This window comes from Staurois parvus, unplaced genomic scaffold, assembly GCF_062004578.1.
Source record: "Staurois parvus isolate SC_StPar_1 unplaced genomic scaffold, SC_StPar_1.0 ptg000113l, whole genome shotgun sequence".
Taxonomy (NCBI): Eukaryota; Metazoa; Chordata; class Amphibia; order Anura; family Ranidae; genus Staurois; species Staurois parvus.
This window is the reverse complement of record NW_028317909.1, coordinates 603,620-675,708: the sequence shown is the minus strand read 5'-3', so window position 1 is coordinate 675,708 and position 72,089 is coordinate 603,620. Positions and strand designations below refer to the sequence as shown.

The 72,089-nt window shown below is 40.4% G+C and overlaps 1 protein-coding gene across 2 annotated transcripts; it reads left to right on the top strand.

Moving 5' to 3' along the window:
* Nucleotides 1-34,210: 34,210 nt before the first annotated feature.
* Nucleotides 34,211-57,658, top strand: ACKR3 (atypical chemokine receptor 3). 2 transcript variants are annotated; one of them, XM_089671665.1, is made up of 3 exons: nucleotides 34,211-34,319; nucleotides 46,002-46,113; nucleotides 55,681-57,658. In XM_089671665.1, the coding sequence occupies exon 3, from the start codon at nucleotides 55,708-55,710 to the stop codon at nucleotides 56,830-56,832; it is 1,125 nt and encodes a 374-aa protein (XP_089527791.1). In that variant the 5' UTR covers nucleotides 34,211-34,319; nucleotides 46,002-46,113; nucleotides 55,681-55,707; the 3' UTR covers nucleotides 56,833-57,658. The 2 variants fall into 2 exon arrangements, with proteins under 2 accessions (XP_089527791.1, XP_089527790.1); XM_089671664.1 differs by lacking the exon at nucleotides 46,002-46,113 and having other exon boundaries at nucleotides 34,244-34,319.
* Nucleotides 57,659-72,089: the final 14,431 nt, after the last annotated feature.

Below are 72,089 nucleotides of genomic sequence, written 5' to 3'. Positions count from 1 at the left end.
GTTTGGAGCTATCTGGGCCTCGGGAGACTATTGAAAGAATAACTAATATATGTAGCCAACCAGCTCAGTTTAGAATGTGATCCCTTGTCCCCCTTTAAAGTTTAAGCATGAGTACATACAGTATACTGGGTTTACAAGTTTATTGTCTCTTTTTTTCTTTTTTCTTCTTTCTTTTTTTCTCTCTTTCTTTTCTGATTTTTCGTTCTCTATTTTTTCACTTTTCTTTGTTTTTATATAGGATTGGTATTTTCTCTGCTCATTTGCTACATATCTTTACAATTGCTAATGAACTGGACTTCCCCAAATGAGTGACTGAGGTTCTCCATTGTTGCGACTGTGACTATGTTGCAAATTTTGAAAAAACAGGTATTGTCTTTTGGTATATATAGATGTATCATCCTAAAATGTAATATTGTATCTTGTTCTTGCCTCTTCTGTTTGCTTATTATGGCTCTGTTTATGATTCTAGATATATATATCAGATCTCCCTGAGGAAGTGGGCTTTTCACTAGCAAAGCGCATCACAGCTATTTACATCAAGGAGTTATATACATTACATTCTCCTTATGTACTTTATATGTAATCTTGGAGCTATTTATATCAATCATGATGCTTGTGTTATTACAACATGCAATGGCATATATGTTTTTAGAGAACCTGTTGATGGTTAACTTTTGTACTACAATCATGTTTTTTAATATTGTACAATAAAGTTATGACTTTTATAACACTTTTGTTATAAAAGTTTTGTTCTTGGTATGGTACCTATAAAGTCCCCGTAGCTTTTCTAGTTAGGGTTTCCCTCTTTCCTTCTTTCCTTCCTTCCTTTTTTCTTTCCCTTCTTCTATTCATCTCTCTTTCTTTCTCTCTCTTTCTCCTTTTTCCCTCTTTTTTCCCTATCTTTTTCCTCTTTCTTACCCTCTTTCCCTACTTTCTTTCTTTCTTTTTTTCTTTCTTTCTTTCCTTCTTTCTTTCCCTCCTTCCTTTCTTTCTCTTTTACCCTCTTTCCCTCCTCCCTTTCTTTCCTTCTTTTCCTCCTTCCTTTCTTTTTTTCCTCTTTCCCTCCTTCCTTTCTTTTTTTCCCTCCTTCCTTTCTTTCCTTCTTTCCCTCCTTCCCCTCCTTCCTTTCTTTCTTTCTTTCCCTCTTTCCTTTCTTTCTTTCCTTCTTTCCTTCCTTTCTTTCCCTCCTTTCTTTCCCTCTTTCCCTCCTTTCTTTCTTTCCCTCTTTCCTTCGTTTCTTTCTCTCCCCCCTTTCTTCCTACAAAAAAATGTACAAAAATAATAATATATAAAATTTAAAAAAATAAATAAAAATATAAACCCACTGACACAAGTGGTGGAACTACCAGAGTCGCAAAGGTCTCTCTTGCCCTAGAGTTCCACCACCACGCTCCGAGGAAAGGGTCCCCAGGCTTTGGGCTGCTCAGTTCAAAATGCCCGGGCCTATTTTTTGTCCTAATCCAGGCCTGCTGACATGGATTCATTATCATAATCTGACATAATGGCATCACTGCATTCTGATATGGGGGTTATCACTTTACTCTGAATGTCTCAACTATAATCTGACATAAGACCATCTTTGCATTCTGCAATGGACTCATCATATTTCCACATAAAGTCATTACCATATTAAAACATGAACCATATCATGATGACAAGAATATTTGGATATCAGGGATATCACTGTATTCCGACATGGAAAAATCAACTTCAGACATGAACCATGTAACAATATGGCATTAGATTATTCTGATATCAGGGCCATCACTGTAATCTAACACAAGTCTATCACCTCATGAAGATATGGGCCATAATACCATATGACACAAGACTATCCTGATATCAGAGCCATCACTGTATTCTAACATAGGATCATCACCTTATCCAGACATGCACCATATCACCATATGACATTAGACTATTCTGATATTAGGGCCATCACTTTATTTTAACACAGGGCTGTCACCTTATTCAGACATGGACCATATCACCATATGACATTAGACTATTCTGATATCAGGGCCATCACTGTATTCTAACACAGGGCAATCACCCTATTTAGATATGGACAATATCATCATATGACATTAAACTATTCTGACATCAGGTTCACCATTGTGAACCCTTACTCTATTTTGACACAAAATTATCATGCTATGATATAGGGCCATCAATCTGTTCTTACATGGGGTAATCACCATTTTCTTATATAGGTCCATCACTGTATTTTAAAATGGGATCATCGCCATATTATGACATTTGCCCTGCACTGTATTTTGGCATTGGGTAATCCCCATGTTCTAACAAATAGCCATCACTTTATTCTGACAATGTAAAAAAGAAACTTTACAACCATGAATACTCTAGGATAAGCCAAGCATAGTTTTACTGATAGCCTGCCTTCACTCTCCATTTACAATGAAATCTTGTTGGGTGCACGTCTTCTTTTATAGCAGAAAACAAACAACTATTCTTGCCAGAAAAAAAAAATTTCAACCTAGTTAGATAAAACTATTTTTCTAAAAAAAATTATGCAATTAAATTAAAAACCAAGCGTACAAGAGCTATCACTGTAAACCTTGCCTATTTAGAGAGCAGGAAAATGAAAGGGGGAAACCATCCAGTCAATTACATTAACTTTATGATGGTTAATCCATGAGCAATAACTGTGCTTATCCCCAAAAATTGCAGCTTATAGCCTTTTGGCCTTGTATGATTGAGGCATACTGGTAGCATACAGTTCTATAGCTCATCATTTTTTACAAGGCCACATAAATGTGCATGAAACTGCGATCACATAGACATAATAATGATGTGCAAAAAGCTATTTTTACTGGCACATAACACACTAACCATGCATATAAAACATGGCATGAGCCCTGACAAATATTTAGGCTTAAAGCACAAGCCCTGGATGGCTCTTAGAGGCCAAATGCCAGGAGCTAAGATAGATTTCTCCAGGCTGGTTTGGAGGCAGCTGAAGGTTGATATCATGCCTACTTTACAGGCATGGATTAAAAAATAAGAAAATAGAAAAGTTAATAAATATTTTATTTTTCAACAATGTTATCGTTAAAAAAAAATGGTGCTAATAAATGTGTCACTAGTTTTCACCATGTTTAACTCCTGTTTTTTTTTTGGGGGGGTGGGGATGGTTAACAAACTCACATTGCTCAACTCACTGCTATCAATCTTCCTAAGGGAAATCATTCTCACAATATAAAATTTGGGGGCATGACTTCAAAGCAACTTGTATACTTTACAGTACTGGGGGTGGAACAGGAGGTCATTATGTGAATGGCAAAACAGTTGAGGTCTAATGGTGTGGTAAATATGAAGTAGAACAGTGCAAGAAGAAATACTAACAAGCTTCATCTGGTATATAAACTGCACCATGGAATAAACTCTGTGCGTGTTTTTCTCATTGTCCAAGATGTGAACCAGAGAAGATATTTGAGGATATTTGAGTCGTGCCATTACAGTCAAATGCACCATGCAATCAGGCTGTGTGTATCCCTAATTAGCATTGAACACAGCAGGAGGACATTTAGATAATTGTAGGTTTTCTAACATTTTTTCCACTGGTATCATCTTCCTCATCTTCCATCACCTTCTCAATCTTAACCCCCTAGACATCATACTCCCGCTGAACACTGGATACTGCTGGAGGGGTTGGTAGACAGCTAGGTCATGGTACAGAATGAGTTACAGCCCTTAGCCACAGGACACTAGGATGAGACAGAGCTTAGGATTTTCACTGTTTTGTTTTCCTAAGACTCCTGTCGCCAATATTTACAAACAGCCTGTCCTCGGTTATGGGACATGTAAACCTTCCCACAAAACCGCCAGACTGTAGTGCATTATACCGACATTCGACATTGGCTTCAGACCACAGCTGTCACTAGAAGACTCATTCACATGAAAAGAGAGAACTCTGTAGAAAGGACTAGTTGTAGTGTCATGTTTAATAACTGATTTATACTACACAAGTGGCATAAACACAGGTAAATATCATGTAATATAAGTATCTGGCTAGCACAGAGGCATCTTTTATATTTGGAGACTGGAAATTGTCAGTTGTTTAACATTAAAAAGTGTCATTAAAACATTAAAAAAATGTATTAGCAACTGAAATCATCCCAAGGCTGGCTGTGCTATATGCTCTTCTGCTATGAATTACAAATGGCTGCACTGTATTCATTCTTTTCCAAGACAATGATAAAGAGGTCCAAAGATTCAAACAATCCATACTGTGAGCAAAGCTAATTTTTCAATAGGCAGTATAATAAAACATCTGTAACCAAAGGGGCATAAAGTGACTTGAATTCACATTTTGGTGAAAAGTGGGTAAGATTTTAGTAGCTGATACATTATTCAGAAATACATCTCCTACATTCTACTGAATGATTCCACACATCTGTTTTGCTCCATCTTGAGCTATTGAAATCTGTAAACATTTATAAGGAACTGGAAAGCATACAAACACATAAAAAAAGTTTAAAAATCAACCTGCTGGATGGATATAAGAAAATAAAATATTAATATGCAATATTCCATATTTAACTGACTAAAATATAAAAACACATTCTTACAATAGTATATTTTGGTCTTGATCATAATAAATAAAATATGTACAAATTAACGTTCATGTCCTTTAATGTTGCTTCGCCTATTTTATGAGTAATTATTAACTTCATATGACAAGTTTAAATTCCCACCTTCTTGGGTACTGTATGCCTCAACATCATTTATTTTTGTTTCTTTCACTGGGGTTCCTGTACTCAGAATTACCTGTTACCAGGGTAGCTCCTCAAATGCTTAAAGCTGAACTCCAGGAATTACTTGTTTTGCATACATACATTGGTTTAGCCTGGCAAAATGTAAGTATGCATGTAAGATCATAGATATCACTATAGTAGCACTGACTATGACAGTGGTTTCCAGTTTCCCAAGTACTTTGTCAGGTATAAGATATGCATACTTACATCGTGCCAAGCTGGACCAAAGTAAACATAATCCAAATAATCTGGAGTTCAGTTTAAATGTAGTTTTGAAGAATAACTTGCATAGGCTAGATTGTAAGCTCCAAGGAGCAGGGCCCTCCTATCCCTCTTGTATTGAACTGTATTGTTGCTGTATTGTCTCCCTTTATATTGTAAAGTGCTGAGCAAACTGTTGACGCTATATAAATCCTCTATAACAATAATAATAGGTTGTCCGTACTGTAATTGCATATCATGTATACTTTTGAACTGAGAAAAGTATGTCCTATGTGAGGGCATGCCACAGAAAAAACTATGGTAAAGTGTGTTTTATGGGAATAAACATCTTAACATAACAGCATTTTAGTGTATTAGGATAATTTAATCTAATGTAAAAAATGCATCATTTAATGTTGTATAGAATAAACACAACAATGTATTTATTGTGTTAATGCATATATGAATTTAAGAAATTCTAAAGTAGTTACAAGACAGTTTTTGTTGTGAGTACGATCCTATAAGACTGGCTGCTGTTTAGTTGAGCCTGGTGGAAAATTTTAAATGACTTTTAATTCATCTCTGCAAAAATGCACCAGATCATCATATTCTTCTCTATTAGGATACAGTGAAACATCTTCTATCACAGGATGTAACCTATGAGGTGAAGAGGGGATCCTTTGTGGTTCTAACTACTCTTCATGGAACTTAAACCTTTTGTAAATTTTGGATGACCTTTTCTTCATCTCTGTAGATAAAGAGTGCCACAAATTTATCTTTGTCAGGAGACAGTAAAATATTCACTGTCAAATGGATGTGAAATTAAAAATTGACCTTCATGAGTCTAACTTCCCCTAATAGAGCCATCTGAAGACCTTATGTAAGATTGGGTTGGCTGAAATAATGTGAGAGAGGATTCTGGTGGACAAATCATTAACAAATTAGGCAATGCAAATGTGGCTAAATTTGTGCAGTTGGTGGATTCCTTCTGTCAAACATTTATATGAGACATGAGACAAAGGAGAAGTTACATATTGACTTTATATATGAGCAGAACAAGTCATTATGCTCATATTGCAAAAACATTTTTTACACAAATAATTACTGAGAACAGGGTAATTCTCTCCCCTTCACTGGTCACTGGCTAATTGTTTGCCAGTGTGTCTTAATATACTTAGCATCCCATGTATGGGCACCCTATAGCATTTAGCTTCATAGAGACTTTGATGGGTGATAACTCTAAGTATGCATGTCATCTGACCATCCTTAGGGCAAGCTATTTGCAGAGTGTGCCACAAACTTCATCTTTGCTGACCTAACAAATTTAAATCAGTAAAGGAAAGAGGGGTAGGGTATCATGAGCATAACCCCCTTGGGATTATCAGACAACCAATAGCAATTTGAATGGGCTTTATAATTTGCCCCATTGACTACTGCCCCTGACAGAGGGTTGTTGGAGTAGTTGGGGTTTTGATGTCCTCCTTTTTGGTCATCATCTAATGTCTATGATTTCTCTCTGATGCATACTTAATAAAGTTGCTCTCCCTGTCCCTTTATTTGCCGAGATTAAGGTTTGCTTTGTTTCTAATTAATAGCTACCATTAAATAATCCACTCTTTCACAGTTATCTGTTATTGGAAATGGTAGTACTAATATCATATATGCACAAACCAAAAACTTTAGATGTGAGTGAAGACAGACAGCTTGTGTAACATATAAAGTAACTTGTTACCATTGAGATCTATAGGGGATCTTTACTTGTAATGAATATTGAGCATTCACTGCCATCTCCCACTGAGGTCCTGCCAATAAAAGTCCTTTGATTTCATGGGATGGCGTCTACTGGCATTACACAATACCTTTCCAGTAACTCAAGAGCCAACAGACTGTCAGCTAATGTGTATGTATCGTTTCAGACAGACAGACTACGCACCATATTACATTTATGTGGTTCTTGCACTCACAGTAAAGGACGTAGAATGCTTTTGACTTTTTATGTGGCTTCTCAAAGACAAATGCTCAAGCTTTATAGTGTGCTACATTATCTATGGGCTTACACAGGTTTATATTGTAACTAATGTCAGAATGCATTAACAATTGCTTTTGTTTATAAAGATGTGATAGAGTGTGAAGAGAACCTGTAGCTGCAACAAACCTCCTACAGGTGCACTGTATCCAGATCATGGACAATAAATTTCCTCCCCTCTCTTGGAATGCGGAGAAAGGTTTAGACCTCTAGACCTATGAGCTCAACTTTGCCATCTGCTGGACAATGCTCAGTAATGTGGTGTGCTCATGGTGCCGTTACACACCTGATTTCATTGGCAGTGTTTAAATTGAGGGGTTAAAGCAACAAAAGGAGTTGCAGATCAAATTCATAAAGGAATTCAAAACAAATTTAAACATTTACAAAACAGTCAATGCATTTCAGGGGCAAAAAATGCTCACCCTTCATCGGGGATACAAGACATTTACAAAAATATAATTAAATGTCTTTGTGTTTATCTTGTGACCCTGATGAAGGGTGAGCGTGTTTGCCCCCGAAATGCATTGGCGTTTTTGTGAATCATTTGTTTTGCACTCCTTTATAAATTTGGTCTGGTGCTCCTTCTGTTGGTTTAAGCTCTAGGATACATTCCTGAATAGTCACTAAAGACTAGCCCTGGTTGCATGTGTTCTGCCTAACCAGAGCCAGGGAATTCTTCAAATTAATGTATTTTTTGCTTTGTTATTGCATTAAAGTTCCAGCACCTTGAGAATGTATCCCTTATAGCCTAAGACCTGTCTGACTATCATGCATTTTGGACTGCTTTACTTGTAATATATTGCGACCAGGGGCTCATGGGGCCCCCGGGCAATAGGGGATCATGGGGCCCCTGTGTCCTTGCCCAAACTCAAGAAAGCCTATGAAAAAGGTACCAGGGGCAGCCCATGGGGCCCCCTACTGACCCCTACATCCAAATGGTCAGTCCATCCCTGATTGGGACTCTGATGTTCTTGATTCTAACACCTCCCTCAACCTTTTGTCTGGTTGAACTCACATTTCTGTACCATGACCAGTTTGCATGCCAGTCAGCTTTTACCGCCCATGTTTTCCTACGTATTACACTTCAGCATAATAACAGCAAAACATCTGCAGCTCTGTTGAAGATCTGACACACTGGAAGTGTGCTTTACTGTGGGTTTCTCACCCCTACTGGTGATAGACAAAGTTAACCACATCTCGTGACAGTAGTATTCATTCATCGACCTGGAAACTGATTGTCTTCTGAGCGTGAAATGGCCAACCGGGATTGGTGTACGACCAGAATGATATCAGAGTAATTTTTGACACCAAGTTACCATGGCAAAAGCTTGCTAGCTGCTAAAACCAATAGGAATTATTCCATACTCATATTATTTGACCTTTTTGCTGCCCTTGATATAGTGAACCACCCACTCCTCCTCAAAAAACACCACTCCCTTGGCCTCCAAAACTCTGCTCTTTTCTGGTTCTCCTTCTACCTATTTAATCATTCCATCAGTGTCGCCTACAACTCTATTTCCTAATCTTCACTCTCTTATTATTTCAATAGGGATTCCCCAAGGCTCTGTCCTGAGACCCCTTCTAGTCCCTATCTATGTCTTCTCCCTTGGTTATTCAATAGCTTCCCACAGCTTCCATTACTACACCTGTGCTGGTGACACTCAAATCTATCTTTCTACTCCTCACCTAAGCCCTTCAGTCTCCTCCCACATTACTAATCTACTAACTGACATATCAATGAAGGGATGGATGTCTTACCACTTCCTAAACTCCTCCTCATGCCCTAACCCCCCAAATTTTCCATCAAGATTTAAAATACAACTGTCAGTACTTCCCCTCATGCCATGGTGCTAGATGCTATGTGTAATCCTGGACCTGTCCTTTTTGCTTTATATCCAATCACTAACCAAATCTTGTGGACTTCACCGCTGTGACGTTACCAAAATATACCCCTTAAAATTAACCAACCATACTACCAAGCTACTCAAAAAAATACCCCTTTTCAACCAATGATTCTATCAAAATGATACTATCAAGTTCACTCCCTTGTTATCCCTCACCCCTACCATTCCAACTCTCTCCTCATTGACCCTCCTCTACACAGGCTCTCCCACCTTCAGTCTATCATGAGTGTTACTGTCAGACTTATCTACCTTAATACCCGCTCAGTGTCTGCCACCCAACTCTACCAATCGCTGCACTGGCTTCTGATTGCAACAAATAACATTTAAATTATTAAATACAAAGGTAATGGCAACTCTGGCCCGAGCTACATCACCAGTCTTGCCTCAAAATATCAGCAAACCACCCTCGCTGCTTCTCCCAAGACCTCCTGCTCTCTAGCTCCCTTGTCTCCTCCCTTGCTTGCATCCAGTACTTCTCCAGAGCCTCTCCCATCCTTCAGGACTGTCTACCTTAATCTGTCCATCTATTTCCTACTCGGTCCAAATTTATGAGATTCCTGATAACTCATCTGTTCAATTAAGTCTGCTTAACCCCCCTGGCGGTATTTGTAGCTAGGGGTTAACTTTTAGTACCAAAAGCGTTAACCCCGAGCTACACTCGGGATTACCCTGCAGCATTGCTCAGTGATTCCCTCGATCACTTACCTCGTCCTTTGTTCCCGCGATGTCCCCCCTGCAGCGTCTCCGGCCATCTCCTCCGGCCGATGCCAGCATCCATCTTCCAGGTTCCGTTCCCTGCGAGTGTCGGGACGTACGGAATGTACGGGGGACAGAACCAGCGGGAAATTCAAACATTTTAAAAGTGACATTCACTCAATACACTAAAATCTCATAGTAAAACATTACTGTATCAAACCATTTCACATACATTTTGTCCCGAGTGCTTTTCCTGTGCCCTGCCTGCATTTTGACTGTTCTTTCTGCCTGGAAACTGAGAAAAGTCCATGGCGTCCAAAAAGCATCCCTTTAGGTCAAAAGCGGTTTTAGACCAGCTGGAGAACAGTGATAGTAAATTAAAACCACTTGCAGAATTGAGTGATAATGATTCGTGGGGAAATTCGTCATCAGACACTGAAAACGATTTTGCGACTGCACTCAGTGATGTGCGAACTTGGTGCTCTATTTCAAATTTCAGTGTTTTTGGTTTGATTACATTATTGAATTAAATTTAATATTATTATATTATTATTTTTTATGATTATTTATTAAATTATAATTTATTATTTCATGTTTCAAATTTTATTATACCCGGGATGTTTACTAGACTCTTGTTCGGACAGATTTCAGTGAGTTATTCTTAAGAATTACAGGCCTACAATAAAAAAAGAACATACGTATTTCCATTTTCCATGCAAAAAAATGTACCGCTTTGAGCACAGAAATACTGACATAATCAGACCACTAGGCAGGTTAAAATTTGACCAGTCCATGCTAAATCTGCCAAATTTTTGATCCATCTATAACCAGCTTAACAAATGAATGTTTCTTTCTTCAACAACTTATCCTTACACAGTTATGACCATTTGCCCCTCCCTATTAGATTGTAAGCTCTTGTGAGCAGGGCCCTCCTAACCCTCTGTTTATTTTTATTGTAACTGTGCTGTCTCCTTTTATATTGTAAAGTGCCACGCAAATTGTTGGCACCATATAAAACCATGCTGCGCAAACTGTTGGCACCATAATAATAATAATAATAACAACAACAACATTGTTAGCAGTGATTCCATGGAGGTGGATTTGAGAATTTATAGAGTAGGTGTTCATACACATGGCTTCTTATATGGGTAAGAAAACATATCATCCAGAAACTTTATTAAACTTATTCTACAACTGCTGTCTATAAGCTTTCCACCCAGCAAGGAAACATTGGATTTCATGTCAAAATGCACACATCAATTGACAGCTGTGTCTATTTTCAACATCTGAAACATAACTCAGATCTTTCAGGTGGAATATAGTTTCCTTAATTCTGTCTGTATTTCCCACTAGATAAGCTTAGTCTCCATGTCCTGCAGTGGAAGAATTCCATGAGGCTATGTCACTGTGTCATCCTGGTGAACAGAGGTCAAGAACTCTCCTTCCACCGTGTCACTGCGCTGAAAGGGTAACACTCTATATGCCCCCTATCAATTTCTAGTGTGCGGCAACATGACTAGATAAAAGACATAGGAGTCCATAGAATTTTGTGTCTGCAACCAATGGTTAAATTACTTCTTCTCTCTCTATAACAATCCTGGATCAAGTAAACAAAAACAATACCATTCATTTTCCATTGGACTTTTGTTTTTTTGCATTTTGTCTGTGGAAACTGAACAATTTAGATTTAAAGCAGAGTTCCAGACAGTTTTGTGTTTATTAAAAGTCAGCAACTACAAAAACTGTATCTGCTGACTTTTAATAAACACACACTTACCTGTCCCAGGGTTCAGTGATGTGCTCACCCGCGCCATCCCTTCTCTGCCTCTTCTCTCCCTGGCACCGGCATCACAACTGTGGGCATCAGGCTGTGACAGCTTGCGGCTTCACAGCCAGGTGCCCACTGCGCATGCGCCAGGTGCCCACTGCGCATGCGCAAGTTGCGCTGGGCATTCTGATTGGACTGGCAGTCTTAAGGGACCCATGAAAGTTCCCAGAAGACTGCAGGAGGAAAGAGGGGGCCGAACTTCCGTCTCACTTCGCCGTGGCGAACTGAACCAGAAGTGGGAGCAGGTACCTGTCAAAATCAGATATCCGCTCCCCCCCAAAAAGTGCCAAATATGGCAGTGGAGGGGGGGAGGAGGCAAACATGCAGAACTTTCACTTTTGAATGGAACTCATTTAAATTGCACACCTTTATTCAAAGAGTGTTTTTATACACGGGGGGATTTACTAAAACTAGAACACTGAGAATCAGGTGCAGCTGTGCATGGTAGCCAATCAGCTTCTGACTTTAGCTTGTTCAATTAAGATTTGACAATAAAACCTGGAAGCTGATTGGTTTTTCTGCTTAGCTGCACCAGATTTTGCATGCTCCAGTTTTAGTAATCTCCCCTACAGAGTTCACAAGCTCCTAGATTTACATATACCGTAACTATATGTTTTGCAAAATAGGCCATATATACATATCACTGATATCATTAAACATTTCAGGCCTATCAGCTGGTTTACATCACTTTATGAACAGGAAAACTTTCATCTTTTGGACATGTGGAACTTTTGTTGGCTATTTTTTTTAAAGTGGCATTGTCAGTTCAGGGTCAAAAAAGCAAATAGTAACACCTTTAGAAAGAAGAAGGAATAATGCTGATGCTACCTGGCCATGGCAACTATTTGACCAGCATAATGGTTTGAATACCTATTTCCCCTGTTGCACTCGTTGTACCTCCCCTTTGGCTTGTACACCCTAAAGTGACATTTGAGTTTAAAGGAGGACCACTGCGTGTGGTGGTGGTAGCAAATATTAACACACAAAGAAGTGTTGAATACTTGCATCATCTAGGGAGCAACATCACGGCGGCTCTTAAAATGCCAAAAAGGGAAGCATATTCTCTTCTTTTCCAAGTATTGTTTTTTGCTGTTTTGACCATGTTGTCACTTTAAATGAAATGTGTACGAAATATGGGGCTCATTGCTGACCTCCCTCTGAAAATGTTAGTTGTCAAAGTGATCTACGAACAAAAGAGAATTGACAGGAGTGAGTGGTGCTAAGCGAAGAAACAAGATTTGTCAAGGTGACCACATGACCAAGCACTCCATGAAAAATGGCTGGTACTAAGGTAAACAACTGTCTACTGACAGCATGGGGTTGATTTACTAAAGGAACAGAGGCTACACTTTATGAAATGTGAATGGCTAGTTAGCTAAGCGAAAAAAATAATGCTGTGTTTATTTTAATCATCCAGTCATGTGCAGCAAAAATCCCATTTTGTTCATTTTCCTTGCACATGACTGGGTATTAATAGCAAACACAGTTTTCACCTTATTTGCCAAGGGAATATACATTTTTCTAAATCAACAGTTTCTACTCATTTAGTATATCAACCTCCATGAATACAAGCTTCAGGTACATGAAAAACAGCAATGATCCATTTGAAGTGTGAGTGTCTAGAACTAGATATTATATTGTAAATAATATTTCCTCAGGCCATACAGTGGATAGGTTTAGCCCCACATTATTAATTGATCTTTCTTCATCTTGTTTTTTTCTTTTTAATTCAAAAAGATCTGTAGGGCTCTTGCACACAGGCAGCTGAGTCATACAGAGGATTGACTTTGCCCCACAATAATAATTAATCTTTCTTTATCTTGTCTTTTGCACAAAGGCGCTTGAGCCCATTCAGTGTAATTGCTGGAATGTTTCCTCTGCCCAGGTGCAGCGTACAGCCTGCCATTGGCATGAATGGCTGTGTGCTGCTGTACCCATGTACTGTATATTGGGGTGCACAATAACAATGTAAGGGTGTATGGAAAAAAAAAAGATGAGAACTCTCCCCTCTCATCGTACCCATACAGGTATTTTTTCTATCATAATGGGGTTGATTTATTGAAGGGGCTGTGCACTATTCAAATTAATTTACATTTAGCTTAGTGAATTTGTTACTTGAATTCCATCATTTATTCATTTGCAAACAAAAATATTGTTTGTTTGTTTTTTCCTTGCACGTGATTGACTAATCCTTGCAAAGTAAATTTCCCCCACATTCACTAAGCTAAGGGAAAATTCCCTTGCAACAAGAACAGCCTATTTGCTTTTAGTAAATCAACTCCAATGTGTTGCATATTCAATGTTTTTCAGTTTGACATAATTAGAGAAATTTATGGGATGCATTTTCTTTCATCACATTTTTTTCATGGACATAAATGCCAACAATTATTATGAAGTCATAATCAGCTTAGTTTCCAGCACCAATATTTTTAGGTGGTAAGCCTAGTAATACACGATGAGCGTATCAGATGAATGATCGTCCTGTTTTTTTTTTGCAATACTAGTCTCATATTGAAAACGAATAGGTTACTAAAGTTATAAACATTCTTGTAAGACAGAATACAACTTTCGAAGTGACATAATGTATTGTAATATATTCTTTCATTTCCAAGAATGCAAGGTCTTGGTCGCTCTATTTGTTTTTGTACAAATACTATACTAATTACACGAAAATCGTTTGATCAGTTAACTTGGTCGCTCCTTTTTTTTCTTTTGTACAAATACTATACTAATTACACAAAAATCATTTGATCAGTTAACTTACAAGAAAAATTTTCAGGCTTGTCCCTTCGAATATTTTCACATGAACTGTCATGATCAACTCTTGAAAGCTGTGTACTAATGAATAGATTATTGGAACGACTGCTCTGAATGCTTTTTTTTTGTCCAATATTCTCATTAATCTAACAGAATCCTCTGTGCCAATGCTTCTGAATCAATCTAAACTCTTTATTGTAGCAAAAAAAAAAAAACCCAATAGACTCATGGATCTTCATTCAATATATTGTGAAAGTAGTTAGCAATCTAGATTACCAGAATAGTGAGCGTTTTAAGTATATTCACTCCAAAGACATGCTGGTAGGTCAATTGGTTCCTGTCTAAATTGGCCCTAGTATGTGTATGGATGAATGTGAGTTAGGGACCTTAGATTGTATGCTCCTTGAGGGTTAGGGACTGATGTGAATGTACAATATGTAAAGCGCTGTATAAAATTGACAGCGCTATATAAGTACCTGAAATAAATAAATATTGTTTAAAGGCTGGCGATAAAGAATGCCATGTAGTCTGTGTACTTATTATTGCTCAAAGAAGTTGAAACTGAAATTGAGATTGTAGAACTAGACTCCTATATAAGAATCTCTGATCATTTTACTACAATCAAACAATTGGATGATTCTGTTTCCATAATTCATTGGACAATGCAGGTTACCTGCACTCTCCATAGAGACTGTCGAAAAGCACAGGTTCTATAGGACAGTAGGCAAGTGAAGCTTTCCCTATCCTCACTAGAGAAAGGAGTATGAGTTCCCAAACATATTGACTAAATTGTTTCTGTTTTGCAAGCACTATTCCAGTTGTTCTATAATCAAGGAGATGGTCCATGGTCACGTGTGCATGGCTTGGGTGGCAAGGATGGACTTTTCAAGCTAAAACCTTAGAAGGCTGATTTCCTTACTTAATGGTTATTATTTGAGCATTAGGGTGTCATTCTCAAATCATTAGAAAAGAACAAAAAATCATCTCAAATTCTTCAACACACCAAGTTACGACATCTGCTTTTGCTTCATACCTGCTCGCACAGTGCCACAGTCACAGTAGAATAATCTGTATTTATGCAAAGGTTTCAGACTGTATTGGTACCTTTATGTTTATTGGGCTCTGCTCCTGATTACAGTTTAAATGACATAATCATTCCCAAATCAACTACAAATCCTCCACAAAAATGCCTTCTGTGAAGCTAAAAAAGATAATGCTAAAAACCCCCTTACAATTACAATCCCAGGAGTCACCTTATCAGATGGTAACCCAATCCCTGACCTGCCTTATTGAATTATCATCATTTGTGACTTTTCAACAACTTGTTAAAGCCCAGTTACAGATCATATTCTCTGGCAAACTGGTCTGTTGCCCAAGGGGATTAGTACTGTTCCAGCATTTTATACATCCAAGGATCAGAACATAAGGGATCTTTGTAAGGGATGCAGACAATTAAAACAAGCCAGCAGTGTCAGAATAAATTAACGCTGCTAAGGTGTGCTGCAAAGTCACTCTAGTGTGGCAGTGTTCCGCTGCTCCGCCATAATGTACTCAGATTTGTTTATGTGTCAGTGCTGGTATTTCTCTATTTAATTCAGCTTAATGTAAAAAGGGAAACATGGTACCCAAGATACGTCTTCTCCAAAGGCCTTTCAGTGAACATGTAATGCAATACGGTGCCAAATTCTATAAAAAAAAGTGGACCTATTTTCTTAAAAGCAAAGCATGCTCTAATAAGAACAGACATTAATTGACTTGTGTTGCATTTTGGTAAAGTAAGGACATATTTCCTTCAGTAAAGCTCATGCAGACATGTCTGCTTAGTGTCATTTTAGAGTGGCATTGCCAATTGTGAACGGAAAAAATGTCACCTAGTTAAAGAGTTATTTGACCAGCCTCCGTGACAAGTTGTACATGAATGTAGAGGGGTGCAGTGTGCTGCTTTCAGAAATCATTACTCAATGGCATCACATCACACCGGCTTATTAGCCCAAGTCTACATAGTAAAAAGGAAGGCTAACATCTGCATTTTAAGAAATGTAAACAGAGATTTTACATTTACATTTTAAAGCTAAGGGGAAATGAGTGAGTATAAAGTGCTTGGAAGAAGTACATGCAGGTGTGCTGTTTGCCCATAAGACTACTAACCTTGAAATCTTTATTTTCATTTTATGTTTTCCTATGAAATGCAAGAAACTGCTTTTAGTAGTGTTCTTTTGGCGGGATGTTTACAAATCTATTTCATATAAATCTTGAGAGATCGCCTGGTACTGTTTTACTACTATGGCGTTCTTGTCCCCCTCTCCTTTGTATTAATTTCCCATGCCCTTGAAACAGTTGCTTACCTAAAAACTCAATTCAGTTGACGTGCATTAACATCTACCTGCATGGACCAATAAGGTAGAATATCACACTTGCTGTTTTACTTTTGAATTCTGAGATGAAACGAGCTCTCCTCCTGGTTGTGGAAATAACGCTGGTGTGTTTGGCTACCGCTTCTCACAGCAATTACAAGTTTTTCTTTTCAACTTTTTCAGCTTTTTTTTTAATTCTGATTTCAAATTCTGGAATTCAAAGTCTGATTACTAGGATTGATTTTTCAGATTTTTAGAGTACCTGGATTGAAGTTTATTATTATTTTCTAATAAGACATTTGGCATTCAAAGCACTACCCCTCCCTCTTTATGGACGCAAACATGCAAATTGTTGCCCGTTGAAGCATACACTCTCCGGCCACTTTATTAGGTACATTTGTTCAATTGCTTGGTAACACAAATTGCTAATCAGCCAATCATATGGCAGCAACTCATTGCATTTAGGCATCTAGACATGGTGAAGACGACTTGCTGAAGTTCATACTGAGCATCTGAGTGGGGATTTAAGTGACTTTGAACGTGGCATGGTTGTTGGCGCCAGACGGGCTGGTCTGAGTATTTCAAAAACTGTTAAACTACTGGGAGTTTCACAGACAACCATCTCTAGGGTATACAGAGAATGGTCTGAAAAAGAGAAAATATCCAGTAAGCGGCAGTTTTGTGGACAAAAATGCCTTGTGGATGTCAGAGGAGAAAGGGCAGACTACTGCGAGATGATAGAAAGACAACAGTAACTCAAATAACCACTTGTTACAACCGAGGTATGCAGAATACCATCTCTGAACAAACAACACACTGAACCTTGAAGCAGATGGGCTACAGCAGCAGAAGACCATATCGGGTGCCACTCCTATCAGCTAAGAACAGGAAACAAAGGCTACAATTCATACAGGCTCACCAAAATTGGACAATAAAAGACTGGAAAAATGTTGCCTGGTCTGATGATTCTTGATTTCAGCTGCAACATTCTGATGGTAAGTTCAGAATTTGGAGTAAACAACATGAACGCATGGATCCATCCTGCCTTGTATCAACGGTTCAGGTTGGTGGTGTAATAGTGTGGGGGATATTTTCTTGGCACACTTTGGGCCCCCTTAATGTCAGTTGAGCATGGTTTAAATGCCACTGCCTACCTGAGTATTGTTGCTGACCATGTCCATCCCTTTTTGACTTCGGTGTACCCATCTTCTGATGGCTACTTCCAGCAGTTTAATGTACCATGTCACAAACCTCAAATAATCTCAAACTGGTTTCTTAACCATGACAATGAGTTCACTGTACTCCAATGGCCTCCACAGTCACCAGATCTCAATCCAATAGAGTACCTTTAGGATGTGGTGGGAAATTTGCATCATGGATGTGCAGCCCACAAATCTGCATCAATTGCATGATGCTATTACGTCAACATGGACCAAAATCTCTAAAGGAATGTCTCCAACACCTTGTTGAATGTATGCCATGAAAAATGAAGGCAGTCCTGAAGGCAAAAGGGGGTCCAACCTGGTACTAGCAAGGTGTACCTAATAAAGTGGCCAGTGAGTGTATATGATTGTAGAATGTCTGGAGGAGTTGATTTGCTAAAGGCAAATTGGCTGGTCACTTTGCAATGGAAGTGGCATTTTGCATGGGAATTTTCCCCAAGAACTTAGAGTGTGGTGAAATGTACTTTGCAAAGGATACCCAATCATGTGCAAGGAAAATAAAAAAACAGCCTTTTCACTTGCACATGACTGGATAATGAAAGTCAGCAGAGCTTTACTTTATTCGCTAAAGCTGGTTATAGATGGTTCACAGTTCAGAAGGTTCAGCAGGGACCAGCTGAGATTTGAACCATGTATGGGTAGGCTGAATGTGTTCTACATTATCGATCTATCAACTTAGGACAACCAGCCTGTCGGATTTTACATGTGATTATTGCTAGCGGCTATTATAGCAACTAGCAGTAATCAATGTGTCCCCCCTTCACACTGGGAAAACACAATCCGTGTTGGTGGGTTGCAGGAAAAAAAATTGCTCCGTCTATGGTTGGCTTAAACTCTGAGTAAAATTCCCTTGCAAAGTGCACTTTCCCTTGCAAAGTAAACAATCTAGGGGCCTTTAGTAAATCAACCCCAAAGGGTATCTCTAGCCAAAACTTGTCACTCAAAAGAACTTCAAAATTTTATTTGCTTTTAACAATCAATTTCGGTATGAATGGAGTTCCCAAACAAAAACCACATTTACTGCACAAGAATTTTAAAAAAATTTTACATCATGCTCCTTTATTGGTTTGACCCCATTAACAACTGGAGAATCAAGCAAACTTTCCAAAAATAAAAATTTTCAAAAAAGTCTACTAGTTTATGGCCAGCTTTGGAAACTTTGACAAATGTTATTGTTGTCTAAGCCCTTGTTTGGGTGATTTCCCCATTACTTCTGTTCCTGTGACAATACACTGCCAGGACAGGAAGTGAGTCCGTTAACCACCGTTCCAACATATCTGAACATTGAGTAGGTTATAAATTTTGCAGTAGATCCTGGTAGTGTTTTACTCAATGAATTGTCCATTTATGGCCAGTTTTACCAGGAAAGTATTGGACTGTTATATTTCATAGGATATATTTTAAGAATTAGACACAACCTTGTAGCTTTTGCATACTATCTGCCATACCAGAATGCAAAATATCCACCTGAATGCACATGAGGATTATAGGAATATGCACCAGTAGTTGCAAGTGGTTCTGGGACTTCCTGGATATAGACGAATAATATTTTTAACATCACATGTCAACATCAACATGTCAAGTGTGAATAATCTGTAAATTATTAATAACATTTTATCATTCTACATGTTAAAAGTGAAGACCACTTTTCTGACCATGTTTCATGTTGTACCCATATTTAGTGCTGCTTATCCGGTCAGTGGCAGAGCGGTTCGGCATCATCACATACAATGTAGAAATAGCCATCTGGAGATCAGAGAGCGTCAGCTGTTGGGGAAGCAAAGAATATGATAAGTATGAAATATTATTCCTCTATCTAAATAAAACAGACATTAAGGACTTGTTCACAACTGAATCATACAGGAACACAGTAGTCCATGTTACTTTGTGATTCCTATGCAATTTCATTTGAATGGGCTGAAATCACACTGGATCACACCAAAAGTAGTGCACGCACAATTTAAAAAAAATGCACTGCACTGGATCGCATGGTACTGCTTTACTACCCCACCCAATTAGATTGTAAGCTCTTATGAGCAGGGCTCTCTTAACCCACGTGTATTTTATTATATTGTAACTGTCCTTTCTCCATTTATATTATAAAGTGATGTGTAAACTCTTTGCTCTGTAGAAATCCTGAATAATAATACAATGCAGTCTGGTGCAGGCAAACACACTGCACATGTGATCTTCATTTTGGGTGTCATTAGGACTATATTGACACCAACAACAGATCTTGCAAGGGTTATTTTTAGCACTAAACCTGAAGTTCAGCTTTATTTACAGTGCTGTGAAAAAGTATTTGCTCCCTTACTGATGTTTTTTTTTTTGCATATTTGTCACACTTATATGATTCAGATCATCACATTTTTAAATTACATAACCATAGCCTGAGTAAATTCAAAATGCAGTTTAAGGAAAAAAAAATTTATTAAGGGAAAAAAGCTGTCTAAACATGTCTTACCTTGCTAAATCATGAATGAACTGTGATCAACCACATTTTGTGGATTTCACTTGCCACACCCAAGTCTGATTACTGTCAGACCTGTTGAATCAAGAAATCACTTAAATAGAAGCTGTCTGACGAAGTGAAGCACACTTAAAGATCTCAAAAAGCAACACATCATACTGCGATCTAAAGAAATTTAAGAACAGATGAGACACAATGTAAATGACATGTATCAGACTGGAAAGGATTAGAAAGCTATTTCTAAAGTTTTGGGATGCCAGAGAACCACGGTGAGAGCAATTATCCCCAAATGGAGAAAACTTGGGACAGTGATGAGCCTTTCCAGAAGTGGCCGGCCTACCAAAATTACTCCAAGAGCACAACGACACCTCATCCAGGAGGTCATAAAAGAACCCAGAACAACATCCAAAGCACTGCAGCCCTCACTTGCCTCAGTTAAGGTCAATGTTCATGATTCACTAATTCACAACTGATGGCCAAAAAGAATACAAAGGCTTGTTTCACATTTGCCAAAAAACATCTTGATTATCCCCTTTTGAGCAAATATTCTTTGGATTGATGAGAAAAAAGTTGAACTTTTTGAAAGGGGGGGTGTCCCATTACGTCTGGAGTAAAATTAACACAGCATTTCATAAAAAAAGAACATCATATCAACAGTCAAACTTGGTGGTGGTAGTGTGATAGTCTGGGGATGCATTGCAGCTTAAGAACCTGGATGACTTGCCATAATTGGTGGAACCATAATTTCTGCTCTCTATCAGAAAATCCTGAAGGAGAATGTCCGGCCATCAGTTTGTGACCTAAGCTCAAGCGTACTTTGGTTATGCAGCAGGACAATGATCTGAAACACACCAGCAAGTCCACCTCTGAATGTCTCAAACCCCCCCCCCCAAAAAAAAAATTAAGGTTTTGGAGTGGCCTAGTCAAAGTTTGAACTTAAATACAATTGAGATGCTGTAGCATGACCTTAAACAGGCCGTTTATGCTCGAAAACTCTCCAATGTGGTGAATTAAAACAATTCTGCAAAGAAGAGTGGGCCAAATTTCCTCCACAGCAATGTGAGACTCGTTGCCAGTTATCGCAAACGCTTGACTGCAGTTGTTGCCACCGATCATGACACAACCAGTTACTAGGTTTAGGGGGCAGTTATTTTTCACATAGGGCCAGTCAGGTTTGAACAACTTTTTTCCCTTAATAAATGAAATCATCATTTAAAATACTTTACTTTACAAATACGTTTTCACGGCACCATAGATTACTATATATTATTTACTGTATATTAAGTTGTTTTCAGTACTTTGTGATGCTCAGTTTCATTACAACCTTACCTATCTGTGATTTTAGATTGACACAATGTTACAATAAAGTCCAAAGACAGAACATGGTATAAGTTGAGAGACCTGTCCTCCACAATTTGGGAAAGGTTCCCTTCTGTTCTCCAGACTCCAGAGCAGATTCACTGCCAATAACTCCACCTGTACTCAAACAATAAATGCTAATAATTCATTAAAGAAAAAAAAAGAAAGAAAATAAAGGGAAAGAAATGAAAGATATGGAATGTGTTCAACTGTATGTAATATTGTTGGAGAGGTGGCTGCTGAAATGGTAAAGACATTTTTCCAAGCAACATATGAGATCCATTAAGTTCTATATGACCAAAGTTTGACTTTGCAAATGAGGGATACATATGTAACTAAATGGACCATAACTGTGCATTAACCCTCTTCCAAACTTTTCAAATATTAGGGTATATATTTTTCTTTAGGAAACATGGAGTGCAGCACTGTAATCACTTTCTCTAAATACTGTAAATGCTAAGTCTAACAAACTTGTCAACGTATCCTAAACATTGATGGAAGAACTAGAAGGTATATTCTTCCCAGTTGACTTATGTTTACATAATTCTATCTGTGCCATAAGGAGCACGGGGGAATGTATAATTCAATGCTATCCCAATTGTGATTAATTTTTGTGAACTTCCTATGTGAACCATGTTTATACACTGAGGGGAATGGTTCTTTGGGAGTTCTTATGGTTGGTTGTTTATTTATATTGTTGATGCTGACTTTTTTTCTGTTTATGCCATTGCTCCAGTGGTGGCCAATTGCTGTGGTCATGTTTGTATGAAGAGGAGCAGACCCATCAAGCATTCTGTAAGTTTGAGGAGGTAGAGCATTAATTCAAATCAAAATATTCAGTAGTGGGTAACGTTAAAGTGTAGTTATGGCCCAGTTGTTTAGGCAAGTGTTAAGCTAGCCATACACTATACAATTTGATTGCACAATCTCACTCAGTTTTACCATACCTATCCAATACGAGGACAAACCTAAACAATTTATGCAATAAATAAGCTTTCGGGGAATGTCCCCTTCTTCAGGTCCAAGCAGTACTGATCACAAAGGTATAGCAGAATGTTAGAAGAGATGTAGGGGATGGATAACAACATTCTGCTATACCTTTGTGATCAGTACTGCTTGGACCTGAAGAAGGGGACATTCCCTGAAAGCTTGCCCTCAAAATTGTTTATTAGTGCAAATAAAAAAAGTATCACGGACAGTACTCAATTGTTTCTGCCGCAAATGCACTAATATGGCTACAATCACCTCATGCAATAAATAACAAATCTGGAAAGTCCTTACAGTACATAGTTTGTGGTAGGATATAGCAAAAACCTAAAATGGGATTCCCTGGCACATGAAATGGTAAGTGAGTATATAGTAAATATGCCGACTCACCCAAGTCCCAGGGTGGTATCCTCAGGACCAAAACAATCTAGTAGAAAAATGAACCAGTGGGTGAGACCCCACTAGAAAATAATTATGTTCTCTTGAGGACTTCTTTTCTAGTGGGGTCTCACCCACTGGTTCACTTTTCTAATAGTTTGTGGTAGACCTATAGGAGACTGTACAATCAGATTGTATAGTGTATGGTCAACCTTAGAACCTTAGTTGAGTTTTTATTGCTGGCTGTGTTCCCACTCAGGAGATTAACACCCTCTATTAGTCCTGGTGATCAATGCCACTAGAACAGAAAATTCAGCAAAATCCAAAATGTTACTGAACTCAAGGCAAATATAAAAAACACAAATCAATGCAGCTCCGTAATCAATAATAAATCAATAAATTTTTTTTTAAATGCACCCAGTGTAAGTACCTGAATTTGACCAGGTATTGGCCTATTGCAATGCCTGCACATCAGGGCTGAAGTGTGAGAGGAAGAAGCACCACAATGAACCGATCAGTTTGTCATTTAACAAGCAGCATCTGATAGGATGAGGAAGCAGAGTGACACGGAGATGAGATCATCACTGTGCTGCTTCTTCTTTCACTGTCCAGTCACAGGCTGGGACAGGTCCAGGACAACCTGAGCTCAGAGGAAGTGGGTTGAATGAAGCTAGGCATCAGACTGAGGACATCTAGTAGCAGTAAAAAAGTACTTCATGGGAAATCTCTAGATTGAAGGTAAATATTGCAGCAAAAGCTCGTCTTGTTATTTTATCGTTTAATGGGCTGTTGGTTTTTTTCTTATTATTTTTGGCTGGAGTTCAGCTTCAAGGCAGAATAAAAGGTGATGGCTTCCACATTGTTCTCACACATTTCGGATTTTGCCTCATTTTGCAGAGGCTTCAACTCACTTTCTGCTGAGTCTGTGAGACAGGACTGGATTGGAGATCTCCCTTAATAAGACAGACAGCAAAAAAAAAAAAAAAAGAAGAAAAAAGAAACCCTTACTATACTGTCAGTGGTTGTTTTCACTATTTATTAAAAAAGCTTTGTTTCGATATACACATTGATGACAGTACTATAAAATTTGTATGGAAGGTATTTCTAAAGCTAGCAACAAACAAGGACAATGAATGATTCTAAGGAGACCATTGAGGGCCCTATGCCCTGTTTGCTTTCTGGAGCCCTGAGCCGTAAGCCCTGTGTATGCTCTGTGTTGCCTCCCCATGTCTTGCTCCCACATGACAACACTTAAGCCTGGTTGGTTGGTTAGGTTCCAAACATTGCATCATGGGATGAAAAAGAAGACTTCACTTGTTCCTGTATACCCAGAAGTGTTCTTTTTTATTAGGAGTCCCAACAGGAGTCTAGGAGATTTATATATGTCCTATAAAATGATTGTAATTCTTACATATACCTGGGGAAATTACTAGCCTCAGGTGATCCCAGAGATTAAACAAATCTTCCTATATAAGTTGTACCTGTTTATCTGCGGTCTTCTCTTCTTTACATCCATTCAAAGTCTAGAATTTATACAGATTGCCTAAGCTGTCAGAAAATAGGGTGGACAGCTAAACTTACACACTGCAGAGCTCAGTTAGGAGAGCTGTGAGAATGATTGGAAGGAAGGGACACACCTCCTTCACACTGCACACAGGAACAGAGCTGAGGCTGTCAATCAGCTGGAGCTCGCTCCTTTGTCACCTTTTTATCTCTTGGTGTCAGGAAAACTTCTCACAAGCGACTCATGCTATCAGCAGAGGAACAGGCAGAAGAGAGAAATAGCACATAGTGCTCTGGATTGAGACAAGCAGACACTCAGCCTTTACCCAAAATTGAATTATAGCCTAAAGTACTCTTTCACATGGACTACTAGGGGGCAGTAACAGCTGCTGCAGTTTTACTGCTCCTCGGCAAACCACCCGAATACTAACATTACACCCTGAGAGGGCTGTATACATGCAACAGCCGCAATGCTTTGCTTCATGGTAGTGGCCTTTTTAATCAGGCCGCCGAATCTGAGTTATAACTCTCCCTTGCTCTATTTAAAATGAAAAAAAAAAGTTTGCTGTTAGTTTACCTTAAAGTAAAACTGTACTTTGCCAAAACAGGGCAAAGTAACTGGTTGGCTTGATGGCCTTCCCCCTGGGTCGATTATACGTTCTCCATGTCACCGAGCTGTCCTTTTCACCCCCTGGGAACTAGTGAAATACCTTTAAATAGGAAGAATAAACAATTTCATTTTATATGCTTAAATGATTAGCAGAATTCCAGAGCCATCTATACATAAATGGTAAGATAATGAAAGGTATGCATAGTATGGTACATATTTGCAAAGACTGTAAAAATCTGGCAAAGGGAGAGAAATCTAATCCAACTCAAAGCTTTTGTTCAAATTCTTTGCTTGTCCCTCTTAAACTTCTACAACTGAAAATTGTCACAAAAATGCTACAAGAACATGCATTACCCTGCTTCTAATTAATGCTCTTTGACTCTTGACTTCTGAAGTCTGCATGAATTGATTTAGTGGCTCACTCAGGCTCTTCAGCGCACTAAATCCAAGCTTTTAGAAATTAAGCTCCTTAAAAAGGACTAAAAGTTTTTTTTTTGTTTCCCGAGCAACAAAAGTGGTAGAAGGCATGTTGTTGTAATGGGAAATATTTAGCATATTTTGGAGTCTAAATCAAAATGTGGGGCTATTATAACTATGAAAAAACAGTGGAAATTCACATTTGCATAAAAACACAGAGGATTCTTTCATGATTGATAAGCAAAGCAGCGCTGCATATGCCCATACTAACTTCAACTTGTCAAAAATGAGCTCATTTTAACAGCTGGATGGTGGAAAAGTGGAGGAGTTATTGGTAGCTACCAATCCAAACTTCTACCACAGTTGTTGCACAATTTCAAAAAGGCAATTCTGTCCACATTAAATAATTCACTGATAATGCAAAGGTAAAGGGCAACTTAACTCCCAAAAGGAGTTCTGTTTTAACACCCCCTCCCTCCCCAAGCAGAATTGCTGACAGTTTTATACATATTTTTTCTATTTGTTTTTAATTTTTTTTTCTTGTTCAATATTTTTATTGGTAAAACATTACGCAGCATACAGTGTACAAAAAAGAGCGATTCAAGATAGATTGCTCGTACACTCAAAGATATTTTTTTTTCTTTTTTGGCCCCACCCCTGCCGCCATGCTATCTAGGCCAGAATGATATGTTCTTGGGATACTTACATCACATCTCCCAGGAACTGAAAATGTTTAATATTTTTTTTGTTGTTTTTTAGTCTCTTTTAATCTTCTTGTTCAATATTTTTAGTGGTAAAAATTAAGCAGCATACAGTGTACAAAAAGAGGGATTCAAGACAGATTGCTCATACACTCAAAGAGAATTTTTTTTTTCATTTTTGGCCCCACCCCTGCCGCCATGCTGTCTAGGCCAGAATGATATGTACTTGGGATACTTACATCACATCCCCCAGAAATTAAACATTTTTAATATTTTTTTTGTTGTTGTTTTTTTAGTTTCTTTTAATTTTCTTGTTCAATATTTTTAGTGGTAAGAAATTAACCAGCATACAGTGTACAAAAAAACAAGAATTCAAGAGAGATCGCTCATCCAATCGAAGATGATTTTTAATTTTTTTTAGCCCTGCCCCTGCTGCAATGCCGTCTAGGCTGGAATGACATGTACCTGATGCTGCAGCCTCCTGGGATACCTACATAACATCTCTTAGGAGGCTTCTGGATTGGCACACAAAGCAGCTGGTGGGCGGGCTGGGTAGGCATGTCTGGTACATCATTGGACCTGGCTGCCTGCACCCAAAAGAGGCAGTCAGTACCAAGATGGTGGCATAGGACCTGCTGTATGGCATCCAAAAAGCAGATCATAGCAGGACAATCCTGGATTTGCTCTGTGGGTGAGCATGTGTTTTGAAGAGAATGCAGCACTTCATATAAGAGGGAAAAAAACATGGCTGCGGTGGAAAGTGTTGAATACCGCTTTAAAATGTATATAAAGCAGAAAATTTTTTATTATTTTTGAATACAGTGTAGAAGGCAACCCTGACATCCCTCCACTGGGATGACCCCTCTATTTGTCGTAAGAACCATGTATATGGAGATTGGTAGAAAGTATATTGAACACTTTAAGGAGGATCCACCACACCACTTACAATTGGTGCTCATTTTCATTGCCAAATTACCAGATAGGCAGAGTTGGCACCAGCATACGGGCCCCAAACCGTTTAAGGACCCTGCAATAATATTAGTGATTTGAAAATTACAGTAAAGCTTTCTTAAATTGTTTACAAAGGGTAGAAAAAATGAATGAACTCAAAGAAACAAAACTTTACATTAAAGACTCTATAGAGAAAATACTGTATTAATGTAATGTACCTAATAACAACTTAAAGTACCTAAACCATAGACATCAGGTTCAAATTGCAGTTTGTTTCTTAAAAGCCCATCTTTAAGCTGTCAGTTTGTAAAACATTTTGGTGCAATTACAGGTACGTGTAATGTAGAGCAGGGATGCGCAATTCCTATCACCAAGATATGTAGTTCCGGGTGCCGGGCAGGGTTTTTTTTCCATACATTTAGCCCTGCTCTCCTCCCTTTCTTGTTCGTGACCCAGAAGCAATGTGTATGACATCACTCCTGGGTCCCCATTGTCAATGTCTCCGACCATCGAGTCCGGGAAAGAATGTAACGCAGTGTGATCTGCACTGCATTCCATTCAGTAGAGCACAGAGGAAACATCCAGTACCTTTTAGACCCTGGATGTCTCATTAAAGAGAACCTGTCACCAAAAGATTTTTTGTCCCCATGTACAAAACAAAGTTAATTAAAAAAAGGAAAGCACACAAAATAACCCCTCCCCCCTCCACAAATAAGCAAGTACAAATGTAAACGCATGCGTCCGGGTGCCTACGCATGAAAATATTGATTGCGGTACATGTTACATATCACCGTGTAAGCTAGAATTAATAATTCCAGCACCAGACCTCCTCCATAATGCTAAAATGATGACCTACAGGGGGCTTTAAAGCATCTTCTATAAAAAAATATATCGGGTCAAAGCTGCAACTGACTAGGGGCCTCCACAGAGTTTACATCGTTACTAAACCCAGGACCCTACATTCACGATATCTGGTCTCCTACAGTACACAGAACATGGAAATGCCATTGATTTAGTAAACATAAACTGCTAAATACCTTTTCTCATCATCAGATAGAGCAGTCTTGTGACTTCAGTAGAGCACTGGTTAAAGCTTGTAGAAGGAGTTTTCTTTCTGCTCTAGGAGGATTCAAAACCCCTGACCTCTGTCTGGACAGTGCTGATTGGCCTGTGCTGATCAAAAAAAACCTCTAGCAATACACACTAAAGAGAGCATGTGCATGTGACTACGGGTTCAGTCTGTCTTATCAGGTGGACATTTGAACAAAAAGAGGGGCAGAGAAAACAGGGCCAAACGGCCATTTTATACAATGCGGAGGATTAACCCCTTAGGTTCCACAGTGAGTATAACAAGCATGCTTTACTGCATATACAGACTGATATTACTGTTATGGGTTAATAACACTTTAATCCTCATTTTCGGCTGTACAAGCCCAATGGATTCATTGTTATCCTCTTCTCTCGACCCGCTCTCCTTACACAGGGGCTGTCCCATGCTGTTGTCTTCTTTCTTTATAGCTCAGCGAGCTGGCTGTTACCTGCATCTTCAGCCCCCCCCCCCTTCATCCTGATGATGTGCCTCTAGATCTTGTGCAGACGAAGATCTGGCACCATGACCTTTTATACACTGTTTTATGAATGGAGGACAGTAATGCCTCCTGGTATACATATATCCCCAGAGGCAATATTTTTTCTCCATTCATAGAGCAGTATGTACACAGTCGCGGCATCAGTTCTCTGTCTGCCCAAGTGCAAGATCCAGGCCAGGTCTGTTTATGTGAGTGGTAGGGAGTCTTCTCCTGCAGCCTCCTGGGATATGTGACATCAGTATGTCAGGTGTCTACACAAGAAGAATTAAATGTTATTCTCGCCTGGAAGAGAATGGTGATGGGCACTGTGCCAGTAGGGAAAAACAGAAAAAAGTAGATACAAGGAAAAGAAAGGTCAGTTTTTGTGAAAAGGGGATGTGATGGGGTGAATTTCACAATACCCCAAACTTTGATTTTAGAGTGAAGGTCCCCTTTTAAAATATATGTAAACACTCACCTTGTAAAACAACCCACCAAGTTTAAAATACAAATGAAAGGTAAAACATTTGTGTATAGATATAAAAAAAACATTATAAAACCTTTTTCCCCTTTTATAAGTGATAAAAACCTTCTGTTCTCAGCTGCATAGAGAGGTGAGGATGGAGAAACAGCAGTACACTTGTGTTTATAGTTCATGGCTGTAAAGGGGGTGTGTCAGGAAAAATCTGATCATTGGAGGAGAGTACACTGTGTTCCCAGCATTGCTAGAGAACTGACCACGCTGTGCTCTCCTGACTAGTGTAGTCAGTTTTTAATAGGAAAGCAGAGGGACTAACAGGAACACCAGGAATTAAACACAAAGGAAGCAATACCAAGAGAACAGGATACTTTTTCATACAAGTACATGGTGCAGCAGGCACATATCCTCCTGTATTGAATTGTATCGTAAATATACTGTCTGCCCTCATGTTGTAAACTGCTGCACAAACTGTTAACCTTGTATAAATCCTGTATAATAATAATAATAATAATAATAATATCAAGAATATGAAATGTAGGGTTTATATACACTTTATTATGTCACCAAACCAGGAATAGAGTGGAAGGCTCCCAATGGGGATCCTATTACTGCTTAAGAGAGGATTTTTCTCGCTTTGGAGAGATTTCTTCTTGCTTCCCAATGTGCCTATGTAGCACTACCCCCTTAGGAGTTGCTGAAGATTTGGGTCTACCTATAGTCCTGCACAGACAGACAACATACATTTCCTCAGACTTGCATTACAGAGACAGTAAATAGTCCTTGAGCTTGGTTTTTAGGGATATTGGACTTGGATGGGGTAAGGGGTGTATGGGATGCCCAAAGGAACAGTAAAATGAAGACAACTTCCTGGCAACTATGTACAAGTCTATTAAACAGCAATGTCTCTTTGTTGGAAGAGCTCCCCAGCCCTCCAGGTGTACCCCCCCCCCCAAAAAAAACCCCAGATAAATTCTCTTCTTTAGCTGTCTGGAGGAATCCTTGGGCAAGGGGATCCAGTAGCTACTACTTGAAAGGGCTTTCAGTCCTGGGTATGGAGCTGGTCAGGTTTCCCACCAGAATGCTCTCTCCACTTATCTGGCCAGGGGGTGCAGGATTACTCAGTCCTCCCCTGTGAGCTAGTGGTTTGGTAGCTGCTTTCAGGCCTTCTGCTGGGCTGGCTCCTTCCCAGGCTCCACAGGTAACCCTCACTCTGGGGGTCGGTGAGGCTGAGTGATCCTCCTTCCGAGGTCTCAGCCTGTAGGTAGGCCCCTTCCCACTGAGCCCCCTCCCAGGCTCTTACATCTCCACCTGCTCTCACATCTTCCACCCAAACTCTCTTGCTGCTGAGCAGGCTCAGTCCCACTTACAGGCTGCCCTGGCCCCATGCCAAGCCTCCTGCTTGGGGATTGGTCAGAGTTCTCTAAGTGTGCAGGCTAGCACTTCCCCACCCCCACCCACAGCTTCTAGCATCTTCTCCAAGTTTCTAGAGCAGGGGAAGGTATCAGGAAACTGACCTGCAGAACCTCTCAGCCCTGACCTAAATTTGAACCACTGTCTTAAGCCCAGGCTGCAATTCAGCCTTTCTAACTAACAAAAAACACAACTAGCTCCCCCTGGCTATCTAGAGGGGCGCTACACCTACAGGGCATGGAATGAAAGATAATCCCCGCAATGGGACACAGGTGCAAAAAAAAAACCTGACAAGGGGTGTGAACCCTTCTTTTCTCTCTCCAAAACATTTTGGTTCAACACACTCTACTGTACATTGCTCCAATCCACAGTGCACATGCTCCCTGAGCAGCAGTCTTGATTGGAGCAATGTACAGGGGGCTTGTTGGACCACTCAGGACCTGGGCCCCTAGTAGTGTGTGAGATAGTGATCCGACTCTGGTAGCACAAGCTGTTTTAACTCTCCGTTGTCAGCAAGTCAAAAACAAATGAAAAGAGGAACATAGTCATTACAGTACGTGCCTGGCTGCATTAAAGTAATACATGCAGAACGTTCCATTGGGCTTTATGCTATAATGGATGCATTGGAACATTTGTATCTGTGTTTTTGATTAACCAAATTTTTTTGTCTATTTTTCCATCATAAGATCCGACTCCAACCAAAATGTTTTTGTTTTACTATGCCCGTGTTGGGGAAATTTCCGATCACCCCAGCCCTGTTCACACTTGAGCATTTTGTAGCTCCTAGATCTAAGCTCAAAAACGCACAACAACGAAATACCTATTGTTTTCAATAGCCCTTGTTCACACCTGAACTTCTTGTCACTTGTCACAAAACACCTGTTGCTCAAAAATGTACATAAGCTACTTTTCAGGCAGATCTCAGCATTTTTGTTTTCAGTGAAAACCCCTGAAAAGCACGTCATGAGCTTTTTCAAGTGTTTTTTTAAACGATTTGTCACTCGTTTTTGTGCGCTCCTTTTTCAGCAACACTCCAAACGTTTAGTTAAAAAAAGCCTGACAAAAGCTGCACAAACGTACAATTCTGCTCCAAAAGAACACTTACAAATGCCTGAGAAAATGATTGAAAATGCAATGCTGGTGAATTGATAAAAAATTTGATTGCTTTCCTTGCTGATCAGTTGAGCCATACACCACACAATCAGCTTGACTGACCAATCCAACCTATCCTGTCATTTTCCTCATACTTCTGATATCTGAAGTCAGGCATATGTTCAACATGGGAAAAAAAATCAGTAATGGCACCATTTAATCAGAATATCAAAACAATAGTTTCATTTATATATCCAATCTATACAGCTATAAATATAATGTTGATATATACAATACACAATCTGATTGTACAATATCTGTACAATTTCCTTTAGAGTTGCTAAAACTATATAATTTAAACCCAAGCCATCTATTCAATTAGCATCAGATCAGACAAGATCTTGCACTGCTTAGTTGTTGGTAGATCTAAAGCTGGCTATAAACTATACAATGGGGTTTTACAATCTCTGTACAATCTCTTTTACCACCATATGTGTGGCTTTGAGGGCCACGATTTGCGTGGGCATGAGAGCCCATTCAATTGAATGGACTCTCGTACCCCAGGACACACAGGGAAGAAGTCCCTGCACTACTTGGGAAATCGCAGCCCGCATGGGAACCGAGGTTCCCAGTACGTTTGCGATTTCTAGTGCGGGCAGCATGCCATTAGCACCTGCCTGCGGGTCCCCCGTTCCCCTGTGTGGGTGGTGCGGCTGCAGGTATTTGTGTGGGTCCCCCATTCCTCTGTGTGGGTGGTGCGGCTGCAGGTATTTGTGCGGGTCCCCCATTCCTCTGTGTGGGTGGTGCGGCTGCAGGTATTTGTGCGGGTCCCCCATTCCTCTGTGTGGGTGGTGCGGCTGCAGGTATTTGTGCGGGTCCCCCATTCCTCTGTGTGGGTGGTGCGGCTGCAGGTATTTGTGCGGGTCCCCCATTCTTCTGTGTGGGTGGTGCGGCTGCAGGTATTTGTGCGGTTCCCCATTCCTCTGTGCGGGTGGTGCGGCTGCAGGTATTTGTGCGGTTCCCCATTCCTCTGTGCGGGTGGTGCGGCTGCAGGTATTTGTGCGGGTCCCCCATTCCTCTGTGTGGGTGGTGCGGCTGAAGGTATTTGAGCGGGTCCCCCATTCCTCTGTGTGGGCGGTGAGGCTGCAGGTATTTGTGCCGGTCCCCCATCCCTCTGTGTGGGTGGTGAGGCTGCAGGTATTTGTGCGGGTCCCCCATTCCTCTGTGTGGGTGGTGCGGCTGCAGGTATTTGTGCGGGTCCCCCATTCCTCTGTGTGGGTGGTGCGGCTGAAGGTATTTGTGCGGGTCCCCCATTCCTCTGTGTGGGTGGTGCGGCTGCAGGTATTTGTGCGGGTCCCCCAATCCTCTGTGTGGGTGGTGCGGCTGCAGGTATTTGTGCGGGTCCCCCATTCCTCTGTGTGGGTGGTGCGGCTGCAGGTATTTGTGCCGGTCCCCCATTCCTCTGTGTGGGTGGTGCGGCTGCAGGTATTTGTGCGGGTCCCCCATTCCTCTATGTGGGTGGTGCGGCTGCAGGTATTTGTGTGGGTTCGGCAGCGGCACCACCCGCACAGGTGTGAACTGAGGGTTATAGCTACCAAAACTATGCAATATTAAGACAAATCTAATCCGCCTGGCATTACTAGGGTTGTTGGTCCGATTCCCAACCACGGCACCACCTGCCTGGAGTTTGCATGTTCTCGCTGTGTCTGCGTGGGTTTCCTCTGGGTACTCCGGTTTCCTCCCACACTCCAAAGACATGCTGGTAGGTTAATTGGCTCCTGTCTAAATTGTCCCTAGTATGTGTCTGTATGAATTAGGGACTTTAAGTCGCACGCCCCTTGAGGGTTAGGGACTGATGCGAATGTACAATTTATATGTAAAGTTCTGCGTAAAATGATGGCTCTATATAAGTACCTGTAATAATAATAATCGGATTGTAAGGTGTGTGGCAGGGGCAGACTGACCATTTGGAAACTTGGGCACTGCCCGAGGTCAGTAGGGGGCCCCATGAGATGCCCCTGGTACCTTTTTCATAGGCTTTTTTTGTGTTTGGGCAAGGACACAGGCGCCCCATGATCCCCTATTGCCCGGGGGCCCCATGAGGTGTGTGGTCAGCTTTAGGATCAGATTAAGGTGTGTATGAGAAAAATAAATACAGCCATAGTCTGACTCCTGTGAATTTGTAGACAGATCTCCCAGGACATCTGACTCTTCTGCTCCTCTAAACTCCAGAGATGATCCATGGGACTACATCAGTCCAGGAAAACTTCAGTCTGAGGACCTCCGAAAAGTTTGGTGTGTCCCAGCACAGGGACGGTGAGCCTGCTGTCACCTCTCCATCCTCCCTAACCCCGCACTGCCAGCTGTCCCCATAGTGTGTACAGCCCGCCGATCCCTCCCTATAGACATCTATATACCGCGAGTGTCAGTGCTGGCCGGTGACATGCAGCGCGTGCGGCACACCCTCCTCCTCCTCCTCCTCCCATACACACGGGAGGGCTCCCCCTACTGGCGCCGCACCTCCATCTTATATATAGAAGCTCATCAGCGCTGAGACCTCAAAGAGCAGACAGAGAGAAGTGTGAGCACTGCTCTGGTCTATGTCAGCGCCATCTCAGGAGCCGGGTAAGCCGATGGGGTGCAAAGTCACCTATGTGACACGGGAGGGGGAAACGTGACTCCACCCAGATGTGTCCTATAACCTATTTGTCAGTTTGTGTTGGTGAGGGGGGGGGCACGTTACATAGAACTTCTCCTGTAAATGACTCTGGAGGGGTGACACTCATCGCGGGACCCTTCTCGTAGAGATCACTGATTGAGGATCATTTATTATATGATGTGTGGGCTGGGAACACGTGTGATGAGGAGTCTTATGATGGACAGCTGGGAGTGAAGTGGGAGCACCTCTCCTCCAACTACTGATCACAGGCGGCACACCACCAGGAGAGTCCCACCAACTGGAGGAAAACTTTTGTACAAGTCTGCTAGGATCAGACATTTCATAGGATATTAGTGCTAATATACATATCAATATTTTTTTGTGTTAATATTTACAGGTATATTATTATTATTATACAGAATTTATATAGCGCCAACAGTTTGCTCATCACTCTAAAATATATCTATGTACAGTATTTCTATGCATATATTTATATATCTTTACATATATTTACATATATCTGTGTGTGTATATATATATAAAATGAATATGTGTGTGTGTACTGTCTGTATGTGTGTCAGTATTGCATATATTTGTCCTTTTATTTTATATACTTATAGTATATCTTCTATTTACACCTGACAACTCCTGTCACTATTTTGTGTATTGTGCATATTATAAACCAGATGCAGTACATTGTTATCTATTTATAAACATGTACAAAGTTGCTGATTTTACAATGTAGTTGCAGGATTGTGGCATGTTAGCCTTTGATTCATACAGAAAGTTGTGCCCCCATTTGTGATTTTGGAGGTCTGTTTGTGCATTTGTACGTATGTGTGTTTTTGGGTGTTTTCAAGCTTGAGCTTTTTTTTTTTTTTTTTTTTTTTTGTAGGAAGGTACTAGGAGGAGGAGAGATAAGATGTCACACAAAAAAACACATTATCTTATTGAGGTCTATAGGGGCCAGAAAGAAACTCTCGTACTTTTTCAAGCTTTGAGCATCGAACGTTAAGTTGCAGGTGTGAATGGGCACCATTGAGTACATTGGGAATCTCAATGCTAAACATTGAAGCACTTTTGGAAACGTCCTTCCATTTGATCAGGTGTGAATGGGCACCATTGAGTACATTGGGAATCTCGATTCTGAATGTTGAAGCACTTTGGGAAATGTGCTTCCAATTGATCAGGTGTGAATGGGCACCATTAAATACATTTGGAAATCTCGATTCTGAATGTTGAAGCACTTTGGGAAATGTGCTTCCAATTGGTCAGGTGTGAATGGGCACCATTAAGTACATCGGGAATCTTGATGCTGAATGTTGAAGCACTTTGGGAAACGTGCTTCCAATTGGCCGGGTGTGAATGGGCACCATTAAGTACATCGGGAATCTCGATGTTGAATTTTGAAGCACTTTGGGAAACGTGCTTCTAATTGGTCGGGTTTGAATGGGCACCATTAAGTACATCGGGAATCTCAATGCTGAGCGCTGAAGCACTGTGGGAAACATGCTTCCAATTGGATGGGTGTGAATGAGCACCATTAAGTACATCGGGAATCTCAATGCTGAACATTGAAGCACTTTGGGAAATGTGCTTCCAATTGGTCAGGTGTGCATGGGTACCATTAAGTACATTGGGAATCTCGATGCTGAACGTTGAAGCACTTTGGGAAACGTGCTTCCAATCGGTCAGGTGTTAATGGGGTCTAAAAGTTATCCTTTGCTGGCTAACTTTAGTTATTAAAGATGCACACTTCAAGAAAGCCTTAGACCCCCTCTTTAGACTTTATACAATTATCCGAAGCCTGAAGGAGGGATCTACATTATACTGAATGCTCACATCTTGAATTACCTAACTTAGCCAATAAATCGAGTCTCTTACTCTCAAACTTTCTGCAATATAGCCTCACATACATTGATTTATTAAGGGAGCAAGCATTGGGGTTCATTTACTAAAACTGGAGTGTGCAAAATCTGGTGCAGCTGTGCATGGTAGCCAATCAGCTTCTAACTTCAGCTTGTTCAATTAAGCTTTGACACAAAAGTTTCTATGCAGAGCTGCGCCAGATTTTGCACTCTCCAGTTCAACCTCAGTGTATGTTCACTTTTCAAAGTGAATGTTAGTGAATAAGATGAAGCAATGTTCACTTTGTTTACAGCATAAATAATCATTTAAAAAACATCAGCCCTGCACATCATTAAGTGTTCAATGGTTCACCTTATTCACTGACATTCACTATCCTAGGTGAGCAGCCTTTAGTAAATCAGCCCCCATGAGTCCTTTTATGATAGGTGCAATGATGTAGGACCCAGTGACATGGTAGTGCTATATACAAGCTCTGAGCATGACCTCTGGCCGCTGAGGTTAACTTCCATCATCCTTCAGCCATTTGTTTGCCACCCATTAACTCCTATAGCACTTTTAAATTGCTGCTTAGAAATAAACACTCCCTGGCTTGAACTCTGCAAAATAAATTACAGCACAGATTTAAAAAACACAAAATACCTAACAAATATAAGTGCATGCACCCTTGTGTTGTCACCTCCCAGTTTTCCAGCATTTACATTTTTATTTTTAATCTTCAGGATATTTTCAGAAAATAATGCATATTGTTGTGCAGACACATTTCCTGTTGTAGTGGTTTACTGCTGTGCCTTTGTCTTTTTTTGTGCCCCGACCTGTGAAAGAAAATCAGTTTACATTTAAGGGCAGACAAGACCAGACCATGTCCAGCAAAGTCTGGTGCTTTTGTATGCCTGGCAGGGAAAGTGCAAGGTCCCCCATAGCCTGTTGTACTGGGTTTGGGAAATTCTTGGGCTCAGTAAAAAGTTATGCGTCTCAGTCAAGGTGATTTGTTGTCTGCTTACCTGAAATCTCAGTGCTTTTCGCTGTGTAACTGTACACTTGTTGGCTTAATACATTAGAATTATTACTAGATAATAGAAGGATCAGATCCAGACCTCTGGGAACTTGCACATGCTCTAGAGCAGGAGTCTCCAAACTTTCTAAACAAAGGGCCAGTTTACTGTCTTTCAGACTTTAGGGGGGCCAGACTATGGCCATTGGGAATAGAAATTGTCCTGCGTCATTGGGAGTAAACAATGCATCTTTGGCATTAGGGGAGGAATTGCGCCCTATTCTTGGTGTAAGTTGGAGAAATAGTGTCCCATAGTGTGGGAAGAACAATGCCCCGTTGTTGGTGTCAGTGGGGGGAATAGTGCTCCATGGTTTGTTTCAGGGAGAGAAATAGTGACTGTTGTTAATGTCAGTAGCAGGAATTATTCCTTCTTGTTGGTGTCAGTGGGAGGAATAGTGACTGTTGTTGATGTCAGTAGCAGGAATTATGCCTTCTTGTTGGTGTCAGTGGGAGGAATAGTGACTGTTGTTGTTTTCAGTGGCAGTAATTATTCCTTTTTGTTGGTGTCAGTGAGAGGAATAGTGACTGTTGTTGATCTCAGTAGCAGGAATTATGCCTTCTTGTTGGTGTCAGTGGGAGGAATAGTGCCCTATGGTTTGTTTCAATGAGAGGAATAGTGACTGTTATTGATGTCAGCAGCAGGAATTATGCCTTCTTGTTGGTGTCAGTGGGAGGAATAGTGACTGTTGTTGATGTCAGTAGCAGGAATTATGCCTTCTTGTTGGTGTCAGTGGGAGGAATAGTGCCCTATGGTTTGTTTCAATGAGAGGAATAGTGACTGTTATTGATGTCAGCAGCAGGAATTATGCCTTCTTGTTGGTGTCAGTGGGAGGAACAGTGTCTTGTATAAGTGGGAGAAAAAGTGCCCCAAGGGCTGGATAAGGGCAAGCAAAGGGCTGCATTCAGCCCCCGGGCTGTGCTTTGGAGACCACTGCTCTAGAGTAGTTTAAAAGAGCTGAGTAACAGAAGACAGAAGAGAATGTCTGCCACCAGCACCCCATGGATCTATAACATATAGCTCAGAGCATATATTTATTAAAGCCATCTCATCACAATTAGGGCTCATTCACGCTGGTTTCAGGTTCTACTGCCTCTATGAAAAGTGATTTGTGGCAGAATTGCCTTTTCAGAGCCAGTTCAGAGATGGTTTGCAGGCATTCAGTAGGTGATACTGCTGCCTTCTGAATGCCTTTTTTCGATCCCAAGGGATATTCTACATTGAAATACTGTGCTACAACTGAGTGTTAAACATTTGGCACGTGGTTGCAATGCATTACCATTCCATTTGCTAAACATGACATGCTGAGTTAAAATTTGCCACACTACAAAGCATCTCAGTAGTGGCAATGTAAACAGACCATGTCCCATTATAGGTGGGCAGTAAAAATGTGGATCAAGCTTTAGTTTTTACTGGCCACCCATGTGAACTCAGCTTTAGTGCTAGTGAAATGTTTTGGCGTAGCTCAAGACCCTTTTTTGTCAGGCATTCCTTACCTGATGTAATTGCTTAAATAAATATCTGGACGATATGATATAGAGACATGATGTTCTGGAGACCAGGGGTGGACTGACAACTCATGGGGCCCCCGGGCAATAGGGGATCATGGGGCCCCTGTGTCCTCGCCCACACCCAAACAAGCCTATGAAAAAGCCAATGAAAGGTAACAGGGGCATTTCATGGGGCCCCCTACTGACCCCGGGCCCTCGGGCAGTGCCCGAGTGCTCATATGGTCAGTCCGCCTTTGCTGGAGACATATAGGGGTTTATTTACTAAAGCTGGAGAGTCCAAAATCAGACTCCCTTCTGCATAGAAACCAATCAGCTTCTAACCTCAGCTTGTTCAATGAAGCTTTGGCAATGAAACCTGGAAGCTGATTGGTTTCTATGCAGAAGGGAGTCTGATTTTGGACTCTCCAGCTTTAGTAAATAAACCCCATAATATCTCCTATGTTGATGCCCATTCACCAGATAGTTATTGCTACAACCTTCCCCCTTCCTTACTCCAGGGTCTTCCCAGGAAGAAGTGCGATGGGAATACAACTAGTATGGTAATAAAAGACATGGTGAAGTACTTGTGATAGTTTAGCGCAGATATCAGAGTCATTTAATTGCTCTCCTACAAGGCAGCCAATAATTAAGATTGATGTGCAATGGTGATGATGTGCAAGGCTTTTGGCTAGTGGAATCACAGGTGTTGTGCTGGGATTGCCAATAATATACAAGTCGTCTTTTACTTACAATATAGTCAAGCACTAATGACAATGTCCGGTGTGTAGACCTGAAGTAGATGAGAAGAGTTTTTAAATGGCTCATTGAATCCGCGCACTGCCATGGAAGTTTATGATGTGCTGGAAAAACATTGTTTTAGCAAAACAGTGGAAGCATTCCAGTTGTAGTAGCACAAAGTTGGCATTTGATCAGCTAGGCATCACTTTGTGCCAAAGGTTGCCACCCCATGTGTATTACACAATCCTGGACAAAGGGGTCTCTAAGCATAGACTACATTTGGCATTAACCCCGTCAGACATGATCCTGTTAAAGCAGAATTAAAAAAAAATTCCTTCTTAATCCGATTGGATAATTAAAGTGAACGCAGCTTTAAATGGCTGGTGTAAAAATACAAACTTTACTGCAGTTCCTGAACACCTTAATGAATGACAACACAACTCACTATAGTAAATAGGAGGCCTAGAGAGAACTAATGCAAAGATCTGTAGAAGGATAGCTTTGTAGGCACACACCCAAAGTCTGCTACTTATATCCATCAAGGTATTTCCATGTGATGCCTCTTTTATCCAAAACAATTGTCTCCTGCAATCCACATAACATATCCCTCTTCAATTATTCATTGGAATTGTCCAGGAATATACAATGAAAGGAGGGTGAGAAGTCCTATTCACAAAAGTTTACAAAATAGCTAGGAATTATACCCAAGGTAAGAAGTGTTAGTCTTTCTAATTAGACTTGCTAGTTCTGTAGCCACAAGGATGGGTGTAAGAGACTCTCCATCCACAAAACTAACGTTTGAGTTATGGTGGGATCTGGTTGGATGTGTCATCCATAGGATTTACTAAAGCTGGAACACTCAGAATCTGGTGACGCTGTGCCTGGTAGCCAATCAGCTCGTTCAGTTAAGCTTTGACAATAAAACCTAAAAGCTGATTGGTTTCTATGCAGAACTGAAGCAGATTTTGCACCTCAACCGCCCCCTGTAAATTTGACCTTAAAGTGTTACTAAACCCAAGACCCTGCATTCACTATATCCAGTCTCCCACAGTACACAGAACATGGAAGTGCAATTATTTTAGTAAAACTTTTCTCATCAGCAGAAGTTGTACCTTCTATCAGTGTCCAGCAGAGCACTAGTTAAAGCTTGTAGGAGGAGTTTTCATTCAACTCCGATTGTCCTATGAGGCTGCATAACCCCTGTCTGGGCAGTGCTGATGGGCCCTGTGCTGATCACATGCACTCTCCTTAGAAAAAAAAACAAAACTCTCTAGTAATACACACCAAACTGAGCATGTGCAGTTTGTCCCAAGGCTCTGTTCTATAAGCAGATGGATTGGGGGCAGTAGAAGAAGAGGAGGATCAGAGAAGACAGGATCAAACAGTCTTTTTACACAATGCAGAGGATTAACCCCTTAGGTTCCACGATGAGCATAACAAACATGCTTTAGCGCAAATACAGACTGATATTACTGTTGCGGGTTTAGTAACAATTTAACCCCCTCTTACCTTTTTTTTGTTGGGTGGAGCTGAAAATGTATACTCACCCAGCAGATCCAGTGCTGTCTTGCTGTGAGCTGCTAAAAGCTGCTGTACACCAGATCCTGCGCCACTATCTTTTTTGCTGATGTCATCAGGAAGCTGGCTGTCCCCTGATGATGCTCCACTGTACATGCATGGTGTCTTCTGCACAGCCACAAAGCCTTCTGGGGAGGCATGACTTGTCATTCTCATCTAGGTAAGAAAGGTTTCCCCACCCCTAACAAAAAAAAATGGTTGCAATTTGCTGGAGGGAGGGAGTAGGAGTAAGCTGAAGGAAGTGAGTTAGGGATTGATGTGAATGTACAATATATATGTAAAGCACTGCGTAAATGGACGGCTCTATATAAGTACCTGACGGGCGGACTGACAACTCATGGGGCCCCCAGGCAATAGGGGATCATGGGGCCCCTGTGTCCTTGCCCAAACTCAAAAAAGCCTATGAAAAAGGTACCAGGGGCATCTCATGGGGCCCCCTACTGACCCCGGGCCCTCGGGCAGTGCCCGAGTTTCCAAATGGTCAGTCCGCCCCTGGTACCTGAAATAAATAAGTGGTAAGTGAGTGAAGGTCTTTTTGAAGTGATTGCACTAGGGAAAGCTCCTTGCCATAATCCCCAGTCCTGGTCTTTCTTACCGTGGAGTTTGGGTGTTCCCATTTATCCAAGGCTGTGTCTATTCCCATTATTGCCTTCTTCTAAATAGATCAAAGAAATGTATAAAAAAATATATATTATAAATATTAAAAGTCTGTGCTCAGATTCATTTTTATGAAAGCATGCCAATTTTAGTACGTGTGCCATTATTTATTTTATTTATCTGTAGTGTCTAGACTAATCTAAACTCTCAACTCCTTGCTGATGGAGTTAAAAATGTTTAAACCAGAAGGCTATCTTACTCTTTTTTTTTTTTCCACTGCCAATTACTCAGCAACAGCTCGATACATACAAAGGGTAAAAGCAACGTTAACATTACAAAGTGCAATGTAACACATCACTGTTTTCTACATAAATGGCAGAAGGGTTTGAATGATTGTTTATTTGCTATAATAAAACATCATGTAGCACAAAAAATAGGTATCCACTGGGAAATTCTGCCTGTACAATAAAACGAAACGTGAAGGAGAATAATTAATGTAAAACAGACCTATACTTTGTGTTCCAGAGCAGTTTACAACTTCCTGTGATAGGGTTAATCTGCGTGTCTAGTGCGAGCACCCCAAGCCCGGGGATATGAAGGTACAGCAGGGATCCCAAGATCAGACAGGCGCAGCCAATTTGTACCCTCAAAGGACAGGAAGATTGCTAGAAAATGAGAAAGGAGATGCAGTTTGACTTTAAAAGCTGGAAGGAAAATAACAGGAAAAAAGGAGTGTGAAAGGGGAGAGTCGGGAATGGGAGCTGATGAAGAAAAGGAAAGAAATGAGAGGGAGTGAGAGAGACAGACAGCAGGGGACAGAACAGAGAATAGCTGCTGGGTTTCTATGAGGTGGATGGAATAAAGAGCTCACCAGGGTGCCTTATTACCCCAGTTTCGGGGAGGATCATTTCTAAAGGGCATTTTCTGACATTTCACAAGAGCAAACAGTAAAGAAGTGAGATCAAGAAAAGGCCTGGGAACTGTGTCACAAAATACAGTAACTTTTCTCCTGCTAAAATCTCCTTCTGATTATTTTAAATCATTTAAGTTTTTTCTTTTTTTTTTTTTAACATTTGCTAGAGTAGACATCAAGTAATATGAACTATGCTGTACAGACTTTGCGGGATGAGGACGACTTTGAGGTCCTGATGGGTATGCTGTTATGACATTATTACATGCCCTGCGATGTACCATTACTTAGATCCTTAGAAGCATACAATGCAGGATATGTGTGGGTTGGAACCTTGGGTTTACATCCACAGCAGTGGAAGGGCCAGCTATAAAGCCCTGTCTAGGGAAGGGGGCCACTAGTAGCCACACCCTGTCTGCCTGCTGTAGAAGTGTCCTTGCCTTTACACATGCAAATTGCTGAATAAATTAGTATACTGGACTTGTGTTTTGCCTCAGCCATTGCTAAAGTGAGCCTGTCACCTGCTGAGAGTTATTAAATGGGTAACATTATTATTTAATTATTACAGGTATTTATATAGCACCATCAATTTATATATATGTATATTGTACATTCACATCAGTCCCTAAACTTGAAGGGGCATACAATCCAAGGTCCCTAACTAACATTCATGCATACACATATGAGGGCCGATTTAGACAAGATCCAAATTAACCTACTGGCATGTCTTTGGAGTGTGGGAGGAAACCAGAGTACCCACGCAGGCAAAGGGAGAACATGCAAACTCCAGGCAGTCGGTGCCGTGGTTGGGATTCAAACCAACAACCGTAGGACTGCCAGGCGAAAGTACTAGCCATTTAGCCACTGTGCATTATGAGCAGCAAGGGGCCACAAAACCAGTTCATTGTGCATTCTAATTTTTTTTTCTGCTCCTCTGCACCTTTCACACCTCTTGCCATATTTCTTGGTAATGGACCAATAGTGAGGGCAGGACATTGCATGACTTTATGAGAAGTCAGAATTTACATAATAAATCTCCTTGGATTGTGGGCTCCCAGGGTGCTCAAAGACTTGTTCAAAGGTAGACACAGGCACCCCTAGGTGCTTGTATTTTACGTCTGTTACCAGCACACAACAAACTTATTTTAAAGTGTAAGTTTACTTTTTCACAAAAAAGCAAAAAGGTGAACTCAAGCTAGGTATACAATAGAAGATTTTTTTGTCCAACCCAGTGGGCTGAATTAAAAAAACTGAGAGATCGCTTTATTAACACTAAGTGGCGGCAATCTCCCCCGCTGTGCTATTTTATTCTGACATTGGGACCGCACTGATCAGATGTGGGTCAGATTCTGGTTTACCAGCATGCCCTTTCAACAGAAACCGGCCATGAGACCAGCTTCTGTAGAACAGGCAGCTGTACACACTGGTTGAAAGTCGGCCAGTTCCTGCTGAAGTGAATGATTTCAGTCGATTTTTGGCCTGTAAAAGGCTTAACACCCTATGTCCCCCCCACCCCCAGTCTCCACTGCATTTACCTCTCTGGATGATTAAGTGTCACTGCCAGCACAGCCAGTGCAGGGCTCTGGGAATTTAAAAGCTACTGTCTTCTAACAGGACAGATCAGAGCAACTCTGATTGGTCACATTCTACCACGAGACTGTTCTGACCAATTGGAATTGCTCTGATCCATCTCAACATCCCTAAGGAAAGAAGGGGAAGAAGAGGTCAGCTTTCAGATCCCTACCCACTGCACCAGCTGCGTGGACAGTAACAGCTAATCATCCATTGACATGAGTGCAGCGGTGATTGGGGGGGGGGGGGCATGGAGAGAGTGTAGGGTGTTATTTCAGCTACTAATTTTTTTGTGCTAAAGAACATTATCTGTTTTTTATTTTCTCTCAACCTAATACCCCTGGCTGATTGGTCTTTGGAACAGTTGCATTGGAATTTTTTGAATGACTGATATGGTTACCCTTGTGATGTCATTGCACTGTTTAAGAACTGTCATCGTGGCGCAGCTGTCAGATGGCGGGAGTCAGCGTAGAGAGCGAAGTGGGGTTTTTTGGGGGGGTTTTTTGAGTCTGCAGTGGGGATTGACGTTGGAACTACTTCGAGGAACATTTTTTTAATTTTTGTTTTTAATAGAGGACTTGTCCAAGGCTGTCTACTGTCATTTTTTACACTACAGGTTTTTTTTGTGAATGGGTAGCGGAACCATGTACCCTATACTCGTTCACATGGGGGCGGGCAGGATCTGGGGGACACCTTATTAAAGGGAGCTTACAGATTCTGATAAGCCCCCCACCCACAGACCCCCACAACCACCTGCCACAGTGAGGAAGAGGCCTTTGTCCCAATCAACATGGAGACAAGATGCTTTGGGGGGGGGAGCCGCCTTGCCCAAAGCACCCCTCATGTTGAGGGCATGTAGCCTGGTAAGGTTCAGGAGGGAGGGGTCTAGATGGTCTTGTTAGGTGGTGAACACAAACCTAAATTGCCTCCCAACTGCTGACTTTACGATCTTAGGTTGCATACAAATAGGACAGTACAGGCTGTTAAATATTGGTTTATTTTTAAGCAGCTACTGTGCCGCCTCTTGGATGTGTCCATGGTCAATGGCTTCATGTGACCACTTGAGCTTTTTCCATCTGCTCCTTTTAAAAATAATGGGAGCAGTTGGCAAGCACTTAGTAGGCAGTTTTACATAGGTATTTACATCAATGTTTTTCCCATTTCCATATCATTGCCAGTTTTCTAAACCTTTTGCCATTTTTTTGGAATGCTTATTTGATGCATTTGACTATTCTCTAAATGTTTGGCAACCACTTCACATGGGATGGCCACTTTAGTGTCATCTTGGAGTGTTCCATGGCTGTTATAATCAACTGGGCTCACTCCAGCAGCATCCATTCACAATAATGGAAGCCTTTAGCAAGTGGTTAGAAGGAGGTACTGTAGCTGACTATTTCCTTATTATTTTCTGTTTATTTTGCCATAATTTGACATTTTCTGATACATTCTGACTGCTTTCTAGCAGCTCACCAAATGCCAAAAACAAACCCTGCAAAACACAATGGTTTTCTTATGCACTGTAATGTACACACTACATTATTAAAACTCCATTCTTGCGATATGTAAAATAAATTTGTAATGCATTTTTCCTGAATATTTTTTGATACCTCAAAATATCTGTAAATTTTGACTTACTGTTGTTTTGTACATACTCTACTGTGCGGACGTTAATGAAATGCATGTATATCACAGGGTGTTGTGTTAAGTACTATGCTTGTTTAGCAAAGGTTGTACAGCCTTGACTTAGAAGACATTAAAAGAGTGATCATAACCCCCCCCCCCCCCCTGACTGTAAGTAAACAAATTACAAAACCATTTTACCTAAATTACTTTCTGTCCCTGCAGGGATAAAGTCCCAATATCCTTTGTGATTCCGAGGAAGACTGTAATCCGACAATACAATAAACCCCATTTAATCTAATTTGGATAAACCTGTTTATCTGGACTTCTTTTGAAGGTAAATCACACAACTTGGATCATACTTACCTGTTTCACTCAGATCAGCTTTCTATTGTCCAGAAAACTAATCATAATCCCTGCCTCATTGTCCAAAAGCACAGGGGAGTTGGGTTACAAGGGAACCTGGTAACCTGCTGCAAAGCCTTACTATTGTCAGTATTGGCAGATGTGAAGAAGTAATTAATACTGAGTGTAACTGTATTTAATCTTGTTTTGTATGCAGGTGTTTTTTTAAAGGTGAACATACACACAAGATAAAAGTTGAAACAAACTATTTGCACACATTTTACCGCCTGAATGTCTGCGACAAAAAAGGTTTTCTCAAATGCTAAAAATTGACTAACAGCTTTCTAAACTGTTCATTCTTTTGGATGTGAGTTTGGGATTGTGTTTGTGTGAATTCTGGCTGATGACAAATGACTTTTCACATAAACGCAGTGCATTCTGAGATTAGATTTTAAAACAACATAGGACTCAAGTTGCAAGAGCTATCATCCAGACCGATAGTCACCCAGAACATGGCAGCTGAATGATAGGCTTATTGTAAATAAAAAGAAAAAAAGATTTGACTGCATATGCCCTGCGGTTATCCTCCAAATGGGGAGTTCCTGCTGGATCTTTGTGAGCATGTAAGGAATGGGCTTATGTCTCATTTCCCATCTAGGGACAACATGAAGATTGCAGGCAGGTAAAACCAGGCACTTAGGTTGCACATAGACAGTTGTCGCAAGAGCGACAGCTCCAGTATGATCATTCTGTAGAATAATTGTGACATGAGTATGCTTGATTATTTCAGCCAAGATTACATGTTTATGTATGGAGCACACATCTGTGGGTTTGATCAAGTATAGGAGAGAAGTGTTTGAGACGATACAGAATTTTCTGTACCTTCAGACCTAAACAGATGCCCTGTCTGACTAAGTTTGGGGTCCCTTTGAGATTAATAAAGTATTCTGATTCTAAAGCTTTCTCACCAAAGGTTCAGTTGACTGGCCTACAAGAAGGGAGGCTGGACTGTGACCAGTCGGAGTAGAAAATGCCCTGGCATCAGTGTTCAGGTTGAGAAAAAATTCCCAAGGTTGGTGATCAGTGGAAGTAAAAAGTGCCCCAGGGTTGGTGAGCAATTAGTCCAAAAAATGATCTAGCACCTGTGGTAAGTGCAAGAAGGAATAGTGCTCCATCATTGGTGTCAGTGGAAGGAATAGTACTCCATTTTTGCTGTCATTGGGAGAATTAGTGTCCCATCATCGATGTCAGTGAGGGAAATAGTGCCCCATTGTTATTGTCAATGGGAGGAAAAGTGCCCCAATATTAGTGTCAATGGGAGGAATAGTGCCCCATCATTATTGTCAGCTGGAAAGAATGGTGCCCTTTTGTTAGTGTCAGTGGATAAAATAGTGGCCTATCGTTGGTGTCATTGGAAGGAATTGTTTCCCATTGTTGGTGTAACTGGGAGGAATAGTGTCCAATCATTGGTGTCAGTGAGAAGAACAGTGCTCTGTTGTTGGTGTCAGTGGGGGAATAGTGCCCATTGTTGGTGTCTGCCGAAGTAATAGTGTCCCAATGTTGGTGTCAGTGGGAAGAATAGTGCCCATTGTTGGTGTTAGTGGAATAGAGTTTGCCCCATTATTATTGTCATAGGGAGGAATAGTGCCCATTATTGGAGTCATTGGAAGGAATTGTGCTCCCGCTTGTATCAGTGGGAGGAAAAGCACCCTTTCCTTGGTGTCAGTGGGAGGAATGTTGCTCTTTTACCTCTGTCAGTGGGAGTAATAGTGCTCATTGTTGGTGTCAGTGGAAGGAAGAGCACCCCAATGATTAGTGTCAGAGTGGGAGAAGTGCCCAAAGAGTCAAATAAAGACAAGCAAAGAGCTACATCCTGTGAGCCTTAGTTTAGGGACCAGTATTCTACCCAGTGATGCAGCAAACCTAAAAATGCTTGATAACCATGAGAACAAAAATAGAATTCTGCATATTCTAACTATTGAATATTGAAGATTTTCATAAAAACACAACAGGCATTCATTCATACTGACCCTATTTTTTTAATTTGATTGTGATTGACAACATTGGGAGCCAATGGCTCCCAATGCTGTCTATAAACCAATAAGGAGGGAGAGAGCAAAAAGACAGTTTGAATTGAGATCTGGCTCAAGCAAGCATCCGGGGTGGGGGGTTAAGTTGCATGCAGAAGGCTTTTTAAATTAATTAATAGAATGCGTTATGGTAAAACAACTTATAACCACTGTAAGGCTCTATTTAGAAACATTTCCTGCAACGTGAAGTGCCTACAGTTCCCTAACACTAGGCTCAAGCACTGTGCTTTTTGCTTTATTGTCTTTCTGACTTTTAACATCTGATTAGATGGTGAAGGTATTAGTATAACTTTCCTGCCTTGGAGACACTGAAAAAAGTCACACTAAGCTGACAGCAGCTTAGTGACTTCAGGAGGCTGAGCTAGACAGGACCCCTGACAGTGCAGGCACAGGAGAAGCCGCTAGGTTTGCCACTCTTACCTATTATATACAGATTTATCAGCAGGCAGTGTGCTAGGTAAAGGACTTTGAAAGGTGGTGTGAAATGGGTGTTGTTGCTTTTAAGGATGCTGAATGAAATATTCAATCCAAACATTTCCATTTGTTACTTCTTGTCCAAAACGTTTTATAAATTCCACAAAAAGGTCAAGTCACCCAAATGTTATTTCCATTTTTTGGCAATGAAAAGCACAGGTGAGGACAGGAAGAGTGTGTCATTGCTAGAGAGATGGAACTGGAAAATATCTGGTGCCATTGAGTGATTCTTCCCTTTTCACCAAAGAAAAAGTTGGCAGAGTTGCATGATGGCCTCTGCATTCAATATTAACGGATCAACTCATGTTATTCCATTTGGGACTTCTTTTGTAAAATATTACTCCTTTATAGGTGTTTTGGCTATTTTGGCCAGTTTTAAAAGAGAGGTTAAGTTATTTTTAAGGTCATTGGGAAGCCTTGTTTCACTTTTTTCAGTTGCTCTTTTGGATAAGAAGGATAGTGGAAAGTTTGTAACTGTTGTCACAATTTGTCTAGGCTTTTCCTGTAGTCTTTTGTATCTTTGATGCAATGTAATCACCTAACATAAACAAAGTTCTCTAATTAGAAGAATCCTCTTTCATGGACTTAATAGATAATTGTGTGCATGTTAGGTCAGGGAGGGCCTCTCTTTCTATTGTGTAGAGAGAAGTGATGCTGATGTAAATCCCTGTCTCGCCTAATCTGTCACATTTCACATTCCATATCCTCTTTTATGCCCTAATTTGCTGGACACATACAACTAGGTATTGGTTAGTGGCCAACCTAAGATCTGAGGATACAGCAAAGAGGTAACGTTTTTAATGTCACATCACAATGGAAGCCAGAAACTGAATGTTTTCACACATCCCCCAGTGAAAAATAAAATAATACTGTTAATGTGCAAATTGCTGCTTTTATAGATGCAGTAATTTAACGCCATGAACACTTAAACAAATATACAAAGCTATAGTCAGGTGTGTAGATCAGTATATAGTAGTCATGCACAATCCATTAAATGCAATTCATGGAGCAATAGGTGATAATGAGGCTTAGAAGCAGCCATTATTGCATGCTAACATTTTCCAGCATGTGTGAAAATCTCTGCAGACACTCAGCTAGGCAAGGTAAAGTATAACCGTACATGGGTAGGATTTCATTCTTACAAAAATGCTAAGGAATATTTCGCCACAACATGCAATAGTACCATCAGTGGCTTGACAAATTTAGTTAGAAAGACCCTGAAATTTTTTTTTAGAGTGACATGTCAATGGTTTAAACTTTAACGCTTTATTTTGGGGTGCACAGAAGTGATGGAATGTTTGCCTTGGACCCTACTAAATATACAGTAAAGCAAATGAATGTTTGTGATAGAACCAAAAGTTATACTTCTGGATAAAACTTTACCTAGCACATGTACATTTGAATTACAAATGCAATTTTTCCTGAAAAGAAACCACATTTCCAGTTAGAATTTTGTTTGCTCAGATAAGAAACAAGAATAATATTCCATCCTATGCCTTCGTTACATTGCCCCCACTAAACAACTGAATAATCATTTTGAAAACAACCATTTTTGAATGACATTCTAAAGCCAACCATACATGGGTCAAAATTCATCAGGAACCAGCCAGATTTCGAATCATATATGGGCTAGCAGGTTATATACAAATTGATCTATCAAACAATGGTTGGATGAAAAAAAAAAGGAATCATGAATGGCCTGCCTAGCTGTGTATGGCTAGCTTTAGTTGCATTGCATTTGTCTATAGCAGGGGTCTACAAACTATGGCCCTCCAGCTGTTGAAGTACTACAAGTCCCATCATGCCTCTGCCTCTGGGGGTCTTTCTTGTGGCTGTCAGAGTTTTGCAAGGCCTCATGGGACTTGCAGTTCCTCAACACCTGGAAAGCCATAGTTTGAAGAGTATATGGCCACCAGCTGGGCAGATGTGTTTAAATCACAAGACCTAAAGCAGGTATTCTCATGTTTGAGGATGTTTCTCCATCCTTCATTCTCTTGGGGTCTTTTGCCCATTTTTGAACACACATAAGGGTCGATTTACTAAAACTGGAGAGTGTAAAATCTGGTTCAACTATGCATGGTAGCCAATCAGCTTCTAACTTCAGCTCGTCCAATTAAGCTTAGACAAAAAAAAACTGGAAGCTGATTGGTTTCTGTGCACAGCTGCACCAGATTTTGCATTCTCTGGTTGGCTCCCTCTGCTGTCAATCACAGCCAGTGAGCCAATGAGAAGAGAGAATGGGTGGGACTAAGCTGTGGCTCCATGTGTGAACGGATACATGGAGCAGCGGGTGTCCCCATAGCAAGTTGCTTGCTGTCGGGGCACCTGACAGGAGGGAGGGGCCAGGAGCGCCAGCAAGGGACCCAAGAAGAGGAGGATCTGGGCTGCTCTGTGAAAAACCACTACACAGATCTGGTCAGTATGACATATTTGTAATTTTTAGAAAAAGAATATAAGCCTTTAATATCACTTTAAGCATCTCTTGCAGATAGCAAACCATGTTAACCGCTTCCCCGCCGCCCTATAGCAGATATACTGCTACAGGTCTGCAGGGGTACGCAAAATCACACACACACACACATACATATATATATATGATTTTGCATTTCCGGGTAGGGGGCATGTGTACCCGCGCCGCCATTGCGGCCGCGGCTGTCAACCACTGGGTCCCAGCCATCTCCGACGGGAGAGAGGACTGCTTTGTTTACTAACAGTCCTCCTCCCTGTCGGCTTGGGCACACTGCTCTGAATGGCTGTGCACAGCACACAGTGAAGAAAAAAAATCCCATGACACAACCCTTTAATCACCCCTCATGTTAACCCTTTCCTGCCCAGTTGCATTAGTACAGTGTCAGTGCTTTTATTTAGTACTGATCACTGTATTGGTGTCACTGGGGATGTCAGTGACACCAAGTCAGTTCCCCCCAGTGTCAGAATGCCTGCCACAGTCCCGCTATAAGTCGCTAATCGCCGCCATTATTAGTAAAGGAAAAAAAGAATTCCAGTATCTATCCCGCCAATTGTAAACGCTATAACTTTCACGTAAACCAATTAATTTACACGTATTGGGATTTTCTTTAGCAAAGACATGTAGCAGGATACATTTTGCCTAAATTTAAGACAAAACTTAATTTTTAAAATTTTTTTTACTGGACATATTTAATAGCAAAAAGTCAAAAATATATAAAATATATAAAAATATAGCAAAAAATAAAAACTGCACAGGCAATCAAAAACCAACAAAAGAAAGATCAATTTATGGGGAAAAAAAGGATGTAAATTTATTTTGGGTGCAGCGTTGCATGACCGCGCAATTGTCAGTTAAAGTAGTGCAGCGTCTTAACACAAAAAATGGCCTGGTCAGGAAGGGGGGTAAATCCTCTGGAGGGCAAAAGCGTGCCAGTGAACACATTTCGGTTTTGAAAGTGCTTATTAATGCATGCAGAGATTTTTCAGCATGTTTTAAAATCCATTTTCTATATAAACAAACTATGAGTGGATTTGGGCTGTTGATCATCTAATCTGGTGACAGTGGTGGATCTGGTGATTGGAGTAAAGGACCTTAATTCTCAACACTTGTTTTTCATCTATCTAAGGTCACCCTTATTAGCCTTTATCATTAATAAAAATCTTTAGTCCAGTAAAGATTTTTAGCATATACTTATTTTATTGGATATAAGAGTATCTGATATTTGTGCTGATCACACTTCAGGATTACCGATGGCTAACAGAAAACAAGCCCACTGCCACTGAGAAAAGGTATATCAGGTCATTGTCATTGCCAGCTAAGTGATGACTGAACGTCTCTTGACACATAAGGGCAAGGGAGATATTTCCCAATTATTACATGTATGGTGGCTCCTCCTTAATCGCACTTGCTCTGTTTGTCACATGTGTTTCTTGTTAGGGGGAGGGAGCTGAACTGATGCACATGTGTCTAAGGGTCATTTAGTCATCAAAGGGCACGTGTAAAAAGAAAAGCAGATCTTGGGTCATTTTAGGCTGATTTCCTGTTGCTTATTTAAGAGAAGCTACGTGTTCATGTAATACCAACTCGAAATGAGCATTGATGAAAAGTATGAAGCATAGCATTGTATTCATGAACCTAATCTGGCTATCCGGTACTGCATGTCCATTCTTTAATGACACAATGCAGGATAGATTTTTAATGGAGTTCTGGATAAGTATTTAGACTCTTGATTGGGTGACCCCCCCTCTTGGAAGTAGATGTTTAGAAAAAAAAATTCTACTGCATATGTAGGGCTTACTTTTTCATTGATGTTCCTTAGAAGTTCAGTGAACAAAATACCGTTCTGTATCATTCTGTATTATTTAACGTGATTGGTTGGCAAAGTTTTAGGAAATCCTCCTTCTGCAGAGACAGCTGTACATTGTTAAATGTGAACTAACCATGTCATGTTTCCAGTTTTAATGCACTGAAAACCTGGTGCTGTCCATCTCCAATAACGGCATAATCACTTACTGAACTAAAATAAGATTTCATACTAATCTGCAAACAAATAAAAACCTACACCACTGTATTAGCACACATTCCAGAAAATTACATATATACTAACATATAGAGCTAAAATACTAAAGGAGCAGAGAATGCTTGCATGTTAAAGTGGACTAAGCCTGGTACACACGATGAGAATATAAGACGAACGATCGTTCGTATTATTTAGCATTCTAGTCTCATATTGAAAATGAAGAGGTTACTAAAGTTACAAAAATTCTTGTACAACAGAAGACAAATTTGGAAGCGATGTAATGTATTGTTATGTATTCTTTCTTTTATGAGCATACGTGGTCTTACTGTTCTGTTTTTTTTGAATGGACGAATACTGTACTGATTAAACAAAATTGTACGAGCTGGAATTGTATGCAAAAAAAATTGTGTTCGTCCCTTTTAATAATTTCGGATGAAAGTTGTGTACTAACAATCAGATTATTGTATGATCGCTTCAAAAGCTGTATTTTCTGTCAGATTTTCTGATCATCTTTACTAGGCATCAAACTCACTTCACTCATCCAATTAAGACAAATCCCTGGAACATGATTGGGTATTTCTAAGTAAATGCAGTTTCAGTTCACCAAGTGTGCCTTCTCTACTCTTTTGGTAAACCAACCCCATAGTGTGCAGTTCCTGCCAACCCGCTTTCATGTTTCCAGAGGGTAGGAATTATATAGCACACATGAGATATCCCTGAGCAGTTCCTTATGTGCCTGATATACTCTTTATACAGAACAGCTTCCTGTAAAATGCTGCACATAATCTACCGGCAGGGGCAACTGTAAATTCCTGGGGTGGACAGGAGGTGCTGGAGGGTTACTGCTTTTCACATTGTTGGTACCGTTTGATCTCAGCAAAGAGCCTCTTGTGTGTATGTAAGCATCTCTAAAAGATGGCATCTGTCTGTTTTTACATGCCTACACATATATCCCCGTCTTTTCTTACCAGTGGTAATCGTAAAAATTATTTTTTTTTTAGTCATCATCTGCAATGAAAAAAAACCTGGCCAACATAAATCTAATATAAGAAAATATTTTAAAAAATCATGATGAAGTCACTCTTATCTCGTTAGTACCAGTGCTGTATATTTATGCAATGATGTTTATTTACTACCATGTTGACCTCAATTTGAATGGAATTTATTCCCACCACCCTCCAAGAATTGCTTTGACATACAGCAGGTCACTAATTAGGTAAAAGATGTTACTTTTGAGTCTGCCGGTGTTAAGATTTTTTAATTCACAATTTAATGCGTAGTTCATGGTGAGCATTGCCATTTAGAAAAATTATTTCCGGCATCCAGACACAGAGCAGCGTCAGGAGCTCCCACTTCTGTTACAAGGCAGGACGTTTTAATAGAAGACACCAAAGATGCTTATGTCTCAGTTTTAGAAGCAGCAGCATTAATATAAAAATACATGTTACATTTATTTTTAGAATGCTATATTTATTTTTAGCATCTGCAATGTAAAAGGCCATGCTATTAGTTGTAATTTCTGAACACCCAAAGAGCCATAGTTTGGTGTGACCGCACGAATGCCCCTGTAGCACAGGAGGGGGACCCCCAAAGAGGAAGATCAGGGCTGCTTCGTGCAAAACCATTACACAGACCAAATAAAAATAATGTTGTTATTTTTAATTCGCAACTTTAGTTCATTTCATTATAACAAATTATAACAAAGGTACCATGATCATTAACAAAAACCATAATAAATGGGTATGATAGAAAAAGAAAAGACCAATACATTTTCAGACTGGCCAACTGACAAGCCTGTTGAGGAGATATAAACTTATCAAGTGTAGGGTATGGTTTCCATCTTTGATTTCTCAGCAGTTTGATCGATTTGATTACTTTTAATGGTTGATGGCATACACATGTTGATTATGTATGGCCACTATAACATCTGTTTGCCTCTAGTAAATAAGTCACACTTGGCATATTTTCTAGTTCTTACTGTGAAAGGTTTGGAGTCTTTTAAATATTCTACAGGCTATGATAGATGATTGGTATTGTAAGTTATGTGTTTTACAAACCATTTCATGCACAAATTTTACCATACACGCACACCGACACACACATCCCATTTGTACTGGGATAAGTGTTTTTTTGTTTTTACTGGATTGTCATTATGTTGTTTGTGCATTGCTTTCCTGTTATTGCCCTGTTTTGTCTTTTTTGAAGTGCTGTTGTAGCTGTTGAGTGACTGCGATTTAATTCTATTGTCAGAGACCTGTTGTGGCCAGGATGTTAGAGACCTGTCTTTAGGGGATTAAGTAAACTATGCAGAAAGATGGACAGGCTAAATCATGTCTGTATAAACGTCAGCTTGGTAGCTGCTGATTCCTTCCTTCAACTGTCAAAGCATGCTGGAACTTGTAGTGTCATATCGGTTGGAAAGCTGGAACTCATTTCTAGAATGTAGCAAATTAGATGATATCTGTATGTTTTTCCTTTTATAATGTTTTGCTTTGTTTTGTGCAGGCTGTGTCCTACTGACTCTTTGCATCAATGAATGCTGCAGAGTACACCGCCGCTATGGATTATTCGGAGAGCATCAACTCCAGTGATCTAAACAACAGCTGCCTTTCTGGAGACTGCATTACCCTGGAGTCCTTATCATGCCCCAACACTTTAAACAAGAGTGCTCTGTTATATACGCTTGCCATTGTCTACATCTTCATCTTTGTTATGGGACTTCTGGCCAATTCTGTTGTAATTTGGCTCAATATTCAGTCCAAGACCACTGGCTATGAGACTCACCTTTACATTTTTAATTTGGCTGTGGCTGACCTCTGTGTCCTTCTAACTCTACCAGTCTGGGTAGTGTCATTAGTACAACATAACCAATGGCCAATGGGTGAGATGACCTGCAAGATAACTCACCTGATCTTTAGTATTAATCTTTACAGCAGCATTTTCTTCCTCACATGTATGAGCGTTGATCGCTACTTGTCGGTGTCAATGCGTGGAGCTGTTGGTAAACGCAGAAGGAAGATAATACGCCGAATGGTTTGTGTTCTTGTCTGGCTTGTTGCCTTTGTAGTCTCCCTTCCAGACACCTACTATTTAAAAACTGTATCTTCCCCAGTCACCAATGAAACATACTGTCGTTCCATGTATCCAGAGGAATCTGTCAAAGAGTGGCTACTGGGAATGGAAATTCTTTCCATTGTGCTGGGATTTGTCATTCCTTTTCCAGTTATTGCAGTCTTCTACTGTATGTTGGCTTGGACTCTGTCATCTTCCTCCTCTTCTGCCTTAACTTCAGCCGGAGACCAAGAGAGAAGAATTAGTGGAAGGCTAATAGTTTCTTATGTTGTCGTATTTATGGTTTGTTGGTTGCCATACCATGTTATGGTATTGCTGGATGTCTTGTCCTTCCTCCAGGTCCTGCCATTCACCTGCACATTTGATAACTTCCTGTATGCTGGACTTCACATTACGCAATGTTACTCACTCCTGCATTGCTGCATCAATCCAATCTTGTACAGTTTCATCCACAGGAACTACCGCTATGAGATCATGAAGGCCTTTATATTCCGCTACTCTTCTAAGACTGGGCTTACCAAGCTAATTGACTCTTCTAAGGTCTCTGAAGCAGAATATTCTACTGTAGACCAAATCCCCAAGTGAGACATAAAGAAGATTTATCTGTCTAGTTCCTTCCCTTACTACAACACAGACTGAGGTCGCAGAGACCAAAGTGGCTCATTCACATTCCTGCCAGGGCTGGCAGAAGCGAGAAGAGTCCCTTGCCCATGACTACAGCTTAATTAATATAGCTGGCAGTTCACCAGGATACACTTCTATCACCAAGAGAGCATCAAGCTAACTAAAAAGAATGGAGCAATAATGACTGTGACTTGGGAATTCCTTGTCAATTTCAAAACGCCTGCCACTGAACTGTTCTGTGAATAGGTATATAATGGCGTTAAAGAGCACTGACATGTGATCCTGTCTTCCTTGCCTTACTTATTAAAAAATGCACTGCATATATATAAGTTAATAACCATAAAATGGTGTAACATCTCAGTAACACCCCATATTTTCCCCTGTGTCTACAAGACACAACTCTTCTGTAAAAATAAGGCCTAAAGCCAACTATTTCATAACTGGCAACCTCCCAGCAAATGAGGTATATAAAACCCACAGGGTAAACCGAGCCCAAACTTGTCATGTCAGCCACTGCTTTTGTATATATGTAAAATGTTTTCTGTAAAGCACGTATATATATATTTTTTCTATAGCTTATTGTATTTAAAAGCCATTTTAACTGGCGGGTCTTTGTATTTGAAATTCAAATAGACATTTATATATATCTATATATGTATTATCTATATTTCTAAATTGTTTATGTTATTTGACAGCTGGAAATATACCTTTTTTTTATATTTTACTTTGGTGGTTTGGCTAGTACACAAAAGCTCTTTTAACCATTAAAGCTTTATACAAACCTCAAGTATCGAAGTGTCGTGATTGAAAGGGTGAGAAGCAAGAGTGGGAGTGTTAAACAGAACTGGCCTCTTTGGGACAAGACATTCTTCAGGCCAACGGGCAGTGGTTCAGCTGGAGTGTCTGGGAAAAAGACAAATGAGATTGTCATTTAGAGAATAGTTAGCAGGAAGATGTTTAAACAGTAGATAAAGGAAATCTGCAATGAGATGCTAAAGTCTTGAAAGCATGAAATAGATACATGGCTTAATAGGAAAAAAAGCAGTAAAGGTGTTTTCAGGACAAGAAATCCAGTTATATATGTATTAAAAAATAAATCTTTATTTGTATTCTTGGGATTTCGAGATTGGGATTTTTATGTTATTTTACTGAATAAGTAGTGAATGCTTTAAACAGACTTCCAGCAGAGGTAGTGAGGTAATTGTCAGTAAGGGGTTGATTTACTAAAACTGGAGAGTGCAAAATGTGGTGCAGGTGTGCATGGTAGCCAATCAGCCTCTAACTTCAGCTTGTTCAACTAAGCTTTGTCAAAAAAACTGGAAGCTGCTGCTGGTTTCTATGCAGAGCAGCACCAGATTTTTTACACTCCTGTTTTAGTAAAACAACCCCTAAGGGTCTATTCACAACAGCCTCTGCATTACAATGCAGTAGTGGCGTGCAGTGCAATGCAGTCGGATCACACAGTGACATTTCATTATCTTCTATCAGCAATCACAAGTTTGAAGTGGTGAAATCCTTGCACTGCACAGCACTGGAAAAAAATACGGCCACCCATAAATTTTTCATTGTACACCACCGTAAGGCAGTAGTGTGAATCAGTCAGGTAAGAAACAAGGTATTTTACTTGGCCTTGTGGGACTGTGCTAGAATTAGCGCCCAAACCAGTCCTACTGCTTGTACAAAAAAAAGTTTTGGTCTGGAACACCATATATTGGTCATGTGCCTCCATCCCTAAATCCATACCAATACAAAATCCATAAATATTGGGACTTTAAATGAAGCACATGGTCTTATATTAGTTGTATAATCAATACGCAAACTTGCAGATTTATTCATTCATGTTATATTACAATAAAATAAAAAAAAAATCATGTTGCGCTGTTTCATATTGTATACAATATATCCATCTTGAAATTACAATACAAATATGTTCATAATTATAAAGTTTAATTGCATATCCATTTTCAATATTCATGCATGATTGTACAATAAACTGCATCAAAAGCTTGACACGTTTCATGGATCACAGTCCACTCCCTCAGGAGCAAATGCAGGATGCATGTTTGCAAATGTAAATTAATAACCATATAATAATATTGCGTAATCAAATACAAGGCTCCCCATAATCATTAAATAGCCCTACTGCTCAAACGTAAACATGGCAGTGCTGGAAATTGAAGATTCGTGGGGAATATCTGACCCGAGAGCTGTGACAGGTAGACCCATTAGGTCTATAGGGGCAAATGGAGAGCAGACCAAATGTAAAGGAGTGCAATGCTATAGAGTTCCGTAATGATTCCCATAAATAAGTACCAATAATTTCTGTAAAAAATATTTAAAAATACATTACTGCCTTAAATAGATATGTCGTAATGTTACCTGTGACTTCCAGAGGTGTAAATAGATAGTATATTTCTGTAAGCTAAAACCTGAGAGGTGGAAAAAGAAAAAGGAAAGGAAAGGAAATAAGGACCATGTGAAGTTTAGCCCAAAGGGCTCATATAGTATTGGAACGCAAAAGCCCAAGCAGTGTAAAAGGAAACATGCAAAAACAGTCCTGCTGCTTTTGTGAATAGACCCTAAGGGCTCTTTCACACTGGTTTGTCAGGTTAGATCCCACCTTTCCAGCACTACAAAAGCACATCAACATTATTCCCCTTTAAATCCCAAGTAACTTTTAACATCACTGCGCTGTGTTTGCACTGTGTTTTGAAAACGCCTGCATAATGCATCTTTGGTGCATTTTTTTTCAAAAGTGCAACAAAAATGCTCTTCTATTTTAAGTCAATGGAAACACACCAAAAATGCACCAAAACCACACCAAGGATGCATTTTTTAGTATGCTTATGGGGTCACATAACAATTTTTCAATGCTGTTTGTTAAGGAGCTGGCACCCACCGATGTCCTCAAAAACCAGTAAATAGCTGGTTGTTAAAGAGTCAGCAACTACCAGCGTCGTTAACAACCAGTAATTAGCTGGTTGTTAAAGAACCAGCACCCGCCAGCGTCTTCAACAACAAGTGGATAGATACACATACAGTGTCCCCCATACCTCCATGGAGGTCACCCCCAACTCCTCTCTGCTCAGTCTCTTCATGTGGAGGAGTCCCTCTTCTCAAGCACAGAGCCTCCCAAACTGAGAGAGTTCCTGGCTGTCGCTCCCTGTCTTGCTTTGCTTGGCCACTCTCTACACTGCCAGCTGGACTGACTCCTGTACATGAAGAGACTAAGCAGAGAGGCACTGGGGCTGACCACCATGGAGTTAGGGGGGCCATTGTATGTGTAGCTATTAACTGGTTGTTAAGAACTTTCACCACTGAATGGCTAGTTGGAAGAAGTTATGTTTTAATGGGTCAGATCATTCAATTCTAATATTTTAAATATATACATAGTACCTGAAACTGTTTTGATATTGACCTTCTGGTATCCCTTGCACAGCAGCACTTAGATTGGGAAAGGGAGAGGCATCACCAGGAGCCAATCAGGCTCTACTGCATGCACATGTGCTGGAAAGAGAGTTTTATTGACTCATCACCAGGGGCGGACTGACAACTCATGGGGCCCCCGGGCAATAGGGGATCATGGGGCCCCTGTGTCCTTGCCCACACTCAAACTACACCAAAAAAAGCCTATGAAAGGTACCAGGGGCATCTCATGGGGCCCCCTACTGACTCCGGGCCCTTGGCCGGTGCCCGAGTGCTCGAATGGTCAGTCCGCCCCTGCTCATCACTGTTGATGCTCCTTCATTGCCAATTATCAGGTTGTTAACAGAGAGGTGATACCACTGCATTCTTTAACACAAATGTCTGATCGCAGAGTATAAATCCAAAATGTGGCTGCATTCTTTGGCATATAAAACACATTACATTAAGCAGTTGTTTGGACTGAATTCTGCTTTTATGAATAATTCACTAGTGAGGGTGGCAATTCCTTGCAATAATCATGGCAGATGAAACTGGGAGGTCAAGTGTGGAGGTCTCACCACCAGAGCTTTAAGGAGAGGTAAGATGCAAGCCGGAAAGTCTATAAAATGTATGCCAAAATTAAATATCACTTTTGAACATACATAGCCTTCCAGTAAAGAAGTATAGTATGGAAAATGTAAAAAGATCCCTTAAACATTTATCATCATTTTCTTTCTTATGTTATCATTGTTATCCAAATAATTTTCAATTAACTTTTAGTAATGCTTTTTTGAACTTGTATGACCTTTCCGTGGATAATATTTGAAGCATTCAAATTTTGGAAAGTACACAAAATAAATAGGCTTAGGGGGAAAAATAGAGGATGTCGAATGACAGAGAAGAGTGAAGAATGCATGTCAGCCCTCCTGTCTGAAGGGGCTTACTGTGTGTATATACATATACAAGTTCACACTAAGCTGTGAGAAAACAGACCCTGCCTGTAATGTCTGGTTTCCCTGTGACCTCGAAGCACCTTGCTCATTACTGGACTTGTTAGAACAAGGGCCCTTACTCAGATCTGCTCTTTTGCCCCTCCACCCTAATGAATTCCAGACGGACAGAGGGAGACAGAAAGGGTGGGTATCACACCTCTTCCCCTAGGCGGTGAGCGGTGGGTCCTTTTGGGTGACATCTACACAGAGTTAGACAGGGACATTGATTGGGCAAGTCGCAAAGTCATGTTCTGAGAATTTGTTCACAGTCTAGCAGGTAAAGGAGCTGAAATCATTATACGTAATGAATTAGAACTCAGAAACAGATTAAATGCTGCAAAGTAAATTAAGTAAATGCTTACATATGATTGTTAATTGTGACGGTAAAGAACACCATTAAGCATCTTCCAAAACTGGGCTACTTGCAGGTAAATGCATAATGTATATGAAAACCTAATCACTAAAATCTTATATAAGATGTAACATGCCAAAGTGATTTCAAACGTGTAGATGGGGGTTCTTAGCTCTGTATTTGACTTGGAGTTGTATATAGTAACTCTTGGTCATCACATACATTGAAGGGGCTTCACTAATACAGCAGCTTATTAGTTTTGATCAAAGTTATAGTTGTATGTAGCTTGGAGGCTTATAGCACTGTATTTGACTTGGAGTGGTATATAATAACTCTTGGTTAACACATACATAATTTCAAAAGTGATTTTAATCTTTTGAAATCAGTAGCTTTCATCAAAATAATACTAGGTGATTCTGCAATAAACCTTCTTATCACTCCTTGTTACTGTCTCCTTACTGTGCTTCCATGTTGTCACTGTGTCACTTGCACCATGCCCTGGTGGAGATTACAAGTGGCTATGTTGAATTAAATTATACCATAATGGTCCACCCGCCCTAAGAAATGCCAAGCAGCCATCACTGGAGTGCATGCATGTAGGCATGAAGTATCAGTAAGGAGGCAGAGGGCAACATGGTGGCTTTGTGGTCTACACTGCTGCCTTGCATCATTAAGGTCCATGTGATTTGCATATTCTCCCTGTGCTTGCGTGGGTTTCCTCCCACACTCCAAAGACATTCTGATAGGCTAATTGGTTGGATCCTCTCTGAATTTGCCATAGTATGTGAGATAGAACATCTGTCAGGTTTATAGATTGTAACCTCTTTAGGGCATGGACCAATATAAATGTATGATATGTACAACGTAAAGTGTAAATTGTTTGTGCTTTATAAATACATGTAATTATTTAAACAAATGGAGATCATGTACAGTTGTGTTCAAAATAATTGCAGTATGTTGAGAAAGTGAATAAAGCTCAAAATCCTTCTAATAGTTTTTATTTCCATACACACAAATGCATTGGGAACACTACACATTCTATTCCAAATCAAAACATGAATAAAAATATATCCAATTTGTGTTGCTTCTCTAAAAAAATTGAAGAAAAGTGAATATTAGACTGTTAAAAAAATAGCAGTGTTTGTATTCTTCTTTACAAACTCAAACATTCACTATATAAGCTGAAAAATGTTTGAAGATTTTGCTTTCCTTTGAATCACTTACTTAATATTTAGTTGTATAAGCACTGTTTCTGAGAACTGCTGTACATCTCTGTTGCATGGAGTCAACCAACTTCTGGCACCTGTGAACAGGTATTCCAGCCCAGGATGATTGGACTACATTCCACAGTTCTTCGCTATTTCTTGGTTTTGCCTCAGAAACTGCATTTTTGATGTCACCCCACAAGTTTTCTATTGGATTAAGATCCGGGGATTGGGCTGGCCACTCCATAACGTCAATCTTGTTGGTCTGGAACCAAGATGTTGCACGTTTACTGGTGTGTTTGGGGTCGTTGTCTTGTTGGAACACCCATTTCAAGGGCATTTCCTCTTCAGCATAAGGCAGCATGACCTCTTCAAGTATTTGGATGTATTCAAACTGATCCATGATCCCTGGTATGCGATAAATAGGCCCAACACTGTAGTATGAGAAACATCCCCATATCATGATCTTGCGCAACCATGCTTCACTGTCTTCACAGTGTACTGTGGCTTGAATTCAGTGTTTGGGGGTCGTCTGACAAACTGTCTCCGGCCACTAGACCCAAAAAGAACAATCTTACTTTCATCAGTCCACAAAATTTTGCGCCATTTCTCTGTAGGCCAGTCAATGTGCTCTTTGGCAAATTGTAACCTCTTCAGCACACGTCTTTTTTTCAACAGTGAGACTTTGCGGGGGCTTCTTGCAGATAGCTTGGCTTCACATAGGCGTCTTCTAATTGTAACAGTACTCACAGGTAACTTTAGACCTTCTTTGATCTTCCTGGAGCTGATTGTTGGCTGAGTCCTTGCCATTTTGGCTATTCTTCTATCCATTCGAATGGTAGTTTTTAGCTTTCTTCCACGTCTTTCAGGTTTTGGTTGCCATTTTAAAGCATTTGCGATCATTTTAGCTGAGCAGCCTATCATTTTCTACACTTCTTTATATGTTTTCCCCTCTCCTATCAACTTTTTAATCAAGGTACGCTGTTCTTCTGAACAATGTCTGGAACGACCCATTTTCCTCAGAATGTCAGAGAGAAATGCACTGTAACCAGCATGTACAACATTTGCTGCCTTCCTTCCTTAAATAAGGGCAATAATTGCCACTTGTTTTTCAAAGAATAAATGAAATAGAACTCCACACTAATAGAACTCCACACTGCTATTATTTTGAACATGCCCCTTTCAATTAGTGATTCAATTACACAGAATCAGCAGCATGCATGTCATGACTGTTGGGTCTGTTGGATTTCTATTACTCTACTACACCTGCTAGTAAATTATTTGCCATGTAGAAATATCATTTCTACCAAAAACAGTGATTGATCAGGTTAGTGATGTCTGACTGCTATTATTTTGAACACAACTGTATGTTAAAACTGACCATAATCTATGTGTGGTAGCTCCTGCTCATCAGAAGTTGTTCTAACTATTGACTTCTGTTGAACGGGCTTGTTGGAAAATGTTTCTTGATCAGTAACTGCAGCCAATGGGCTGCACTCACTGATCAGTGCATTCTGACAGTTGAGGAGCTCTCTCTGTCAGAATATAATGTCTCAAAAGAGGGGATTTCTCCAACCACCTTGCTTGCATGGATGGAGGAATTCATTTTTTTTTCAATCATCTATAGCCAGCTTAAAGTGGAACTAAGGGTGTCTACTATATAATCACCTTTCCTCCAACAGTCCCCTTCCCTCACCAGCGTTGTTATCTTAGTTTATGTGTTATTTTTTTGGCCATCTTCATTGGCCGATATGAGATGAAGTTGAGATGACGTCACTTTGGCACACAGGGACAGGGCCAGCCATTGCAAGCTGAGCTGTACATGTTACATGCTGGGGACGCTTCACACTGGCTAGTAAGTGTATCTTATTGCAGAAGAGACATTGCAATGACAGCAAGAATTAATTTTTAATTTTGCTTTACTTAGAACAAATTCATTTTAGTGATGGATGTAGCTTTTTATTCTGTGTGCACAGAGCTTAAAGCGGAGTTCCACCCAAAAGGGGAAGTTCCGCTTTAATGCTTTGTTCCCCGCTCCCCATTAAGGATTGGCACCTCTGGGGAGCGGGTACTCGAATTTGACAGGTACCCGCTCCCACTCCCGCTGCGATTGCCTAGGCGATCGGAAGCAGAAGTTGTCCTCCCCCCCCTCCCTCCCGGTAGTCTTCTGTGACACGTGACAGGTCCCAGAAGACTACGGGGCCATTCACAAAGCGCAGCGCTTCTTACGCATGCGCAGTGGGCACCCAGCTGTGAAGAAGCAAGCTGTCACAGCCGGGTGCCCACACTAAAGATGCCGGTGCCAGGGAGAGAAGACGGCCGGTGAAACCAGCTGTGGTGAGGACACCGCTGGACCGAGGGACAGGTAAAGTGGCTGTATTTTAAAAGTCAGCAGCTACAGTTTTTGTAGCTGCTGACCTTTTTTTTTTTCAGCTGGAACTCCTCTTTAAAACCCCAGCATTGCATAGATCAGATGAAATCTCACCGTGCAGTGCAGCATTTGTTGTTACTTTGTAAATAGTCTGACATTTGCATAGATTCGTTTTCACTTGACATTATTAATATTATTATTATTATAATGGATTTATATAGCGCCAACAGTTTGCGCATTGCTTGATATCTCTTTTTAGGCTGGTTCACATCTGTTTAGTGCATTTTAGGTCTGTTTTATATGCTTTTTAGGTGTGTTAGCATTGAATTCTATATTACATTCACTTTCAAACATGCAGCAAGCAGGATTTAGTTATTGCACAGCACCTAAATAGCACAGATGTGAATGGGGCATTAGTAGTACTATACACAGACCCTGCAAACTATGAATAGATAAAATCAGAAAATCAGAATTGACCCTGAGGAAGTCACGTGACCACAATGCGTAAGGCGGAGTCTATTGATGTCACTTCCGGTATTGCGTGCACCGAAAGTGCGGTGAGAGGAACCATTTTTGTCATTGGAAACTTTCTGCCCTTTATTTTTGATATTCTTGTGAGTGTATTTGAGATATAATAAAGCAGAATGCTATTATTTTACGGGGATGCACTATTTTTGTTCTCTTGTTCTCTTTTTCCCTGAGCATATATCATCCCAGTGAAAACTCTGTTCCGTTCTCTTAAAGAGACAGTACAAAGGAAATAGCCACTAAGGGATTGGAGAGGATGAGCAGAGATTGATCAACTTATAAAGTGCTTTTTGACCTATTATAATAATAGACCAAATGGGAAGGTGAGTGCATAGCACACTGACTTGGTGAAGGGAAGCACGTTTGATAACCATACACTACGAGCAATGTGGCTATATGAAGGATTGCCGAATAAACACTGAAATATTTGCTGTGGAGCATGTTGTGATTTATTGCATTGTGAGTGCACACACTTGTTATTTATTGTTTAATTTCCATTACGGTGTTACACTACATGTTTTTATTTTTTTTTATGCGCAATTGGAGTCATGCTTGAGTGAAGATACATTGGGGATCAATCACAGCATGAAGGACCACAATTTAGTAAGTGCATTTGACCTATGATATTATGTAGGTCGAACTAGAAGGTTAGCAGGGAGTGTGTTCACAAGAAAAGCACTCTGTTGAAAGTGGATGCTAGCACTTTATTAGGACTTTATTTTTTACTACTTTTTAGTTTTATATCTTGTGAACTGATGTTTATTATTTGACCTTTATTATTTGATGTTTTATGGTTCTTGAGGAGTTAGCGCACCACATTTAATTTATTATATATGAATAGATAGTGGCACCATGTTTTAATTTTCCTGCTTAGCTTCTTGTCCCAGTTAATGTCCTGTACTTTTAATGTCCTGTTGCTATTGTTTATACCTTATACACTGCCTCTTTGTTACCTAAATGCTTTGATATGGTTCATATTAGCCACCAAGTCTTTCTACTTATTAGTACACATAAAATCTGTAGACTGGAAAATACACCAACAGACTGGACCACTTAGCCTGCAGAAGCCAGAAAGACTTTTGTAGAATGGGCTGTATTCATGTACAAAACATGTCAATTTGAAGCCGTGCTGGATCTCTGTTACAAGTTATTCCCTGGTCTTTACAAGAGAGACAAAAAAATTGCATGGTAAAAATTGGTAACATGCATTTTATATACAGTAATTAAAAAATACAGTTGAATTAAAATAATCATGCACTGATAGATAAAATGTGGTTCCATTGCTCATCTCTTTTTAGAAAAATGAGTATTAGATGCAAACACCTAGAATTGCCTGCATACTGTTTATCTGCAGCTGCTGGCAATGTCCTGCTTTTGCGGCCATATGCCAGGCCATTCTGACAGATATCATTCCAACACATCTGGAATCCTTTGACCTATCACCATGATAGGCTGCCTCACTGGCCAATAACAATGTGGAGGAGGAAGGAAGGGGAGGGCACATATCAGTACTGTCAGGAAGTGCTGAAGCTTTACCTGTCAAAATGTTCTGGCACTCTTAGATTGTAAGCTCCGAGGAGCAGGGCCCTTCTAACCCTCTTGTATTGAACTGTATCATTGCTGTATTGTCTCCCTTTATGTTGTAAAGCGCTGAGCAAACTGTTGGCGCTATATACAGTATGACCAGGGGCAGACTGACCATTTGGAAACTCAGGCACCTCCTGAGGGCCCGGGGTCAGTAGGGGGCCCCATGAGATGCCCTTGGTACCTTTTTCATAGGCTTTTTTGAGTTTGGGCAAGGACACAGGGGCCCCATGATCCCCTATTGCCTGGGGGCCCCATGAGTTGTCAGTCCGCCCCTGAGTATGACCCTACAAGCTTTGCATAGTTAACTTTGGATTTACCAAAATTATGTAATTTGAGAACTTTTTAATCGAACTATAGTCAGTCAGGCCCTTGCACTACACAGTTGTTAGTAAATCCAAAGGGGTTTAGACAGTAGGATTGTTACAAAGTTACATAGTTGGTAAGGTGGAATAAAGACACCAGTCTATCTAGTTGAAGTAGAGTGTGTGTGTATGTCACTACCATTTTCAATATTTCTATACATTTTCTTTGCTAACAAGTACATCTAAAATGTTTAGAATTTGAATTTTTTAATTTATCCCCAGTGGCACCACCAACTGTGGAAGGAAATGACATATCCTTACCACCCTAACAGTAAAGAACGCCTTACACAGTGTAAGATTGAACAGCTTTTCGTCCAACTTCATTTTGCGGCTGCATGTCTTCTTTAGTTTATTGATTTTTCCAAATGCCAGAGTCACCATTTAAAGATTTGTATATTGCAATCATATCCCCTCTTAAGCATCTGTTCTGCAGTGAGAATAAGTTTAATGTTTGTAGTCGTTCCTCATAAATGGGGTCCTCTAGCCTCTTTGTTATTGTTGTTGCCCTTCTCTGTACTCCGCCAATTCAAGGACATCCTTCCTCAGGATATGTGACTAGAATTAGATGGCAAACTCAACATGTGGCCAAACCAGAGTTTTGTAATGTAATTGTGATGTGTATGTTGAGCTTAATTTGCTTCCCTTCTACTGAAGCCAACATGGCCTGACTTTACCACTTTTTACTGGGGTCGATAGGGTTTGACTCTTCCACTGAGGCTGCCATGGTTGTAGTTATATACTGTACAGGGGTGGACTGACCATTCGAGCACTCGGGCACTGCCCGAGGGCCCGGGGTCAGTAGGGGGCCCCATGAGATGCCCCCGGTACCTTTCATTGGCTTTTTCATAGGCTTTTTTGGGTGTGGACGAGGACACAGGGGCCCCATGATCCCCTATTGCCCGGGACCCCATGAGTTGTCAGTCCGCCCCTGATACTGTACACTAGATTAGAGTGGTTTGGCCTCTTACATACTTTATGTGAGGGGCAACAGGAAGAGAACTGTATGGTATACTTCAACCTAATGAGCCATGATAACAAATCTATGTACTGCCTTGACACACTAGTGTTTGTATGCACTACTGCTAAATTTGATGTGTTCTGGACAAGCGCATGATTAGTGCTGTGTAAGAGTTTTGCAGTGATCCGGCTACCTTGTGTTTAGCTACAAAGGAGTGATGAAAGAATAAACCACCTGTTGTTTAAAAGGTGTGCAATTTTTTATTTAAAACCTGTACCTAGTTCAATGTTCTCAGCATGATTGTTAACATGAGGTATGTAAATTACGCATGCAGAAATGAACTGTTACAGAAATGTTGTACTGTTTAGTGAAAGGAGAGTTCTTTCTTCGGGCTCCAAGGCGTCTTTTCGGCATGAATTATAACTTCAAAGTAACAGCTTTTAACAAGTTTACATTTGTAAAACATGACATATAACAGCTGCTTTTATTACAGCTTTAGAAGGTAAAGACTGTCATTACATATTCATGCCTTCAAGCACAAACATACTTTTGGTCCTGCCAGCCATGATGTTGTAAGGACTCCATGATGGAGTGATCCATCTCCATGATCTCCCAACCTGGTGGCCTTGGTTTTCCAATAATGTCACTGCAGGCAAATATGTGATATCAGAATAGTTGCCACACTGAGTTTGTTTGTGTAGGCAAATAATGGACCTCCATTCATGGTTGTAGACTTTAAGTACAGTTGTGTCCAAAATTATTCAACCCCCACTGAAATTGAGTGTTTTGGCCAGTTTGACATTGCTTTTGATCATTCAGTCATCTTGCTTACATTTACATTAAAGAGGCACTTGTAGGTCAGACAAATATAACATAACAGTTATAATGAAATAACCACAAATGTCTTTTCTGTGCTCACAGCATTATCAGTTTTATTCAACCCCCAAGTGACATTCAATCTTAGTACTTAGTACAGCATCCTTTTACAGTTATAACAGCTTTTAAACGTGAAGCATAGCTTGACACAAGTGTCTTGCAGCGATCTACGGGTATCTTCGCCCATTCTTCATGGGCAAAGGCCTCCAGTTCAGTCACATTCTTAGGCTTGCGCACTGCAACTGCTTTCTTTAAGTCCCACCAGAGGTTCTCAATCGGATTTAAGTCTGGTGACTGCGATGGCCACTCCAAAATGTTCCAGCCTTTCCTCTGCAACCATGCTCTAGTGGACTTGGAGGTATGCTTGGGATCATTGTCCTGTTGAAAGGTCCAACGTCTCCCAAGCCTCAGGTGTGTGACGGACTGCATCACGTTTCCATCCAATATCTCCTGGTACTGAAGAGAATTCATGGTACCTTGCACACGCTGAAGCTTCCCTGTACCTGCAGAAGCAAAACAGCCCCAAAGCATGATTGACCCTCCACCATGCTTCACAGTAGGCAAGGTGTTCTTTTCATCATAGGCCTTGTTCTTCCTCCTCCAAACATAGCGTTGATCCATGGGCCCAAACAGTTCTAATTTTGTTTCATCAGTCCACAGAACACTATCCCACAACTTTTGTGGTTTGTCCACATGGCTTTTGGCATACTGCAGTCGACTCTTCTTATTCTTTGGAGACAGCAAGGGGGTACGCCTGGGAGTTCTGGCACGGAGGCCTTCATTACGCAGTGTGCGTCTTATTGTCTGGGCTGAAACTTCTGTACCCACATCTGACAAATCTTTTCTCAGTTCCTCAGCAGTCACACGGGGACTTCTCTCCACTCTACGCTTCAGGTAGCGCACAGCAGTCGAAGTCAGCATCTTCTTTCTGCCACGACCAGGTAGCGTTTCAACAGTGCCCTTTGCCTTGAATTTGCGAATGATGCTTCCTAAGGTGTCTCTTGGTATGTTTAACATCTTTGCAATCTTCTTATAGCCATTGCCCTTCCTGTGAAGAGAAATCACCTCTTCTCTTGTCTTCCTGGACCATTCTCTTGCCTTCACCATGTTTGTAACCACACCAGTAAATGTCTAGAAGGAGCTGAGTATCACAGTCATTTTAAAGCTGCCTAATTGGTGCTTATTATGCTTGATTGCTGCTCGGTGACATCCACAGGTGTTTTCAATACCTGATGGAAAGCACCTGTATGAACCTCTGTTCTTCAGAGTGGTAGTCTTTAAGGGGTTGAATAATTGTGGCAATGAAGAAACCACATAAGAACCATTTACTACTGTATTACATAAACAATTGATGTCATTTTAGTTGCATTTGGGTAGTTACAACGTCCTTGTAGGATTTGATTCTGAATACAATTCCAAATGTACACTATAGTCCCTAAACCCCTTTACAGCATTGGGGGTTGAATAATTTTGGACACAACTGTACATTCTAACCGTTTAACCCCTTGATGCCGACGTCACACAAATATGCGGCCTCACAGAACTGGGCTTTTTTCTGTGGGGCCGCATATTTGCGTACCTGTCTTTGTGCTGGGAGCGTGCCCCTCGGTGTCACTGAGAGCCCCGGGTCCCGTTCTAACGATCGGGAACCGGGACTCCTGATTCTGAGGTCACATGATTGCTGTAATAGCCTCTGATTGGCTATCACAGTGATCAGTCACTGTGCAGCCCGGCCCCCTTGTTTTTTTCTTTCTCTATGACTGGAGAAGAGAGATACATTATTATTATTATTATACAGGATTTATATAGCGCCAACAGTTTGCTCAGCGCTTTACAATATAACGGGAGACAATACAGCAACAATACAGTTCAATACAAGAGGGATTTGAGGACCCTGCTTCTTGGAGCTTACAATCTAGGAGACATTGTATCTCTCTTACTCCTGGCATAAAGAGAAAAAAAAAATGTTTGTGAAAAAAAAAAAAAAAGATAAATAAATATTAATCAATAAAAGATAAAAATAAAGAAAAATACCTAGATCAAGGTTTAATCTAGTTCAGTGCCAGGGTTAGTGTTTGGGTCAAAGGTCAGGGTCAAAGGTCAGGATTTAAAAAAAAATTGCTATCAGTGTCAGTTAGTGTTAATATCAGTGTTTTAGGTAAAAAAAAAAAGACAAAAACAAAATGCGCACTGTTGTTTCTGGGCTGTACTATGGGTACAAACAACAAATAACATACACATATATGTTATAGCTGCGATCGTCAAGAGCTGGAGAATTTATTTTCGGTTGTTCTTTGGTGGTAGGTTATGGTCGTAACAAGAAACACACAGCTAAATTAAAAAAAATTATTTTTTCTTACTGTTTTGGGCCAGTTTTCCTTTGATAAAAAAAAAAATCAGGAGCTATCCATTACCATTTACCACCAAATGAAAGCCTAATTTGTCCTGAAAAAATCAAGGTATAATCCACCTGGATGTACAAAGTAGTTGTGATGATATGTACCGTTTTACTATCACATGTCAACGTTGCAGAATTGTGCTTAGGCATTTAGATTTGTTTTTCCCTTAGGCGTGAAGGGGTT

What these genes read in the sequence shown, in the direction of transcription:
- ACKR3 (XM_089671665.1), top strand. Translation starts at nt 55,708, where the DNA reads ATGAATGCTGCAGAGTACACCGCCGCTATGGATTATTCGGAGAGCATC.